The following is a 72,089-nucleotide window of genomic DNA, read 5'->3' as shown; positions in this document are numbered from 1 at the left end:
ATCATATTTTGACCAGGGAAGCCACCACTTACATTCTTCTTTATATAAAAAAAAAGAAAAGAAAAAAAGCCAAGTACTATATATTATCTTGAATTTGGTCAAGTAAAGGAGTCTCTCTTAGAAATATGTTCAGAAGAAAGCAGCCACCCCAAATTATATATAAGAGGCTAAATACCTAGCTAGTTAATTAATACGCCGGACAATATATGTTAATTACCCGCATAAAAACTTGGAAGCACTAATATATTGAGTATTTCATAGCCATGTTGCATTTGTGATTATTTTTTGTTAATTTGATTTGGATCTATTTTTCCGTCTTCGAAAATCTCTATCTTTTGATTATACATTTATTGTTTCAAGTTTCAAGTTTTAACTTTGTTATTGTTTCAGTTCTATGAAACTTCCTTGCTTTACCATTTGATTTTCACAATATCAAGGTTCTAAATAGCGTTTATAGCGGCGTAATGGGCAGACAAAAAAAAAAAAAGCTTTAGCAAATAGCGCAGCTATAGCGGAAGCTATCATAAATAGTGTTTTTTTTTATTTCAAAAATTATATTTTATATTTCTACTAATAGTAAACATGTCTCATCGAGAAAAAAAATACCAAATTGATTAAGAAGTTCTAATATTCATATTGAACCAATATAAGTTCAAATTGTCATTCAAAATATCCCTAAATCAAAAACTATCGATAAATATTTTATATTCAAAATATGCCACTACCATATGTTAAGTATCATTTTACTGTATATTCAAATCAATCTTTCTTTTGATTAGTCATATTAAGACACAACATAATCTTTTAATTCATCAGACTAAGACAAAATTTAATTGATATAGCGGTATAGGGAGCACATGTTCCATTATATTGATACAACTTGATAAAGTAAAAAAAAACCATCTGAATATTAAGGCACATTAAAATTGCAAAATCATAAGCCCATATAGTATAGCAGGCCGCTATTAGTTAGCGCTATAGCGGCCGTAGCTCGATTAGCGCAGTTTTACCCTGTAGCTTAGCTTTTTAGGTCCAAAACCACTATAGCTAGCTATTTAGAACACTGCACAATATCAATTTTGTTAATAAGGTGATCTCTAATTCAATTTGGAATATGACATATACTTTAGCCGTTTATCTATAGGTTTATATATATAATACTATCCTGTACTTGGGAAGAGGAAGAAAGTTCTTTATAATATTTATTTCAGAATAAGTAAGCTCTCATCAACTCCAGCATCTACATTATTTAGATGCCTCTATGCTAAGCCTACAATTCTATTATTTTAACTAAAATTAATAATGGCTTATATGATAGATTCTTGTTAAATTTTTTATTTGTATTTTATCTCTTAAATTAGTGATCTACAGATCTACAAAGGATCTTAGAGCATCTCCAACAGTGATTGCTTATGGATTGCTTATGCTGATGTGTTAATTGTTTTTGTAATTGTTGGGTTGTTTGGCTACTGCTTATTTAGCAATTATTGGAAAGAATTGCTTAATAAGAAATCCTTTTCTAAAAATGAGTTGGTCAAATGTTTAATTCTTATTGGCCAAGTGTTTAATTATCAATTGTTTGGTTGATTGTACTAATGTAGAAGTGAATTGCTTAATTTCTAAAATTGTCATAATTGTTATTTAGCAATTAATTTCAATTATTGAATTGAAGATGCTCTTATATATAGTGTTCACAGATCTAACTAGCATTTAACAGATATACCAAGAATCATTCTTATTAATTTCTATCTAATTAATCATTAGGAGTTCCAACTCATAACAAATTAAATTTATTGTTTTCACAGATTGAAGAGATATATATACCTATGGTGGAGATGATTTATATACTCCCAAATATATATATATATATATATATATATGGAGGCGACCGGACAAGCCATATATATATATATATAGAGAGAGAGAGATGGGCTACGGTGAGTTGCGAAGTAAAGCGACTATTTTACTGCACGCTCATATTTTGCGATTTTTAAGTTCAAAACGTCGATCCTAACCGTTCATCTTGTTCTCCATATTGAAATGTGCTTGGAGACCAAATTTTACATTTTTTGGATTTTTTTTTACTATTTATTAAGCAATTTTGAAAGTCGCTGATCTGATGGTCCAAAAATTTTTACTGTTCACAGCAAAACAGCAATTTTCAAAAATGCTTAATAAATAGTAAAAAAATTTCAAAAAATATAAAATTTGGTCTCCAAACACATTTCAATATGGATTATACATCTAACGGTTCGGATCAATCGTGTGGACTTTCAAAATAAAAATACAGCATGAAGTAGAAACGCGTTTTACTTCGCAACTCACCGTAGCCCACCTCTCTCTATATATATATATTCATAGATAATACTTAGGAAGTTGAGAATTAATATTGGAGACATCCTAAAATTTAGAATATTATTTTAATTAAATAAAATTCATAAATGTCTTTAGAAAGCCATACATCCAAACTAGGGAATGAAATAGACAAACTGACAACAATATGCATCCCAATTAAATGATACTTCTGTGAAACGTTGAAAGCAAATTTAAGGGAAAGGAAAATGGAACTTGACTCATTTATAGGGGTAGAATTCGTCGGAGGAAAATATTGGATAATTAATGGAACAATACTACTTAAAAAATTGGATATTCCTTTTTTTAGAAAAATAAAAAGAACTTGTTGCTTCTCAACTTTGGAACTTTTGGTCAGAACGCAAGTTTGAACAGAAGAACATATATTTGACCAAGATTGCTAAGAAAAATTTATAGAGAAAACAAAGCATGCGTTATCATAAAAACTTCATGAGACATTTTGATTTTTTTTTTTTTTTTCAATAGAAGCAGTCTTCCAGTGTCACCAAGTTATCATAATTTTGTCTTTCTCTACTAATAATTTAAAATCTAAAGTTCCAATTTTTACAGAACACTCCTCTTTAATATGATGAATATAGGTGATATTATATAATATTATATTACATTCACAAAAATATTAATTATGAGGACAAGAACTGACAAGACTAATCATCAGAAAACATAAATGTAATGTGTCGGTTCAATATTTATTTATTAATTTCCACACGAAATTAATAATAGATCTTCAAACTCAACATTAATCATCATATATTAATTTTTTTTGTTACGTAACTCGATTTATTTGATTTTAATCATCAATTTTTAATTTATACCCAAATTTAGTCAACATATAAATTTGAATTGAAATTACCAAGTAAAGTTAAAATTTGAGTCATTAATTTCAAAGTCAACATATAATTTTTAGTCCTTAATTATTTTAAGTAATTAGTTCCTTACTATTATTTAGTTCTATACTCTCCATGCATGCCGGCCAGCAGATATTCAAATTTCTTAATTTTTCAAATTCAAATAATCAAAGAAAAAATTACTTTCTCATAAATTGCCACATTATTGTAATTAACTTGATTCAATAGCTTAAAGATTTAGTTCAATGTTGTGTGCTGCTTGAATTCCTAACGGCTGAGAGAAGCTCAATTTGATGAGTATAATCAAATTTTGTTTTCAACGTTGAATGAACTAAAATTTGATTCAAATGAATATATGTGACCATTTAAAAAATTTAACCTTTATTATAAGTTGCAACATTCAAAGATGCTTTTGCGTATAATCAAATGACAACACTTCATCTTAACTAGCAATTACGCAAAATCAGGATATATTAACGAACGTAATCAATCTTCATCAACTGACAAAAATATATATAGGAAAAAATTTATGTTGAAGGAACAGAGCCAACTAAACCCGATTTATATTCAAATTTTTTATATTTATAAATATATTTTAGAGTAAAATTGATTTTCATGAATATTTTATATGATTAGCTCATAGCTTTAAAGTCTAATTAACTTCAACCTTGAGGTAAGATTATATTGACAAAGCAGTTCTTGCTTCATCCAATGCATGAATAATTAAATTAAAAGATAATTGTATGAAACTCATATGCTGCATGAATAAAAAACTGCTTTGTCAATATCTTTACTCATTCTTTTCTAGGAGACATATGAGTTCGTATCCTCTCAGGTATTGCAGAGGATTACTCTCACTTTATGGTTTGAAATTAAGGGCATGTTCGGCTGCAGCAACGAAATTACTGTTCATGTGGGAAAAAAAAATTCACTCAGGGCTTGTTCGGCCGACAAATGGGAATGGGCACAGGCACGGGAATTGAACTGAAAAACACTGTTCCCGTGGGAAAAAAAAAATTCAGTTCAACTGAATTTTTTTTTCCCACGTGAACAGTGATTCGGCCGAACACGCCCTCAGACTGAATTTTTTTTTTCCCATATGAACAGTAATGTTCAGTTCAAAAGTTTTAAAATCCTGTACCCATTCCCATTCCCCTCATACTGCCGAACAGGTCCTAAATCTCAACCGGTTTGAGATTCGGGTCAACATAGGGGACAGTATTATTGGGCTTTGAGATTCGTGCCAAGTTAAAAAGACGGTTCAGTTGTAATAATTGTAAAAGATTCCCTTACCAGGTATTGGAGAGAATGTGATTTCGACATATACTAACCGGGGTGAAAACTTGGGTGGACAACAGATTCAGATGCACATTTGATGATTAAAAGATGGGGATCTTATTCGCGTAATATTTCTTTGTTTATTTATTTTGTTGGCAAACGGTCCGTTCGCAGGCGTAATATTTATTTCTTCCAATAAAAGAGGACAAATCCCAAGAGGGGCTGTTGGAGGTGAGGCGAACCTGTACCGTTTCCTGCAATTGGCCTCGTGCCCAAACACATGGCGAATTCTGTTAGTGGGTTTAATTAATTTGGCTTGATCATTGGTCAATGTGACTAGAGTTTGAATAAAACCCGGGTCGGGTATACCTGACCATACCCGCCCGTACCCGCCGCCCGGGGTACCCATGCCCGAGCCCGGGTATGGGTCGGGTACTCGGGTACGCGGGTACGGGCAAAAACCGGACCGGACCCGTTATTTTGGACCAATACCCGACCATACCATACCCGAGTTTACCCGTACCCGACTACCCGTACCCGTATACCCGACCACCCGTACCCGTATACCCGACCACTGTTCATCCCATTTCAAAATTCAAAAAATCTGATTTTTTTTCCCCCCAAAACCGGTGCCATTCAAAAAAAAAAACAAAAAAAACCAACAAAAAAACCAGCAAAAAAAAAAAACAGCAAAAAAAAAAAAACAGCAAAAAAAAAACCAACAAAAAAACCAAAAAAAAATAAAAATACCCGTACCCGCCCTACCCGTACCCGCCTTACCCGTCAAGGGTACACGGATAAGGGTATAGGACGGGTAGGGTATGGTTTTTGAAAATTATACCCGCCATACCCGTACCCGTATACCCTTGTATCCGAGTATGCCCATACCCGAGACGTACCCGTACCCGTACCCGCCCGAGTATAAATACACTAAATGTGACTGGCCTCCTGGGGTTCAATGCATTTGACCGTTCAAGTGGATGGACCTCATAGATTACAGGAATCTTTTAACTTATTTAAATATTATCCCTTCAGGTTTACTGTAATTTATATGTTCTTGTACTAATTAAGGTTCGATTTATTTATAAGCATCTCGTACGACCGCAGTGGGCGATGATTAATTATTTGATTAGACTAATAAGTTGGTTTAATTAATCAATATAAAAGTCAAATGTCCCTAATTTTACGCCTCAAATTAAGTAAAATTTGTTAGACATCTCCATCATACATTACATGCTAATTATATATCTTAAAATAAATTTATATATCACATCTAGAAATTCTATTTTATTAATATTGTATTTTAAGTTTTATTTTGTTATAAATTGCTACTCAAATATCAATATAATACTATTACAAATATTCATCTTATTTTCATTATGTGTTAATTATATCTAAATATAATCGCATATAGGAACTTCATTTTATTATTTTCATTTTAGAGTTTTTGTTATTAAAGATTTAAAAAAAAACTTATTTTATAGTAGAGCTGACAAAAAAACACTCGTAACTTGTGACTCACTCAAGATCAGTTCGAAAAAGTTAGTAATTAGCTCGTTTGATTCTGGCTCAGTCCGTCATGAGCGAGTTCAAATTTGTCTCAATCCGGCTCTTGCTAGCTTAGCTTAATCATCAACTCGTTACAACAAGAAGATGAAGTTCTTTCTTAGCTTATGGTTTATGTGTGGCGCACAACATCAAATCGGCAAAAATCTTAGGCATATTTGCGACTTATTGTACAAACAAACTGTTAACGAATTAGCTCTGAAAAAATCAAGCTGAGCTCATTTTGTCATGAGCCAGATTCAAGCTTTGGATAGCTCTACTTGTTTACAGTCCTAAAACTAGAGTTAAAACCTAGAGATAGAATGACCTCGTGTACATTTTGTATAGTGCTTTGGATAGCTCTACTTGTCTTAGGCATATGTCCTAGTTCCTCACTCTTTTCAGGCCTCTGGGGAAAATAGGTAGGAGGCGTTGGGATGTGACATGGACTGCAGGAACATGGACATTATGGAGAGAGAAAAATAGAAGGTTCTTCTCTAACAAAAGAACAACGGTGCCACGTTTAATAAACAATACAACACAAGTGATACAAATGTGGCTTACAAATGGCTAAGCTTAATATTATAAAGTTATAGGATGTGTAAATTAAGTAATTATTACTGTATATATACTTGTAACACTCTTTTATCAATATATCATGTTGACGGCATTTGCCGCCAACCATCAAAAAAAAAAAAATTGTGAGTTCAACTTTTAAACTCAGAGTTTTGTAATATAAATAATGTATATTATTGTAAATACTTACAAGTACAAATGAAGATGGATAAAAGAGTGAGGAACACACAGGAGTTGATAAACGAAGTTCGAACTAGCTACGCCAGGTGACTGGCTTGACCAAGTGCCTATATGTTTTCGGTCATCCGTAGCCACTAACAGTGCGAGTCTGTATATTCCAACTAACAAAGTTTGCATATATAAGATTTTATATCTCTTTCAGTTTGATCAATGTACAATCAACCTATCAAAATCTCTCCATAACTTGTACAGATATCTAACTCCAAAAGATATCAACAATACACGGCTATCTCCGGTAAGATGAATTTGAAAAGCTAGACTAAATTTTTTGCAAGATGTGTATCAAGCTCAGGGTAAAGGGACTATAATTTTCTTAGACACAGTTTGTTTTGCAATATATATGTGAATAGTGCATTACTTCTGGTAGAAAGAAGATCTTAATAGTGAACTCCTATAGCACATTCTCTTAATTCTAGTACAAGTAAAAATAGTTAATTATATGTATATTAAAAATATTGATAATGAGTAAACGGCCAATATATAAGAAAATACGGTTGCTTGGAATTCTTTTGCTAAATTTCGGTTGATAGTTAGCCGTTTTAAGCAGCTCATGTACAGAAAACAGCTAGTAATTCAAGCAACTCTGATTGTACTTTTAGCATCCTATTGATCAATCAGTCGTTAGTTTATCTTATTTCCTATTTAACTATATCAATCAGTCACTATTTTATCTTATTTCTTATTTTAGATACTGATTGTTCTAGTATATGCAACAAAGAGTATATGTTCCAGTCAATGACCATTCTGAAACTGTCAAAAACTGTGCATGATTTTTTATATATATTAGACAACCATTATGTAGTGTATTACTGTATTTTCTTCTAGATATTTATAAAACTTGCCTTAGGTGAACTTATATATATTCTATAGTAGTAGTCCGAAACAAACATTTGAATGTTAGATTAATATATTGTTTTTTGGAATCGTCAAATTAAAATAAAGTAGAATAATAATATAAATCTTCCTTATTAATCAGGCCACCTGAAAATTAAATAATATATGATTATCAATTACATATTTATATCACTAATTAATTAAGAGTTCCTCAATAAACTATCATCATTGAAGATCACAAATCTTATAACTACTCCCACTAAATTAACACTCTTAGCGCTGTAGTACTTTTATTATGAGTGTGGACATGATTTTAATATGATTATCTTTTCCGGTGCCTTTTTTTTTTTCTTTTAAGACAAATGGTTAGAGACATTACAAAGTTGTGAATTGTCGGACTGAAGTGTCAATATATGGTCGCTGATGTGGTCACGTCAACAAATTCCTTCTCCTTGAGCTGCTTTCACAGAAATCTGTGTCGGATGCTGAATGATCAATTGAGCACCAGAAATTTTAATTTTGTCTTCATTATACTAAAAACTAAGGGCATAATTGTAGCTTTGTCATCCATGGTGTCGACTTCTCTCTATCTCAAGCATTTGTCTTCATACGAAGCCTCTTAAGCAACTATATATATATATACTATTAGTACTCAGCGATTTGTAGAAATTGGAAAACTGCAACAAAATTTATGGTACATTTGGATTGTTGAGTTACTTCCTTTTTGCCTAGAACACAAGTTTCCGAGCTTTAGGCAAAATTATTGGTTATAATATTGTCCGATAATTTTAAATATGAATTTTATGTATACCCTCGACCTAGTATACCAGTTATTACAATAACTTGATGCGTAACGAAATTAGTGTAGGACATGCAACTATTCAAATTAAGCGCTTCTCCGTACAAGTGTTCTTTGCAGGAGCGGATCCAACATTTCCGACAGGGTTAAAAAAAAAAGGAAGCACCTAGCTATCCTCCCATAACAATCTCTCATTTTATCCCCAGTCATTAAACCAATATTTCTAACAATCTGTGATAAATTTTGTAAATCTAAAACTACGAATGTTTTCTACACAATTTTCTTTTTCAAGTGAGATCCATGATGACATACTTTCGAGTTGTCCGTTATACAAGTATTTATATCTTGTCATGCAAGTATTCATATATCATCGAAAAAGTATTCATCTGCATCGTGCAAATATAAATAAAAAAGCTGGACACATCACTCATCCATCTTTTACACGTTTTAGAGGTGGATTTTTTTCTCCATTCAATTATCTAACCAATATTTCTGATGATCTGTGAGAAATTATGCAAATCTAAAACCACGAACGTTTTCTACAAATTTTCTCTTTCAAATAAGATCCATGATGACATACTTTCGAGTTAATTATCCGTTGTACAAGTATTAATATCTTATCACGCAAGTATTCATTCATACACGTTGAAGTATCTCCCTACCTTATTAAGGAGCTTAATGTCTAGATCCTGCAAGGGTTGTGATTAAAAGTTAAATTTTCGGAATTAATATCAGCCATTCAATTTTCAGATCACATACAGCAGAATTTTCTAAATTTTACTCTTCAACACATAAGACCCCACTGTTCGCGCCACATAGGATCCCTAAAAACCTAAAACACTTCCTGGCACTCCCTCTTCACCCCGTTCTCTTCCTTCCGCTCCGTCTCTTCACCCCTCTTGCCTCCTCTCACTTCCACGCTCCTTCTCCCTCTGATTTCCGACCCCACTCGGTCTATCTCTCTCTCTTTGTTGCTTCTTGGAGAAAGGAATGGAGGAGGCCGCCCGTATTGAATTCGAATTGACGCGGATCTTGTCCATGGCAGAGAAGGGTACGGTTTGGGGCGCCTCTCTCTTCTCCTCGAGTATTTGTACCTCTTTCTCTCTCTCGTTTTGGATTTGCTTGCTTGCTTGTTGTTTATTTGTGCTCATGTGCTGAGATTTTTGCCCTATTCCCCTCTATTTTCTGGTTTTCGTTGATTGAGAGAGAGAGATCGAAGCTTTAAAGCTTTCGATTCCAATTCTTGATCGAGGCCCTTGCTGTCCTGGTACTGATTCTTGATCGAGGCCCTCTATTTTCATTTACTGTCCCCTCCCCGATGGCCCGATCCCTTCTTCCCAAAGAACACAAAAAGAACCCTAATCGTCTCCCAGCGCTCTCTGCCATCTCTCTCTCTCTTGCTCTCTCGCCTCAGACCTGCGCCCACCTATCTCTCTCTCTCTCCCATCCCTAAAAGCTCTCCGCCATCTCTCCCTCGCTCTAGCCTCAGATCCGCGCCCCTCAGCATCAGCACAAGCACTAATTGATCCTTCGTCGCAAGGTTTTCTCATCAATCTCTTTTCTATCGACTTCAATGTTAAACGAAATTCAATTTATAGTTGTTTTTTCTGACCAATTTTGCTTTTTGTTTGTTTTTTAGATCAAAAGTGAAGGATACACATATAGAGGATCATAATTCAGATGCATTTAATTTTTGGTTCATGCCTCAATAACCATTACTGAGCCTCTCTCTTACTTGAAGCTTTGGCTGAAATGCAACCAAATTTCAGAGTCGATATATGGTAAATAGTACTAGCAATATGATATTACGGTAAATGCCACTGTCAGTTCCTCAGCTGGTACTAAAGGTTTACCACTTGATATCTTGGTGAATTTTTCTGAGTTGTTGTACCTTTTTATTTTCTTATTAGATGTATCCATTTGTGTTTCGCTTAGTTTTTAATGTATAGTTTGAATTTCATGACTTCATTGAAGATCTAAGTACTATTTAAAGTAGGGTTACTATGCAGCATCAGAATTACCTAAGCTGCTATGAACTTTACCTATTGGATTAGAGAAGAATATTTAAATATATGGCTAGCACTGTTTGTTAGTGCTGAGATTAAAGCATGCAATCCTGTAAGTAGTTATGAAATGGTGTTTTATTGTAGTAAGGCCATTTTGTTTTGGTTAGAAATCATGTTCAGGTTTTTGCAAATGAAACAAAATGTTTTCTCATACTTGTTGATAGCACTGGCATATTTGTATCTGTTGCTTTTTCACCATCAAAGTTTTAGATGTTTGCTTATCGAAATTTTACTTCTGTCAAATATGTGATAATTCTTCCCTAACTTTTCTGCTTTTCTGAAGACATTGGAACTAAAAGGGTATGGTTTTGGCTATTGGGTTTGAATTTGTATGAAGTGGGTAATAAGAGAATTATGTGAGTCATTTTTTAAAAGTTAAGTGTTGTCACATTTTTACAGTTGGGAACAGTTAACCAAAGGGTGTTTAATTACTAGAATTGTTGTCAGTACAATTATATGTATTAGGTGCAGCTTGAAAAAGAAAATGCAGTGTAAGCTTTGCTTCAGCTACTCATGTTGTATTGCTCTTTAGTTCATAAAAGATGGGTTTATATCATTTCATGGTTTTTGTTTACGATTAATTACTTCTTCTTGTTTTCTCTACCCTCTTAAATAAAAAATTAAAAGAATGAGGACGAAGCTGCGAGAAAAGCCGAGGAGCGAAAACGTGCAGAAGATATAGCCACAGGAGTAGTGCAAATGAATGGTCGCGAGCTATTTCTTCACGAGCCTTGGGTCTTTGAGACAGATATCCAAGTAATAGTGATAGTAATAATACTAATACTAATATTAACTATATTCTGCACCAAATTAGAATATTATATACATTTTTCTGGACCTTCTATGCATGTTCAGCCTCAAATAAGCATATTATACATTTATCTTGGTATCTTCTATGAATTCTACCATGATGTCCTAATTGTTTAATGTTATCACTGTATGATTTATTTATTTTCTTTTTTTATTTGTTCTAATATTTTTCACATAACACTTTTCAATTAAAGCATATTATCTTTCCAGAACCTCAACTGGCAGGAATATTGCTCAGCCAGTACAATATTGAGAGCTGGTACATAACAGATCTCAAGAGAAGCATTTAGAAGATGAATTTGGTCAAGTTGGTCCTATCAGAAGGTAACTAAAAAAAAAAGTAATTTTTTTTTTCCAATTTGGTCAATTTGGTACTTTTTTATTTAACTGCAGACGAAATTGTTTAAATTGTTGTGGTACTTTTTCAATGAGCAGAGTTCATCTTATGCACAATTTATGGTTGGATTCTATTAGTCCAAACAGTAAGGTTAGTAGCATGTTATTTTTGAAATATGTGCTAGGTTTGATATTTTTATGAAAATGATAGTGTAGTGCTACGGGAATTGGTGTTTAGGTTTGATATTTTTATGAAAATGAAATATGTGATATTTAAGAATTTGTACTGGAGTAAAAAGCAAACTGGTACCCTTATATTTTGGAAAGTTAGACTGGTTTTATATTTTGGAATTATAAACTGGTACTGTTGTACATTGCAAAAAAACTGGTGTTGACTGGTACCATTATTTAATTAGTGGCTAAATCTATGGCACTGTTTTATTTTTTACTATTGGAATTCATGAGATTTTCTATTGATGAAATAGAAAAAAAAGGATGCAATTTGTAACCGGCCAGATTGCCACACTGATGATAAAAAAAACCTGATAAAAAACTTGTTCAATCATTCTCAGTTTTTATTAAATGTAATAACAGATGTATCCTTCTTTATATTTTTTGTTTTGTATGTATTGTATTTTTATTTTATGGTCAAGCTGAAATTTAGAAAGTTAAGAAAATGAGAGAATAGATGGGTATAATCAAATAAAAGGTACCTCCTTTTGTAGATTTTTATTTATTTTCTTCACGATTCTTATGATATTACCTTTTCTTATATGAAATATTTCGCATTTGTTGTGTCTGGATTGAAATAAATTTCAGTTTGGTGTTAATCTTGCTTCATCTAACTCAGGTGCGACATGTGTAGGAAAAGCCGCTGCACATGCTTTAGCAATTATCAGCAAGTTTAACCGGTTCCTATTCTTTTCAATAAGCCTATAAATTGCACTTATAACTATTTTGCTGTGAAAAACAAGACTAATTACAAGATAATTTCAGGGGATATTCAATTCCAGCAACTCTAATCGAGAAATGATAAATGAGACCGACAAGAGCACACCATTGATGCCCACACGAGCGTATACAAAAAATATAGTTTACCAGAGAAATCTTGAGCGAGAAATAAAATATGAACCATATTAATTTAATATTTTTAATTTTATTATAATTTTTGTTTGGAGCAATTATAATCTATTCTTTGATATTTTGTTTGTTCATTTTCAGAAATATTGGACTACATTGAAGAGTATCACACAGGCAGTGATACTTCAAGAATTTTTTTCATTTGTTGTTTTCTTTTATTGTTATTTATTATTTGCCTCTTCGTTTTTTCTTCATTTGTATATTATTTTTTCTTAATTCTATGTGAATGTCAAACAAAAAAGGTCTCTTCGTATTCCATTCAATCTTATAATGTCTCCGTTGCAACGCACGGGCACAATACTAGTTCATATCTAAGACATCAATTATTCATCAATATACCTCTATTTTTTAAAAAAAATTTGTTTTTATGTCATTTACTTAGTATGCAGTAACCTAATTCACCATTAATAAAGTTTTGTTCTTTGCAAATAAATCGCTACTTCATGAGAAAGGGGAATATAGACATAAAATGGATTAATTGCATTCACATATACAAAATTATTTTGATACGGTCGACAGTAATGGATCTGACCCGGTAGAGGCGTGCTCTAGTATTCATTCATACACGTTGAAGTATTCATTCCCGACAGAGGCATGCTTGATTGAAATGGAGTGACGGATGATCTCCGGCAGAACGTCCGCTGGAGCGGGAGCAGCATGCATAGACAAAAAAATGAAGGCGGAGTTGTACGTAAGAGGGAGGGAGTTTATCGTATTTACCATTTGAGGTGGGAGAGGGAGAGGGCTTATTGATGGAAAAACGGAGGCGGAGGTGGGAGAGGGAGGTAGACGCAGAGGTGGAAGAGATGAAGGTGGGAGGCGGAGGTGGGAGAGAAATGCGAAGGAGGAGGTGGGAGAGGGAGGTGGGAGGCGAAGGTGGGAGAGAAAGATGGAGGTAGAAGAGGAAGGAAGAAAAAGAAAAGAAATAAATGTTATTAGAAATGGTAGTTATAGTTAAAATAGAAAGTTAGTTGGGATGAAATGGGGAATGGATAGGTGGGAGAAATTATAATTACTCTAAAAAAAATATTGAATCAGATTTAAATAGATAATCGGGTTTAAACTATTAACTAGTTGGGTACTCGATAAAAAACAATATTTTGACTTATATTTTTTAATACTCTGGCTTGTAATTTCTTATGCTCTAACTTATAATTTTAATTACCAATCATAATTCAAGAAATTTATTTTTGTTTTAACTCTAAATTTAACCTGAATTACAAATCAAACATCCAGAGGGGGGCAAAAAAAATTTCAGGAGGGGCAAAGTCAATCAGAACCGATAGATCTCCACTGAAACTCAAAATCCAGAGATGGCCATAACTGCCCCCCGCGACCATGTGGGTCCGCCCCTAGTTCTTTGTCATTTAGTTTGCATCAAAATCAGCATGAATTATCAATCAAATGACTAAGACTTATTTTCCATGTAACAAACAATAAGTGTTCTTTTAAGCAGTGTTTTCAAATGTGGTTGCATGGACTGCCTATGCATATATGGTCAGTTGCCGCGCTAAAAATATCATGCAATTACATATATGTAGATTTGAATATGCAGCCGTATATGCGGTCATGCGGACGCATAATACTACATGCAACAATATCCTTGTCAGGGGCGGAACTAGAAAATTTCAATAAGGATGGCTGAAAATTAAAGGGTTAATTTCTTGTGTGCCCTTCAACTCTTTCTTATTTTCTTTTTTACCATTCAAGACTTCAATATATTCTATTTACCTCTCAACTCTTCTCATTATTTCTTATTTACCCTTTACACTTAGTCAACAGACTTTAATTTTAATATTTCTGATCATACCCCTCTTTTATTTCTTCTCCTTCAATTAAAGCAAATGAAATGCATGTCAGAGAGACAATGGTAAGCAAAGGATGAGGAAGAGAGGCCATTTTTTAGCTTCTCCTTCACTTCTCTAGCGGAACTTTTTTTTTCGCAGCAATTTGAATCGGAGTGCGAGTTGTAGTGCAGGTTTGGGTCTCTCTGTTACTTTTTGCACTTGGTCGAGAAAGAGTTAGGCAAGTAGAGACCTTGAAGGGTAAAGGAGAGAAGAAATGTAAAGCGAACAATGCCCAAAAGAATGTGCTTCGGCAACCCGCTAACCCGATCATGAGTTTAGTCTAACACTCTTACTGGATTTAGAGTGAGGTGCTAAAATTCACTAACCACCATTGTCTCTCTTCTCCCTCCCAGGCCTTCATTTGCTTTAATTGAAGGAGATGAAAAAAAGAGGGGTATAATGGAAAATATTAAAATTAAAGTGTGTGAACTAATTGTAAGGGGAAGATAAGAAAGAATGAGAAGATTTGAGAGGTAAATATAATATATTGAAGTCTTGAAGGGTAAATAAGAAAATAAGCAAGACTTAAGGGCACATAAGAAATTAACCCGAAATTAAATTGCACAATATGTGCTAAGTGGAATTTGAATCCATGTCCTCTCAACTACAAAATAGAGCTCTAACCACTAGACTATAACTAAACGTTTGTTACTTATTGAGAAGGGCTAGATTATATAAAAAGTTTTAAAAAAATAAATTCCATTAAATTTTAATATACTTAATTGAAATTTTAAAATTATAGGGTTGGCTTAACCACATTTGATCAGCCCTGAGTTCTGCTCTTGATCCTTGTGGATGCATTTGAGGACACCTAGGAGTTGATTAGAATTTTGTTAGAGGTACTCCATTCTGTGCATCCATACATGTCTCAAAAAATTCAAAAATTCAAATAAATTTATCCCTTTTGAGTTTTAGGATTTCTTTTATATCAAAATTAATGATTCTTCATGTAGAATTTTATTTCTTGAAAATCATTGTTCATTAATAGTTACTTTAAAAAAATTGAAATTTACGGTATTATTCTCATCCAATCTTCAAGAAATTAATATGGCAAATTTCATAGACATATTCTCAAACTATTTAGATCAAACAATAGTTCATTTTAAATCTGCATATATAAATTCACATTAAAATCCGCATATGCGGCATACAGAATGACCTTCCGCATGTATCATGAACAAAACCGCATTTTAAAACATTACTTTTAAGTAAAAATATCAACAATAAATATTATGTAGCGTTCCATGCATGCAACAGACATGATAAATTGTAAAAGAAATAATTTTGTAATATTGTATTGAAGTAGCAACAAAATTGACATATACAATTAATCCGCATGATACGGTCTGAATTTTGACTCCTATCATTAAAGACTTTGAATAATCTCTAATTTTTCAAATTTTAATATTGTACTCTGAAGCAAACAAATCATCAATTTTAGATTGAACGTTTGTAATTATTAATAACTTTTTAGCGCTTTTGCAAATTGATCATGTAAAATTTATTAATCATTTAAAATCTCAGTTCAATTTTTTTTTTTTTTTAAAATACTCCAATTGTTTTTACGAGCAAAACAAATCAATTGTTGAATAGATTTCAACGATCAATTGAATAATTTTTATTTTCTTGTTTTAATAAAAAGAAACAATGCAATTATAAAGACCAATCAACTTAATTGATCGTGTATCTATTTGCTTATAATTTTAAATATAGTCTGTCAAATACCGTTAAATATGAACACTGTTCATATTGAACGGTATTTGACAGACTATATCTAAAATTATAAGCAAATCATGAACAGTTGTAAAAATTTAATAGTTTTTGATGAACAGTCATACTTGAATAAAATTTCATTATTTATAATTATCAAATTTGTGGAACTAATTAATTGTAATTTATCCCCTTCTCTTTAATTAAATTAATTAAGCATATTACCATATGTCTATATCCTCCAACCCCGACATGACCCAGCTGCCCATCAGCCCATGTCGCATTCCAAATCCAGGACTTAACACCTATGTCAATGTCCTACTCTGAACCATCTCTAGTTCCTGGTAGAGAACTACCGATCGAAAGAGAAAGAAGTTGTGAATTGAGAATGTAATAGAGGAGGGTGAAAGAAGAAAAGGAACACAATTAATGTACGCAAAATAGGAAACTGGTGAAGAAGGTAGTGGGGACACGAGAGAGTGAGAGAGGTCTGTTTTTGTAAAACATAGGAGAGGAAGAATACGGTGAGAATGAGAGTGCACGTGTGTATATAGTCTTTTTGAATGGAGGTGTAACAATAACAATTAAAGCAGTCAGAGGAACAAAGGGGATCGACAGAGAACAGAGGAAACGGAAAAAGCAAACTAATGGGCCTAATGGGCCTCAAGGTGAAACAAATTAAAAACAGGAAGGAAACAAACTGGGCCCAATCATAGAGAGGGTAAAAGTGAAAAGGATTAAAGACTTAGCCTAGTTTTGTTGAACGCCCAGTAGAAAACAAGATTTCTTAAATAGAATTCAGTCCAATATGAAACCCTGTTAAGCCCAATCCATTCTGGCCCAGACCCGGAACAGAACAAAAACTGTTATAGAGTTGTTCCAATCACAACTTCATCATTTAAAAAGAATTTTGATGACTTATTCAAACGAAACTGTTTATACACAAAATTTATATCAAGTTCAATTACTATATTTTGGTTATTTCATTAGATCACAAAATCTAAGATCTACATTTCAATCCTAAAAAAAATATGCTTCTCTTTGCCACAATTTAGGGGTTAGTTAGACTCTTGGGTTAATTTTTCATATACCCTCAAAAAACTTCTTCAATTTCTTATTTACCCTTATACTCTTTGTTATATTCAATATATTCCTTGACTCTCTTTACTTCTTTTCTATTTACCCATATATATAAAAGGGCTAGGCTACTATGACATTGGTGTTATTTGAAATTAAATAACACCAACTTTTAAACCCTTAGATCTGCCTTGAGATTCGTACAAAATAAAGTGCTTGAACAGTAAAAGCGGATATTACGAATCTCAAGGCAGATCTAAGGGTTTAAAAGTTGGTGTTATTTAATTTCAAATAACACCAATGTCATAGTAGCCTAACTCTATATAAAAATCAATAGTTAAGTCTTGCCAACAAAATTATCTTCCCATTATACCCTTCTCTTTTATCTTGATCCTTTGACAAACTAAAATAAATGGTACAGCAACAAAGAGAGAAGAAAGGTTGAATTGTTGTGCGACCTCTCCAGTGCAATGGGCACATAATAAGCGTCATAAAGATTAGCGGATGAAATACGAGATTTCAAGTGCAATGTGAGAAAAATACTTTTTGTTGGTATCTGCGAGAAAGGTAACAAAGGTAACGAGAAAGCAGAGTAGTTACTCTGCTTGCCTGGATAAGTGGTAATTGTTATTTTCAAAGCCATATTTCAAAAAATTAAAGAGGTCTATTTGGATCAGAGAATAAAGCGAGCGTTTGGGTTTGATACAGATCCATAATCGTACATCCACTTCTGTGAAGGGTACAAAGTTCCAACTGTAGACTGTCGCACAACAGTTTGGCATATCTCCTCTCTGTTGTTTTGAATGATGTAAAAAAGAACCCATTTGAGTTTCTATCTAATTTCTCAAACCAAGTAAAAACATATTACATATTGTAGCCTTCCGGATGCATCGTCTGGTGCTGACCAGATAATGAGCTTAGTTTACATTCAATGAGAAGTGAGTTTGGTACCAATCTAATCAAAGATCCATCCAATAAACTTTTAATTTTTGTTCTTTTAATGATATATGTATAAAGATGAAGCCAAAATCACATGCACGTGCATTCAGAGACACACACTCAAGTTCTCCGGTACGTGTTTGATGAAATGCCTATGAGAAATATGAATGTGTATTACTCCTTAGTTGAACTGGTACATTCCTTAGCACCTTCTTTTGCATAGATTAGTTTATTCAATTAACTTCCGATTTTGAAACAATAAGATAATTAGTTTATTCATCTCATAGCTTGTGTCAGTAAATCTGTTACTTAGAAATTCAACAGAGAACATTTTGGACCATCACACTTACACAAGTAACAGTGGCTAACTTGAGGTGGAAATAGAAATCCATATTACCCAACGGTAGAACAACTCAAGCCTTTCTTCTCTCATGGTGTGGAACTGGTAAGCCACTTTGGCATCACACCCAACACCTGACAAATGCTAGTTACTCACGAAGAATATAATTCATGAAAAAAAAAAAATGCAAGCACACTGGCACCGACACTAATCAAGATAATTCATCATGAACTTTACCTTCTCAAATCCTGAAGCTGATCGCCAACATGATTCAGTGGGTGTTTTTAAGTTTGTCAGTATAAAAGAGATGAAATAAAAGAGAAGGGTATAATAGGAAAATAAAAATTCTGACAAGATTTAACTATATATTTTTAGCTATATGGGTAAATGAAAAAAATGTAAAGAGAGTTGAGGGATATATTAAATATTATAAAGAGTGTATAAGTAAATAAGAAATTGAAGAAGTCTATTAGGGTAAATAAAAAATTAATCCTAGACTGGTTTATGGGTAGAAAAAAAAATTAAGGCCTCATTTGTCTGTTTCTGTTGAGATTTTTAATTAATTATATTTGCAAACGTAAGATCTCTAACTATTACAAATAATTAAAGTCTAATTTATGTCTATTACGTGTGCATAAATTTATCAATACAAAAGTAGATACAATAAATATTATGCATAATATTATGCTACAATTAATACATTTACTTAACATACAGTATGTGCCTGTTGAATTTTTCTTATAAATTCAGGTCACATTTCTAATCATTAAATCAGCAAAGTTGAAATATAAGCTGTAATTTATGCTTTTAAATATCCATTTGCCATAAATAAAAAAAACTATAGAACAAATATTTGGTAGTGTTGGACAATCATGTGAAGCTTAATTTTTGAGTTGTACTAAAAAGCACCGGTTCGTCAATAAAGTTAAAAAGTGACTTTCTTAAGAAAGCTTTAAGCTTTGCAAAATGTTTAAACCATGTGAAACCCTTACTTAAAAATTTGAACAAGCTTAAGAAAGATGCGCAAAAGGAGCACTAAAGAGGTGCCATTAAGCACTCATTCGCTGAATTTAAGACTCCTTATAGCGCTAAAGAGCTCTAAGCCATAGTTGTTTCTATAATGCACTTATAAGTGTGCTTCTGTGTGTCAGTTGATCTTTTTTTAATCAATTTAGGCCATATGTACTTATAATCGTATATCTATAATTTCATATTTTCATAAATTTATTCACACTAAATCAAATAGAAATACAAAAATATTATGCATAAAATATTTTTAACACCTCTTTAATTTATAGATAGTATTATTGAAATGTGAATCCTTCTAACAGTAAATGCAGCTCCCACAAATAATACAAGTGAATGAAATCTGTCCACCAATAATAATTCGTAACAAAAACTGTCAAACTTAATTTAAGCAACGCCATCTTAAAATTGAATAATAAAGGCTGTTTTGTCGTGCACACTAGAAGCACCAAAAATGAGTCGATTGAATGAATCAATGGCTCTGTAAAGCTTTGACCAGCCATTGCTCTCCGCAGCCCTCTCAATCGTTTTCAAGCTTTTCCATAGTGGGAAAAAAGAATCAAATCTGCTCTTTTTTTTTAGAAAAGGAGCACCCTCCTGTTCTTCCATCCGTACTATTCAAAATCGATCACACAGCTTTAATTATTATTTTTTATTAATATAATATATTAAAACAAATCAGATATAATTGAAGCCGTGTGATCAATTTTGAACGGTCCGAATTGAAGAATAGAAGGGTGCTTCTTTTCTTAAGAAAATGAGCAGATTTGAATCTGAAAAAATTAAAGGAAACCATCACAGGCCTTTGATTCATTAGGAAATTCTCTTACTATCAATGTTGCGTCGATACCTTTAATTCGATGCATATTTAAATGAGCTTCATTATTTTTTTTCTATATATAATATAAATACCCAAGATATTGTATCCATGTTCAAATTCCAGCATATTTTGACAATTAATAGTAAAACCGATGATATTACCATATATATATTTAAACTACGTTTTATTTTATTTTTAAATTGTGCTGTACAACAGTACAAACCGCTGCATAGAAAAAAGAGAGAAGAGAAGCATCAGTTTATTGCTTCTATACTCTGATTTGAAAATGACAGAAATTATCTTCTATACTCTGATTTGAAAATGACAGAAATTAGTTAGTTATACACATACTTCACATTCCTCTGTTTTTCTCTTATTTCATTTTTCTTCAAAATTTAGCAGTTCTGAAGCTGGTAACCCTTTCGCTTTCCTTCGCTCCATATTATTTTCTTTACGCGACGAGTTCTGGAATATATTCTTAGCAATATTAATTAGCTTAATTAGATTTGTTACAAATAACAATTACATTTAAACATATACACACACATGTGGAGAATACCACACTCAAATAAATATTATATATAAGCTTTGATCCTTTTTCCAGAAGATCTGTACCTTAATTTCTCTCTCTATTGATAAATAATATATATTAGCATTTTCTGTTAAGGTGAAAGGTGGAGGAGAGAATCTATCCCTCCCTCGCACAAGAGTGAAATTATGAGTTAAATTCCACCAACGTCAAAAAAATGTTTAATATTACCAACTTATGTACGTCAGATATTAATATTTATCATTTTTATGATATCATTCGCTTCTTTGATATCAGACCATAAATGCCGCATAAAGCGGTTTCCAGACCCCACGAATAAGAAAATGCTTTGACATTAAAATACACCGAAGCTTCGCAAGTCGCATCAATTTCGAATCATTGACTGTTGTACTTCGATGACAACGATCGATCTTCGAGAAGAAATAGTTTGGCAGCGTTCTGTTTCTCTGCTATATTATGTAATTATATGCAGATTTACACTTTTAAAACATTTAATAATTATTCAATCAGTAAAATTGACTTCTTCTTTTTTTATTAGCTCAAATTTCAATATTTCACATCAATATAATTCATGAGATGTACACAGTATACAATTCCAAACATTTCTAATTGGGTATAATAAATAACAGAAAGTAAATATTCCTGGTTTTGAACATGTGCGCTAGTTTTTTTTTTCTTTTTTTTCCCCCAAGTTGGAGAATAAATTTTAGGTTTAGTAGCATCTATATTATATTTTCTCTTGCTTCTGTGCGCGCTTTAATTTAATGCTAGATTTGGTAAAGTAACCAGCTCAAGTTTACTAAATATTATGGTGTGGTTTACATTCTTAGAACCTTACTCCTGTTATTTAATTATTTTATACAAAATATAAATAATTTACTGATAAAAATAGCTAGAATTACTACGTCTTGAACATTTCATATATTACGACTATATTGTTTCTTCTACGATATATAAATTGTAGTAAGTTCATCCAAAAAACTTAACCAAAATGTAAATAAAAATCTTGATTGATCGATTAATATCCAGCTAATTCAACATTGAACATATATCATGTGGTATATATCAAACAAGCACAAAGGGTCATATATATAAATTATATAGAACGGTGAGCACGCTCTCTATTTTTGTGTGTGTGTAGAGAGAGATAGGCTACCATGCTTTGCAAATTAAAGTAGATGTTTTAATTTGCGCTCATATTTTTAGTTTTAAAGTTTAAATAGTCAATCCGAACGTCTCAACATGTTCTTCATGTTGAAATGTGCTTGGAGACCAAATTTTACATTTTTTGAAATTTTTTTACTATTTTGTATTTTTGAAAAATCAGTGTTTTCCAAAAATAAATAGATTACCTAGTTTTAATTTAGAAAATGTACGTGTCCTAAAATGTGTTAAAATGAAAAGTACTATGTGCCACTCATTTAATCAATAGATTACCTAGTTTTAATTTAGAAAACAAAAGTCTATTAAAAATTATTTATCAACAAAAAAATCACTTATGACCATATGAGAGTATTTGGTTGTACAAGTTTCGTACATATCAAAAGAAATGACAAACTTGATTTGTATCACAAAAAAAAACTATTTTCTTAGGATACTCATCATATAAAAAGGGTTATAAATGCTATGAGAGTGAGTCTATGGTACTATGCATATCACGGGTTGTTACCGTGCTACGGCTCTAATTCGAGTTTTCAAATCCTAACGGTCAATCTGAATTGTTCATCTTGTTCTCCATATTAATATGTGTTTGGAGACCAAATTTTACATTTTTTGAAATTTTTTACTATTTTTTTAGATATTTAAAAAATCACTTGATCTGAAAATTCTGGACCATCCAAAAACAGTGATTTTCAATAAATCTAAAAAAATAGTAAAAAAATTTCAAAAAATGTAAAATTTGGTCTCCAAACACATATTAATATGGAGAACAAGATGAACGGTTTGGATCAACTGTTAGGATTTGAAAACTCGAATATAGAGCCGTAGCACGATAACAAATCGTAATATGAATAGTACCATAGACTCACTCATGCTATGATCTAATTACTAAAAAATTGTACCTTTCTAGAAACGTTTCATTTTTTAAAATGAACCATATTTCAAAGAAAAAGAATATTTCATCAAACATATTCAAATAATCAAAACGACAACATAGTTTTGTCTTACTTAGATGATTTGAATTTTATTTGTAGAAATAATCAAGAAAATGAAACTAATAGTGACATAAATGAAAATGAAATGGAAGAAAATTTAACGATTAGAATAAGATCATCTAGGAAACGACGACCATCAAGATCAACTAGAGTTAGAAATTATGTGACATATTCGGTACAATACCCAATTGAAAATTTTGTTTCATATGACAACATCTCAACCGAATACCATACATTTCTCACTAGTATTGAAAAAGAATTATAATCCAAAAATTACCAAGAAGCAATTAGAAGTCCAATTTGGTCAAGGCTATGGATGAGGAATTAAAAGCTTTCAAACAAAATGAAACTTGAAAAATTATTTCCCTACCAAAAAAATGAAAAACCGGCTGATTGTAAATGGATATATAAAATCAAATATAATAGTGATGGTATCATTGAGAGGTATAAAGCAAGACTTGTAGCTAAAAGATTTACCCAAACATATGGCATAGACTATAACGAAACCTTTGCACCGGTTGCAAAAATGAATACCGTAAGAATTTTATTTTCTATTGCCGTAAACAATGGTTGGGACCTCTACTAAATGGATGTTAAAAATGTATTTCTTCAAGAAATACTTGAAGAAGAGGTATATATGACATTACCACCCGGTCATAAATTGGAAACAAATTCTAACTTGGCTTGTAGGCTTAATAAATCAATTTATAGATTGAAGCAATCTTCACGGACATGGTATGGCAAGCTTAGCCCTTATTTAATTTCTTGCAATTTTAAAATTAGTAATATTGATTATTCTTTATTTACTAAATATGACGGCATCAATAGTACTCTCATTTTAGTATATGTAGATGACATCATAATCACCTAAAAAAATTTGACATAAAAGATTTAGAATATATTAAATATTTTTTAGGAATAGAGATAGCCACTTCGAATAAATAACTTTTTATTTCTCAAAGAAAATATACACTTGAATTGTTAAAAAAAATGGTAATTTAGGATGTAAACCGGCCTCTACCCCAATTGACAACAAATACAAATTAAATAGTGAAAATGGTTGTTTAAAGACATAAATCAATTTCAAAGACTTGTAGAAAAATTGATATATCTAACGGTTATACGTCCGGATATTTCTTTTTTCGTAAGCCAAATTAGTAAATTCATGCACTCACTAAGAACATTTAGAAGCCGTAAATAGAATTTTAAGATTTTTAAAAAATAATCCCTCCAAAGGTATTTGGATGAAAAATAATAATTCTAATGATATATGTGGCTATTCCGATGCAGATTGGGCCAGAAGCTTCGGTAGAACATCGACAACCGGTTTTTGCACATTTGTATGCGTAAATCTAGTCACATGGAAAAGCAAGAAATAAAATGTTGTAGCACGATCAAGCGCCGAAGCCTAATATTGTGCCATGGCATCAACCGCAAACAAATTAACTTGGATCAAACAACTCCTATTAGACATGGGATTTAAAACTCAAGCTCCGATGGAAACGTATTGCAACAATAATTCGGCATGACACATATCTTTCAATCTCATGTTTCATGAGCGCACAAAACATATAGAAGTAGATTGTCACTTTATTAGAGAAAAGGTTCAAGCAAAAGAAATTGAAACACCATACATAAAAAGTAAAAATCAACTCGCGGACATCTTCACTAAAGGCTTGGTTCTTGGTCCATTTGAGAAAATTACAAGCAAGCTAGGATTGTAAGATATATATATATATATATTCCTAGCTTGAGGAGATTGTTAAAAATAACGGCTAGTTTACGAAGTAGTGTATTGTAATTAATAGGTTATGAGATAATAGTTAGTATATAGTTATTAGTTGTAATTAATAGTACAACAACTAGTTTTTAAATTTCTTCTATATATAGAGATAAATATAAAGTTCAAAAAAAAAATACAATAATAAGTTGTTTTTATTACTCTCTTTCTCTTGTCTTACAAAAAATAACACAAGTCATCGAGACTTTGGCTGCGTTAATAGTTGTAACTTCTATCTTGAATTTAATTCTACATCTAAATCTTGATTCGAATAGAAATTAAAATTGAACTATAACCTTTTTTCCTACCTGAATTGGTAACACTAAAGAACAATTCTTTTCAGCAGTAATGAACCTTTTGCAGAAGTCCTTGTTTGTTGCAAAAATAATTCGAGCTAAACATATTTTTCAAAATATTAAATGAATTTAATATAAATAATAAATACAATTTATAAAAGTACTGGTGTTATCAATGTTCAGATTATTGTTTTAAGTAAATATTGGAGGTCAGGTCATCCAACTATTTAACATACACAATAAATTTTTATTCGGATTTCGAACCTGTAACATTTCACATGAAGAATATTATATTTGTTACTAGACTAAAGATTGATTCTCAATATTCATATTACTGTTGATTGTGCTATACCTATAATGGCATCCAAATTAACTACGGATACAGCAATGGAGAAATAATTAAGACAAAGGAACTAATAATTAATGATCCAGCTGCCATGCATCATATATGCCTGAGTCGTGGAGGATACAATGTCTAAGATGCCCCTGCATCTTCATCGAACTTTCTATTCCCTGATTAAAGTGTTGAAATATTGAGATTCTTGCTACTGGTGTTGGAGTTGGAGATGCAAACTTCGAGGCACCACCAAGCTTTAATTTGCCACCTTAATTTGGTACAAGGGTCACGCAGTGTCACTTTCCAGAACATGAATTATTCATGCTAATTATTGCTAAGACAGAGGAAGGAGGCAGAATTATTTGTGAAACTATTTCCGAAACTTCTTACAATTGACTCAATAGTAAATTAATAATATGGGGGTCATTAATTATTCTATGGTTCAAACTATTTCCAAAAATTTATAAAATAACATATACAATAATACAAGCACAATTATTTATCCTCATTCCTCTTAACTGGATCACCTCTGACCAGGGGCGGATCCAGGATTTTCGACAAGAAGGGACAAAAAAATATCGAATCGGATTTAAATAGCTTATCGGATTTAAACCCATTAACTTATTGAGTACTCGATAAAAAAATAATGTTTTGACTTATTTTTTCAACACCTTGACTTATAATTTCTGATCCTATAACTTATAATTAATATTACCAATCATAATTCAAGAAATTTATTTTGATTTTAACGCTAAATTTAACCCGAATTACAACTCAAACACCCAAAGGGGGGCAAACAAATTTCCAGGGAGGGGCAGAGTCGATCGGTACCAATAAATCATCGCTAAAACTCGAAATCCAGGAGGGGGCGACTGACCCCCCCCTGTGCTACAGTAGATCCGCCCTGCCTCTGACTGTAGTATTTGTGAAGGTAATTTACTGTTAGGCACTGCAAAGTCCAAATAAATTAATATGAACAACAAAACCAACAATAACAACAGCTAAAACAATGACGACGACAACAACAATAATTAATGATGATGATGATGATGACAGTCATAATAATAAAAAATCCTACCAACAGATGGATCTAAAAATACAAAATTATAGAAATTAATTGCAGATGTTGAGGAAATAACTAATGCTATGTGGTCTTCGATTGCACTTGCAAATAAAGAGATAAGGGTTCATAAAAAAATTGATCCTTCAAATGAAAACATAATATAAATCATACACAAACAATAATTAAGAAATTTCTAAATAAAATTAACTGTTAAGAAAACATTAATGCTTTTATTTGTAAATTTCAAAGGTATTATAAAGAGCAAGCTAGCAAACCCAAATCTACAAGCCTATATTCGGAAATAATTATTAATTAAGAGCTTTCATAAGAGAACTAATTATTATATGCATAAGCTAAGTGCAAGCTAAATTACGCTAAATTGAATCACACCTCTGTTTTACTGATTGTAGTTTATATGTTTTAATTAATATATTTACGATCCAAATAGATTTAGGAGTAGACAGTTGTTTATCCTGGATTTGAAAAGAAAAAAAAAATGCTCTTGATTTTCTAGGCTATTGCCAACACTTATTGGAGTTCAATTAATATTTCTTTCCAATCCAACTCATTTTTTTTTTCCAACCCAACTCATTTTTGTCTATTCCTGACCAAATTCCTGGGTCCGCCGTGAAGAGCAAGTTTAATTACATATCGAAGAAAATGACAGAAAAAGGTATAAAAAGCCATAAAACAAATATTGTGTTGTGTGGCCAAGATAATAATAATTGACTTGTACGAAACTTTATTATTATAAGAAGTCAAGCTTCGGAATACAATGTAAGAAGATGATCTTTAGGGAAAAAGAAGTATGAACTAACTTACAACTTTAATCTTCTAAACATAAGAAACAAATTAATAAAAGGTTTAAGATAGGAATCTAACCTAACATACCGTTTGCATAAAGTACATGCATGCATTTGAAGGTAAAGAAAAACCCTAATACAATTCATTATTCGGATTTGGAAATCTCAATATATATTTAGTTGGCCAAAAAAATGTCAAAAGAAGTCGTCGGGAACATGTTCTTTGTGAAGGAAAGATTATTTACTTAACCTAATCGTAAGTATCTTTTCAATCTCCATACAACGAGTGCTGATACATGGATGTCTTTTTTTTATCTTAATTTGCTAGAAAGCAGACATCAATTAAAAAATTACATATCCACTACCAGTAAAGAAGCACGTTGCTTTTGTACAAAACAGAAGTACACTAAAAAATTAAGAAGTGATAAATATAATTTCTTCTTTTTTTTATGGAAGGCCCAGTTAAGGGTTGTCAACGAGCTGGTTCGGTCCGAGCTAGGTCGATCCTAGCTCAATTTGTTAATTCTGGACCGAGCTACAGCCGAGCGAGCTGGACCTAGGGCATCCAAGCTAAAACCTCAGCTTTAACTCGTGACAAGCCAGCCCGAACTAGCTCGCGAGCTGTCGAGCTGGCTCGCTAGGTTTGGCTGGATCTTGTTTTAAGAAGAAAATAAATTCTAACTTGAGCTAAACTGAGATAGACAGTATAAAATGCGCACAAATTCACAAATTGACGCCTAGCCGAGCTAGCTGGCGAGCAAGCTAGGTCCCAGCTTGAACTCGTTAATTATGGACTGGACTAGTGGAGCTGGCTCGTTAACCTCAGTCCAATAACGAACAAGCTAGCCACGAGTTACCAGCTTTTCTGCCACCCCTAGCCCAGCTCTGCCACCCCTAGCCCAGCATATCTTAGCATATAGGATGCTATATATTCTCGTGCCACTGTGCTGCGGTTAAGTCTACGACTCAAGTATAGAGTTTTGAAAGAGAAAAATCTACTTCCGTTAATTCACTCTAAAAGTCCAGAAATATATGTGTAACAGAATATATATAAGCCTTATTGTTTCCAAAGTTTAATGCTAATTGTTCGAAGTCTGTGATTAATTTTGTTCAAGGAAACAAACAATAAACTAGGCTTAAATAATCATAATTATTTACAAAAAAACTGTTGCAGAAAGCATACTAAATAAGTAGCTACATATAAAGAGAAAGAAGTGAGGTACGTTATATATAATATATAATTATTAGGTCAGCTGCGTTGTGTTCATCAAGGTCGATCTATCTGTAAATTAGTATTATATATCACGTATACCAACTCTGGTAGATAAATGGTCAACTGGTCAAGGACTTGTTCAAACCCGGTCATTGTAAGAAGAATACCCTGAGGCATTACTAGATCTATATATTAATAAAGTTTTACTGATAGATTCGGGACCAGGTTTTTATATCTCAATTAAGAACGTGACCTAAATTAATATATATATATATATATATATATATATAGGTTGTGGCTAATTTGCTGCCGGCAGCATTTCTGTCGGCAGTGCTGCCGCTGTTTTTTTTATTTTGTGATGTCCAAACATTAAATCCAAACCGTTAGATGTTTAATCTATATTATAATCTACTTGGAGACCAAATTTTACATTTTTTGGAATTTTTTTACTATATATTAAGCTGGTTTGAAAACCGCTGATTTCAATGCTGCAGAAATTTACTGAAATCAGCGGTTTTCAAACCAGCTTAATATATAGTAAAAAATTTCCAAAAAATGTAAAATTTGGTCTCCAAGTAGATTATAATATAGATTAAACATCTAACGGTTTGGATTTGTTGTTTGGACATCACACGGCTAAATATAGTCCCGGCAGCACCTCTGCTGAAATGCTGTCAGCAGCAATTTAGACAGACCCTATATATATATATATATATATATATATAGAGTAATGCCTCCTATATTCTGAATTTGATTCAACCTTTGTTTTAAATAAATTAAGATGTCCAAGATTCGGCAAAGGGCAGAGAGGGAATAGCATTTAGATTTTCTCCAAACGTTCTAGAAGCTATCGCATGTTTGGCACAAAATGATTGGTTCAATATTTTATCTTTTGGTTAGTGCGCTGGATTAAAATAATCTGCTGTACCCTGCTATTTCAAATCCATTCCTTTATGAAATGGAACCAGATCTCCTGACCCCTGGGTGCAGGAAATTTCTGCTTCCTGGGTGCAGAAAATTTCTGCCTCCAGAGTCATTGTGAGGTGGGTCCGGTTACTATTAAAGGGTTTAGAATTATATGGGGACCCACTCTGCAGTGACTCTGGGGGCAGAAATTTTCTGCCCCCAGGGGGACAGACTATTCGGTTCCTTATGAAATGTGCAAATTTCAAAATTAGTAGTTTTCTGTGCACGAATCTCAAAATAAATGAAGTGATGGATTTAAAATAGCAGAATCCTGTGATTCCTCAAGAATCACAACAGATTTATTTCCTCATCATATATGGGAAGAAGAGTATTTTTAGGACAGTACATATGTATATATATATATTTTTTTTTTTTTTCACATCCACCGATGGTGTATAAAATATCCCGTTTTCCTTAACATAATATGAATTTCTTATATATTTAAAAGTTCAGCATGTGCATGCAATTAATAAGAAGTTCATTTCCCCATTGCTCTCTGAACTAAAAAGTACACATTATAAATCCTCATAATTAGCTAGCGAAGAATTGTTATTAATAGCTTAATTTAGAGCTTAGAGCAAGATAAAGAGACAGAATGAATTTCATAATCTTTGTATTCATATGTGTCTTCTGTTATATGTACAGTAGGAGGTATGTAAAGAAAATCAATTCTACAATAGTTTATCCTAATTACATTGTCTACCAGAATAACAGACTAACAGAAAACTGTAACAGCTTTAGTAATAACGACTTATTGAGATGGTTGTCATCAGGTTTAACTGAACTGGACATGTCCATTGTACTCCAATTAGTTATACACCTATATACATACATACGTATTCAAATTAAGGTCTAATTTAAAAATATATATGATAAGAAACTACAAAATAATTTCTCACTAGACGGCATATATAATGCATTACTTAAAACTTATTAATTGGGTTTCTACAATCATCAGCATATATACAAAATAAAAATAGGATCAACATCTCCTTCTTCAGATTTGATTAATTAAATTTGAAAATATAAATTCTTAGCACATATATACTAGCTTGCATTTACATATAGTTTATGTGCTTCCTTCCAAGAATGTGTTGGTAAAAGGTTATATGTATAACATGCTATATATTGTCCATAAAAACACTAAGCTGCATTACTAGAATCATGACGATATATATAGAACAGCATCTAAGTTCGTCTGTGACATACTGGCATTCTGTCTAGCCTTGAACAGTATGTTTATGCAGCCAAAATAATAATGAAAAAGGGACAGTATGTTTAAGCTCAGATTATTAATGTCATATTATTCAATTGTCTTCAAAAGTTTTTCTGTCAAAAACCAGTGCCAATACATTCCACACACTCTCTGGCACCACAAATATAATACAAGCTCATACTCAAAGATAAACTATATTGTCCCACCCATTAATTAGTTAATATTGGAGATATATAGCACTAATTAATTAGTTGATTATTTTTTCTTGCCATTTTTCTCCTCTTCCTTCAGCATCTCCTCCAACACCTCATCATCGAGATACTCAAACTCGATAACTTGCCTTCCCGAAGAAGATTGCGAACTCGAACCAGCACCACTGCTGTAACGATGCACCTCATTAGGAAAATTCAATACTGCCATGTTGCCTCGCATGGAGTACGCTGCTCTGTCATAGGCACGTGCCGCCTCTTCTGCTGTATCAAATGTCCCGAGCCACACACGCACCCCATGCCTGTTCGAGTCACGAATCTCAGCTGCATATTTCCCCCACGGCCTACGCCTGACGCCTCGGTACTTTGTCTCACCTCCATCTTTGCCTTGTGAGCCTTCCATTTTGGGTCTTTGTGTGTTTTACTGTGTCGGTGTTTTTGTGTCGATCGATGAATGAAAATAGGCGCAGTGATGAAGTGATGATGGCGGCTAGTTGAACGGTCTCCTGTATTTAAATTGTTTGGGATGTGGGGTTATTTGTGGTAGGGACGCGCGGAGAGGAGAGGAGAGGAGATGAGATTCGTTTTCGCTAGACTTGGTTTTTCTTGGAAATGCTTAGACCGGATTACTTTTCTAAAGAAGATTCTCGATTCCGTGGGTCATTTTCATGGAAAAAGAGCGAAAGATTAGTTTGGGAATTTAATTAGTATGAAAAAAAATTATTTGAATACTGCTAGCTGATAACTTAAACTAAAAGAATGTCACAGTATCCTACTGTCGGTCTATCGTCACGGTTGCTACCGTCGTTAATAGAAAAAACATCTTTATATTGATATATCCTCGCAGATATAACGTCGTTAATTAATTTTTAAATGTTCTGAAATGTTCTTATTTTTACAATCTCAACAGCAATAGATCGCAGTGCGGAGATTGAGAAATTCTTTTTTATTAAGTGATATTCACATTTAAGAAAAATAGAAATAAGTAACATAAAATAATGCAAGTTCAACAGCACATGCATTTATTAAAATCAAGATTTCTTGCAAGTGATTATCATTTGTGTGGAAGAAACAGAGGAAGAGGGGAATTTTTTATTTATAGAAATTATTATTAATTAATAAACGAAAAGTATATGTATTTTTATGTGTTATAGATGGATCATAAAAAGATTCGGATTCAAACTTTGAAATCAATTTTTTTTTTCAAATCGAAAGTATTTTTTATTTCCTGTAAGGATGACTAAGTTTTTTGAAACAAAAAATAGTACTGAAATTTTTTCTGAAGTAGTAGCTATAATTTTTTTTTTTAAAACAAAAAAAGTGGTTACAATTTTTTCTGCAACAGAATAATTGCTGAATTTTTTTATGAAACGGAATAAAATACTTAAGATTCCAAAGAAAATTCGGTTTAAAAGTTTGGATCAGAAACATTTTAAAATTTTCGTATCAATCTATACCGATAGAAAAAACTCTTAGTTTCTCTGTTTCTTTTATTATTTAATAAAATTTCTATAAATAAAAAATTTCCGAGGAAAACGACAGTAAGTCAAATGAAAAGGACTTCTGATGGGGGCCAGGAATCCAAATTTACCTATTTCATAATATGTAAATAGCATCCAAAAAAATTTACTATTTCATTAGGGGTGTCAATGCCATCTTTTTACCCGTTTATTCGATCCGTATCGTATCCGAAAACACGGATAAAAGTAAGATTTTTTTTTCGTTAACTTATCGTTAGGGGTGTATAACGGGCAGGTCGATGATATTTTATTAAAATTTGAATCCAACCCGATTACACCCGACTAAAATAATTCTTTACTTGATTCACCCATAACCCAACCCATCTATTTTTTTTATATACGGGTTATGCGGGTTAGACGAGTTAAACGAGTTATAATTTTGATCGAAAATCTATTATATATCTTTTTACTATTTTTATTAAAACTAGGTACAAATAAAAGTGACAAACATAAATAAAATAGAAATAATTTAGCATATAACATCCATAACAAAAAAAACATATCTATAATGTAACATCCTAAAAAAAAGGCAGCAACATATAACAATCGCATATAAAATCCATGAAATAAAAAAACATAACAATTCAAATTTAAATTAAACTTAAAACTCTTAAATATCCTCAGATTGGGTAGAAATAAAGAGTGTTTTAAACATGAGGGGAGGAGTAACTAGAAAGAGAAGTTATGTAAAAATGTAGAAACGTAGATTTGAGGCCGGGTCCGGATATAAACGGGTTATTAAGAGCAAACCCATGACCCGATTCAGAGTAACGGGTTTGTCAAAATCCAACCCGTACCCGACCCAGTAACATCTCAACCCGGTAAAATACGGGTCGGATCAGATGGGTCAGAAGGGTCGGGTGGGTCGACAGTATTTTTGTACACCCCTACTTATCGTGTACGGGTAAGGGTAACAATTATTTTTAGTTATGTTACCCGTTTTCATATAAGTTATTTTAAAATATATATATATATATATATATATATATATATATATATATATAAATATATATTTGTATGAAAATAATGCATGATACAATAAGTTTTGTATTTTATTAAATTTTCATAATACAATTAGTTGTATTCATTATTTTATTTTTTTGTTATTGTTTTGAAAAATATTTTATCGAAAGCACAAATCGAAATGTCAATGACACTGTTTTATCTGTTTATCCGACCCATACTATATTTGAAAGGACGAAAAGGGTAAAAAAAAATCGTTATCATAATGGATACGGATATGAAAATGTCTCCACCCGACCCGTACTGTATTTGAAAAGACGAAAAGGATAAAAAAAAAATCGTTATCATAATGGATACGGATATGAAAATATCTGCATCCGACCTATATCGTACTGACACCCCCTGTGAGTCTAAAAAAAAGAATTTACTATTTCATTTCCATATAACCTTCTGTCTAGCATGACAACGCTACAATTAATTTTCCACAGAGAATTCAGAATATGTACAGGACAAATAGCATCCAAGAAAGAAACATAATGAAGTTGTAAAGAACTTGAGATCAAAAACTGAATTGGAATTATGTATTTTAATTTATGTGACTTCTTACCAACTCATTTTTCTTTGTGGGCAAGGCACTTAATTAGTTCTTCCTAATTTATTTTATTCAGTCATACAGTGGCTAAGCCACATCGAACCAGCGGTAGGAGTAGAACTAGGGTAATTTAATTAAGTTTACCAATTCTTTTGGTGAACTCAAGTCTAAAACTCGTCAAATCGGCTTCAAATGATAAATCTGAACCGTTGAAATTCGCCTATTTTGCGAGTGATGTGTCTACATGTCAAATTTTTAAACATTGGAATTAATTTAGTATAAAGTCAATCGGTCAAAATTAGAAGGTTAATAAATTAATTTTAATGCATTCATTTTTTGAATGTTTTTTGACCGCTTAACTTTATAATAAATTAATTCGAATGTTTAAAATTTTCACATGTAGACGCATCACTTGTAAAATAAACGGGTTTCAACAGTTCGAACTCATCATTTAAAACCGATTTGACAAATTTTAGACTTGAGTTCACTAAAAAGCTTAGTCAACTTAAAAACACCCTAATTCTACTCCAGTGGTAGATATCTATTTGAATTTTGAAAACTAAATATAGATCTCTGTGTAGAGTTGTTACTTTTCTCTACATAAAATTTTGAATATCACTTGAAGCCTACAATCTGAATATCTGAACTTCTGTAGGCCAGTAGTTGTACCAGTTTTTTTTTGGTTTATTCCTAATAAAATCCTGCCTACATCATTGCTTACAATTCTCAGGAATTTCTTCTTCAAAAAAACAACAATTCTCAGGAATTTCTTTGATGAGTGTCGACACAAGAATTCCTACACGGAAAGTGCAACAGAAAGTCCAATGGAGGAGAGGAAGTTGGGATTGGGGTGCGGTGTACATAGATGCAGTCTGACAGTCAGAGCGATGGCTATTTTTTTTTTTTTTTTAGGGGAAGCCCGTAGGCAAGAGCGATGGCTATTGAAATGGGTTCATTGTGTTTCGTGTGCTTTTTAAGAGAAGGTTCTCAGTCAGGTGCAGAACAAGTGACACCTGCCAATCTTTGGTTGGTCCAACAGTCCTTATGATTTAAATTGCTGTTGTGACACATGTCACGAGCACGTCTCTCACAATCCGTTGACGTGGCATCCATGCAGTTAACCTAGCTATGTCTATGTGCGGTTTATGTCCTGATTATATTAATTGACCGAGTCACTGAGATGTGTGTCCTATCAATTACGCACATTTGGATAACAAAATTTCTCGTTGATGATTCCATGAGAGAAACAAAACAGAGAGCCTAATCCAAAAAAGGAAGTTGAACAGAGCATCCAACAGCTGTCTATAATTAAGTTTTGTATTTTTGTGAATATCTCGAAGGTTGACTCTTATCAATTTCAGTTTCTAAATTTTGTTACTTAAAAATAAATTCTCAGTATAAAAATTATAATAAAATACATATTTGTATTTTATTTCAAGCAAATTATTATCAATTTTCTATTTTTTTTCTCATTTACCCAGACTGCAGAGTCAATCTACGGCCCCATTGGGGGGGGGGGGGGAGGGGGGTAGAGCCAATATGCGGCCCCACTTAGCGGGTCGTAGGGGATGTTTTGGGTTGTTGTAACATACACAGTGGGGCCGCTGATTGGCTCTGCGGTCCCCCCCCCCTCCCCCAAAAAAATGGAGCCGCAGATTAACTCTGCGGTATGAGTGAATGTGGAATTCCCTCAAAATGGAAGTGTTTTTTTATTATTATTATTATGGTATTTTAAAAAAAAATTCCAACTCATAACTCTTCCGTGCATACGATGGATATGGATTTCTACAAATTAATTTGTGAGTTCTTAAACCTGTAAAATTCATTCCCACACAATTCCGTGATAAAAAAAAACATACCCTAAATATATGTTATGTTATTCACTATGATAAATAGGCATGGCTTTAATTAAGTTTTTTTTTACTTTGCCTCACTAATTTATGACTTAAATGACTCCCAAGTCAGGTTAAATTTAAAATAGCCAACTATATATAAAACTCAGATGAAAGGAAAAAAAAAAAAACTTAAAAATAACTATCATATTCCAAAAATAATAATTTTAATAAAGATCACATAAATATAATATATAAAATAAATATTATTTAAAATGACGGTCATTGTTGTTTTAGCGGTAATTATGATTTTATTTGAATTGTTCATGAATTTTGTAAGATTGGGATAATATCTGCGAGAAATACTGTCGGTATACTATCGCTAATAGAAAAAACATCTTTATATCAATATACCCTAGCAGATAGTCAAATTTTACCTCGCAAATACTGTTTCATTCTTGCAGTCCTTCTTAATAGTAAATCTACAAAAGAGATTAAAATAAAAGGAATTAATTTACAACATTCAAACTTGTCAACTACTCCCTCTGTAAATTAAAATTTCGTGTGTGAACACTTATATTAACACAGAAAAGTAACGTGATTCGATTGAAATAATGGACGAGTGCAAAATGACATTTTCTAATATAATTTGTTAGCAGCATAGCTTAAATAAATAATTTATTAGCTGGCCTAAAATTACAAAAGGCGTTGAATTCTGGTCACTCGTGCGATGGCTAATTAAACTTTTGAACTCGAGCGTTGAATGTCGCACTTGTGAATTTGTTTAATATGATTCCCTGGGAATCATACATTCATTTTTCATGGCTAGATATTCTGTGACCCCAATTCCATGTAGTGCATCATGCAGCTATTGCTGGATTGATATTTTTATTTAGTTCTTGATATATCTCAGATCAGGGCGGAACCAGAATGTGAGTATAGGAGGCTAAATAATATCTTTTTTTTTTTATTGAATTAGACATTATTTTCTCTTTTTGAGTACGAGTTATACTTTTATTTTGACATATAAGCCCCTAGAATTCTGTATTTATTAAATAACATATTATATTACATGATGAAAATTAAAGTGCTTTGAAAGCATCCTATGAGCTATCCTAAATCTTCATGCATAGATTTGCAGCCAGCACCAGAATGTCAGCAAGCAACCTACCGTTTACCATAAAAAAAGATTGGTACTTTTTTTTTTAGTGAATTTGGAGGTCAAGTCACTCAACTATTTTTAATATTCACAAGGAATTTGCCATTAAAATTTTGAACATGTGATTTCTCATACAGAAAGTATTATGTCTTTGCTACTAGATCAAATGATTGATTGATATTTCTATTATGTCCAAGTTATTGCTTCTGTGTTATATACAATTTGAATTACTATATAAAGTCCACAAACAGTGGATCTCAAGAAAATATTTTCTTTGTGGTTTGGCGGTATCAGAATGTAAAACAAAATAAAATAAAAATCTTATATTATAATACCAAAAAACCATGATCATCAAAATATTGACAAAGATTATATTTTAACTCATCTCTATAAATTAAATATTAACAAAGTTAATAAATAAATGAGCCTTAAACAAATAAATATTAACTCATCTCTATAAAATCCATGAGCAAAAAAATGCACCACATTCATCCTTTAAACAAAACTACTAGAATAATAATTTTAAGGTTAAATTTTATTGGAGGTTACTAAACTTTGTCCTTTGTCACGAATTGATCACTCAAGTTTGATTTGTTCATTCACAGTCATTGAAATTTTAATTTGTCTCAATCAAGTTACCCTATAACTTTTTCCATCCAAAAAATTAATAAAATATAACTTTTTTGTTAGTATTTTGGACAAAATGAACGTATTATGTTATTTTTTTTAATGGAATGCGCATATTCTGTTAATTTTTGAATGAAATAAGAATATTTCATTAATATTTTAGATTAAAAAAATAGTTATAGGGTAATTTGATTGAAATAAATTAAAAATTCAGCAATTATAAAGAAATAAATCAAACGTGATAAATTCATAACAAAGAACAAATTTACCCGAATTTTAACAGTAAAATTCCAACAGTTAGAATTATTAGTTATGGAGAAAGGGGAGGTAGCACAATTGGCTAGAAAAAAAGTCCTAGAGTTGTTATACCCAAAAGTCGAGAGTTCGATTCTCCCTCACGACTTCGTAACTTCTGCGAAAGTTTTAAAAAAAATAGAATTATTAGTTATAACAAACATCATAGTCCACATGGGAGGCTATATAAAAGTAGATAGGATGGATATGGAATGCGTCACAGATGGTGTCAATCATTGGGTATTTGGGTCTGAATCTGTGAGAGGAACCGGGCCCCATTCCATAACTATCCCACAAGTGCAAATGCACGCATAGTCTCGTGACATGACTAATTAATTCATCTCTGGTCAAGATTTCTCGTTGAATTTCAATTCGTGGTCGAGAATTGGCAGTTCCTTGCTTCGATCCGGGACCTTGGTCTTGAGCAATATTTCAAATTTAAAGTTATATATATGTTCCGGTACTGTAAAATAATATATGGACCATGAACAGTTTAATGTCGTGAGAATTTTTTATTTATAGAAAATAGTACAAACTAATGGGAAAAAAAAAAGTATCTTTAAATTTACATATATAGAAGAATCAGTAACAATTTCACCGATCCAAAAGACTTTTTTTTTATTTGCAGTTGTCTTGAATCCTTTATACTCTCCATCATGTAAAAAAAAAGTTTTGAGTCAACTAAGTTATTACAAATAATTCAAAACACCTGATTAGGTATAAAAAATCTGATCCAAAATTTGAATCGAAATAGCTATAACTGAGCATTCACCTTCAGAGGCAGAGGGAGCTCATATGAATGGGGTCGATTGATTCTCATTTTTTTTATTTACACATAATTTTTAATATAATTTAGAGTAAATTACCACAAATACTGTAAATTTATACTTATTTTTAACAAGTAAATTTTATATGATTGATTCTCATTATGTGTTTGACTGCTATAGTTCAGAAGTTTGACTCCGCCCCTATTCACCTTTCATCAAAAAATAAAGATATTATTTTTCTGTCTGTCTAATATTTTTTAATCTTTTCTACAAATAAAGAAAATGTAATGTGATAGCTACTGTCAGTCAATGCACTAGTCCCAACATTTCATTTGGAACTATAATCAGTCTTCTTTCGTTGAGACAGGATTTGGCCATTTGGGTGCATGCGGATATAGACAGATCAATTGTGTGCACAAGTGTCTAGCATTTTTTTCTTTTTGACAATAACATTTTTTGCCCTTTTATTATTGCTGTCATATCATACATTCATACTTCATAAAAACATGGAAAAAAGAAAAAGAAAAAAAATATGAAAGATAATATTCATATTCATTAAATCTCATGTTGAGGGTCTCATTTGAATCGTTTTGACACGGTACCTCATCGCCAAAGTCTATAATAATGTTACTAGTATCGTGCCGGTGCGTTGCAATGGAAATACATTATAAGATTGAGTATAAAATAAAGAGACTCTTTTTATTTGACATTTACACAAAATTAAGAAAATATATACTTAAATAAAAATAAAGACACAAATTACAAATAATAAATAACAATAAAAGAAACAACAACAAATGAAAAAATAATATATCAAATATAATATGAAAAAAATTCTTGAAGTATCATTGCGATTTAATATCTAATTTTCTCAAACAAGTCATTAAACGATTTAGAGAAAAATAATCTGTAAAGAAACAAAATTGGAAAAGATATGATTAAATGATTCAAATAAGGATTTTCTCTATATTTATATTCTTGATGAAAATTTCTCTACACGAAAGTTCTAGATATTCTTCATTTTGAACAGATCGGAAATATATGTTTCCATCAGTACAATATTTGCTATTCATCTATTAAAAAAAATACAATAGCCCTGAACAAAATCCGGAAAGATATTATTGTTTTTATTTTCATTGTCGAAACTATAAAGAAAGAGGAGAAATGAAATAGAGGAAACAAAGAAATAAGAAAATAATGTAATTGCAGGAATTAAAGATAGTTGTAAAGAAAAATAAGGAAACAGATCGCTAATGATTCATTTAATTTTAATTGTGACAAACCATGTAACTATGACAAGTTTGTTTTTAACTAAATTTAGACTTTTATACATAAAATAAAAGTATTTCATCAAAATAAGACATGTTATGTAATTGAAGGATTGATATTCAATTTGAAAGTTCATCTTTCAATCTTAGTCATTGACGGATCAGGACAACTACGTGCATAATATAAGAATGGAGATACACGAAACTAGAACAAAATAGGAAAGTAATTCAATGTTAAATAAAAATAACAACTGAATGAAATGCATCAAATAATTATTAATAATAAAACAAGAACCAGTGTTTAATTTAGCAACTAAATCAATACTTTTTGTATGAAATATATATTTGAATGATTAATTTGACATCTAACTTTTACTTAAAAAATAGAAATAATAAGACTGGTTAATTAAGGGTCAACTAATGGGTCCAATAATATAAATTTTATCTCTTAACACTCACTTAGCTTGGATGTCATTTTTAACATACCAAATCATAGTTTTAACCTGTACAACTATTTTTCTAAGCAAAAGAAAGCAGAATGATCAGATCGAACGGTTAAAATTAACTCTTGTCGGTTCTATCCAAGGGATTGGACGCCTCGGGATTTCTCGAGTCATCTAATCCTGTGTGCGTGTCACACCTGCAACTCTCACCGAGTCACCATAGTCACAAGATTCGAGAATTATACTCAAATTATACTCAAATAATTTGTTTTTTTAATGATGCCGAACCAAACACCAAATTATCCGGTTGACCGAACTTTTACCAAATTAAACCCGAATAATTCGCGAATTTTACAAACTTTTCCCAAATTTTACGAATTATTCGCGAATTTTTCACATAACTTTTTTTTTTCTTTGCTCTTTTGTAAGATTGAGATCTCTGATCTAAAAAATTCTGAATCATTTCCGAATTATACCTGAATTACGAATTTTTTACCATGTCGAACCGTATCTGAATAATTCATTTATCACTATGATCACGAGATCTCAAAGATCTGCCGTGATATTGATAAATTAAAACCTAAGCTTAAATTTGTTGTTAATAGTTTTTGCTTCTCTGCTTTGTCTAGGATTATACAAGCCAGATGAGATGAGGAATGTCCGAATCTATTTAGCCTTAACTATATACACTCATTATAGAGTATGGCTAATATAACATGAGTGTCATTTCAGTCTATATAACATCAACTTCAAAACCTATCAAATTGAGTTCAAATGGTGAATCCAAACCGATCTACTTCATTAATTGTGTGTTTACATGTAAAATTTATAAGTTTTTGAGTTTATTTGGTATCAAGTCAAGCGGTCAAATGTTTGAGTTTTTAAGTTAATTTTAATACATTCATTTTTTTAATTTTTTTGCCGCTTGATTTGATACTAAAATAACTCCAAAATATAAAAAGTTTGCATGTAAATGCATAACTCATAAAGTAAATTGGTTTGAACAATTTGGATTCACCATTTGAACCCGATTTGATAGGTTTTGGAGTTAGTGTTATATAGACTGAAATGACACTGATGTTATATTAGTCATACTCCTCATTATAAGGATAAACAACCCTGTATGATTTTACCACTATCCGATCCGTTTGCACCCCTAGTTGGAAGTCAAGCTATTAACTTATTCATATCTACAAGAACTTTTTTTTGTTTCAAATTTGGAACCTACAACCTTTCAAACAAAAAACATTGGTTTTTTTTATTACTAGATCAGATCTTGATTTTTAACTGAAATAGTTTCTTACTCGTATGAAATTGCAAGTACAAAATGAGAACATAAAGCTGACTCCAGTGGTTTAAAAATATATTGGATATTGAAAGACATTAACCTTTGAACTATATTTGAAAAGAAAGAAAAGTGCATATTGCCTTATAAAATAATAACTAATCTTCCATTAAAGTCAGTGAATGAGACCATAAAATTAAACTTTCTATCCTCTTTATAGTATATTGAATTAATTAACAAAGGCGAAGAACAAATGGATTGCCTTCAATAATCACATTAATCATTCAATTTAAACGGCCCACAAAGCTACATATATTAAGGGCCCAGATTAATTCTAAATGCAACCCAGAAGAATAGGCCCATGAAAATTTATCCAAATCTGAAGTTCCTCAGTCAAAGGTCATAAATTAACAAAAAAATTGTTGCAAAAGATAAAAACTTTTGCTGGTTCAGAAGAACTACAGATCTGGTTCAGACCTTCATTGCCCCTCATTCACTTGGCTAATTACCAAGGCACCTCTCACTCTCAAATAGGCAGGGGTGGGCCCAGAGTAGAATAGGGGGGCAGCTGCCCCCCTTGGATTTCGAATTTTAGTGGTGACCTGTCAGTACTGATCGACTTTGCTTCCGTGGAAATATTTTTGCCCTTTGATTTGTAATTCGGATTAAATTTAGTGTTAAAATCAAAATAATTTTTTTAAATTATGATTAATAATTAGAATTATAAGTTAAAGCATCAGAAATTATAAGACATAGCATTGAAAAATATAAGTCAAAGTATTGTTTTTTCTATCGAGTATTCAATTAGTTAATTGGTTTAAATTCAATAAGTTATTTAAATTCGATTCGATATTTTTTTGCCCCCCTTGACGAAAATCCTGGGTCGCCCCTGCACATAGGTATACTGTATACAAATACATACCAGTACTTATTGTTACAGATCTGCATTAAGCGAGTTTTGGGTGAAACCAGAAGTAATGAAAACAGTGTTGGGGTACTATATTCAAATTATAAGTACAAAATTGCTAATTTGTTCAAGGTACCAGGGAAAATTTTGTCAAGATCTGAAATAAGTCATTGCTTCCAGTTCCAGATACTCCAGAAACCGCACATGGCACAATTAAAAAGGCCTTTTATTGTATCAGGGATTCAGGGGTAGTTGCAATGTAAATGCAAGAACATCTGTAATGGAGTGCCAGTCGAGTGTGTATCCCCTGAGATATCTCAACTTTTGTGTGACCGACGTGTACGGTGAATATTCGGGCATAGCCCGGGGGGCAGTATTATTTGTGCTTTGAGATTCGTACAGAACATGTTTGAACGGTTAAGATTTTCCAAAAAAACACTCAAAGTTTGTGATATCTTAGAGGATGAAGTCATCGTTCCTTCCAATGTAATTCTAATTACATGTAAAAGAATTTAGTTTCTAAATATCTGTTGTTCTCTCTCTCTCTATCTATCTCTTTATAGCGCACTTCCAAATCTCACCTGTCTGGAGCGGTACTGGTACAGGACTGCAAAAATGTACGGAGCGGTACTTCATAGTTGTGGCATTCATGGACTTCTTGTTTATTTTACAGTCCATTAATCTACGAAATAAATAATATGGTCTAGCTAGCCTGTCTGAAAAAATTGAAGATGGTTCAATTTTTGGTCTATAAAATTTCATCAAATAGTAACTCTTCAGTTCAATTTAAACAGATGACAGAATATGCTCATTTCGTTCAAAATCCTAACGAAATGAGCACATTCCGTCCTAAAAACTAACGGAATGAGAATATTTCGTTAGTATTTTGGATGAAAAAATTGTAGAGTGACCAATTTGAAACAAATGGAAAGTTGAGTGACTTAATTGAGATATATCAAAGTTGAGTGACTAATTCGTGACAAAGTACAAAGTTTAGTAACCTCGGAGGAAATTTAACCATAACTTTGGCAAAGCTTTCGATAAAGCTAGAGCCTAGATGAGTTAATGCTCACCAACGAATTGGTGAATTTAAATTTGAAAATTATCACATCAGCTTCAAATGATAAATTTGAACCATTACTCAGAAGTACATTTTTATCAACTTCTTGATTTTGTACAAAGCCCTCTTGAAAACTTAGAGTTTAGAGCCCTGCTCAATTATTTTGTACTTCCGTTTATTAGCGTTTATTTCTATAATAGAAAGTGGCACGGCACCTGTTTTCTTTAGAGAAACACAGTTTTAGATATATGCTTGAACAACTTCTATAATTATGTTTTAAAAGAAAAGTTGGCTAAAAGTGACTATAGTAAAGACATTTGTAGACTTAGGGCATAATCGCTTTAGTTGAAGAAAAGATTAGTTGCAAGGATTAGTTGAAGAAAAGATTGCAATGAGGTTCTTAAACTACTTGCATAAAAATTTGAAAATCATTCCATATGAAAATAAATTACCTCGATTTCAAATAAACTGCTTTGCTTTTCATTCATTCTCTGTGTTTTTTTTTTTTTTTTTTTTTTTTTTTTTTAGAAACTATGCCGCAGCCTAATATAAAATTTTAGTAAACAACAAAAAATGATGTCTGTACAGGTTATGGGAAAGAAGAGTATAGTATTAAGATGTCTTTATTGTTTTTCGTGCTCCAATCATCTCTTAACATGATTTTCTTATTAAAATGTACTTAAAGGCTAAATAATATATTATTTGAAAAAAAAATATCTTTTAGATAGGTTCAAAATTATTTTTTTCGGAAAATTATAAACCATAAAAAATGATTATGTATCTATCTAAAAAAATTGGATAAATTTCGCTGTAGATCACTAAACTTTGTTATTTGTCACGAATTAGTCACTCAAGTTTGATTTGTCCCTTTTGAGTCACTCAACTTTGTTATTTGTCCCAATCAAGTCCCTCTATTTTTTCCATCCAAAATTTAACGGAATATGCTAATTCCGTTAGTATTTTGAATGGAATATGCTCATTCCGTTAATATTTTGGATGGAATGAATATATTCCGTTAAAATTTTGGATGGAAAAGTATAGAGGGACTTGATTGGGACAAATAACAAAGTTTAGTGACTCAAAAGGGACAAATCAAACTTGAGTGACCAATTCATAACAAATAACAAAGTTTAGTGACCTACAGCAAAATTTACCCAAAAAAATTAGCCAAAAGTTTAAAAAAAATATAAATTTTACTCTTGAAGCACAATTTAATATGGAGATCAAGTTAGAAGGTCAAATTGATTATTTTTTTTGAGAAAAAATGTGGATCAAGTCCACATTTAATTTAATTAAGAAAGTTACAAAAGTTTTGTAACAGGATTACAAGAGTAAAAATAATACCCAAAACATTTGAGCAATAATTGAAAAAAGAACAGAATAGAAACGAAATAAGAAGTCTAAATTTTCTAAAATCCAAAACTAACTAGTTATTTCCAGTACTATCCTTCCTCCATGAAGCTTTGTATCTTTTAATTCTCCCCATTATGCCCCCCTTGCCCCTGCTGTACCAGTTATCTTTTAATCAAATCGATTATTTAGATTTTGAAAATAAAAATAAGAATGTTAGATGTGATTAGAGCATGAAAACAATAAGATGTATAAACCCTACTCGAAAAAGAATGCACAAGATGCAAGGATACAAAGATTACAACGTATGCCTGTTAATATAATCTCGAAGATGACATTGTACGTCATAGACCGTCTCTCTCTTAGAATAGAAATTCATCAAATTCGGTTTGATATCAGATCAAAGTCGTTTGATTCACATAAAGATCGTACAGACAATTTTAAGATTTTTGCAGATCAACTGCACACAAATCTTTACCTAAAAAGAGAATCTTTTACGATTAGTGGAACCAGACCATTCTTTTTATCTTGGCACAAATCTCAAAGTCAAATAGTACCAACTCTGAGCTAGCCCGAATCTCAAAGTAGCTAAGAGTAAATTTCAAACCATAAAGTGAGGGGAATATTTTACGATATCTGGGAGGATACGTGTCACATCAACCCCCCCCCACTCCCGTTCATTGGACCAAATGAGAGCCATCTGATCCGAAGATTCGTACAAATTAAGTACGCATGAATTTTGATGCGAATTAGACGTCATTCATTCGCACCACGCCTCACTCCCTCCTTCCATAAGCTCCATTATATGACAATGCATTGTCTGTCTTAATCAGAAATGGTGTCTCGTGCTTGGGAGTTTGTTGCTAATATAAGCCAAAAGGTATATGGGTTGGAAAGTGAGCGTAGCCGATGGGTATCAGACTCAATCAGCCAGATGACTGCTTTCTTTCGTTTGGTTCGCTTTATGATATGTATGCGCTTGATTATATAAATATTGATGTGGTGCGCATGTATTATGAAGCGAATCAGACAGAGGAGCGGGCATCAGACCAATCTAAGTCTGATATCCATCAAACGCGTCCCGCTTTCCCGTTTCGTTGGGAATTCACATCTTCTCCAATATCTTATAATGGAATCTTTTACAATTACTAGATCTGGACCGTTCTTTTTAACTTGGCACGAATCTCAAAGTCCAGTAATACTGCCCACCTATGGTGATCCGAATCTCAAACCGTAAAGTGAAGGTAATCCTCTGCAATACCTGAGAGGATACTAACTCTTTGGTTGGAGTGTATGGTAGGCTGGTAGCAAATCAGGCTCACCGCTGGATTTCGTATTTGTAAGCCCTTATGTTTTATTTAGATCGAAAGTCCATTTTTATTGTATAAAATGCCTCAGAACTCAAACAATATATTTTTAACTGCCAGTTAGTTTGGAAAAAGAAATGGATTATTCCTTATTCGTGATTGAAAATGAATTGTACGAACAAGAAAAACAAAACATCTTGTTGCCAGAAGGCCCAGAACAAAGGCAATTAGGAAAAGATAAAATAAAAAAAATCACAAGCCCTACTTACTGTGGCCCAATTTGTCTCAATCTTTAAAAGGATGGTGTTGATATTCTTAAAACAGAAACTGTCAAGAGCACCATTTAGTGAAATAGTAAAGCTGCAAGCCTGCAAGGGTGCAACCTATAATGCCCAAAAATAGTGCCGCATTCTTACAAACAGATATCAAATCAGTAGACCTCAAATGATTTTGGGACCTACCTATCTCTGGACAAGACATCAGGACCCCTCAATTTCTCTCTGTAATCATAGCACTAGCGACCAAATTCACAAGCCGACGACGAAAATTGAGCATCTTTTGCATTCAATGACCTGGAGTCTGTGTAGTCGTGTAGATCATAGGGAGTACTATTGAACTAATTTCGATCCGAAATCTTGACTCATGCACGGCCCTATTGCAAGCCAGTGAAGAATTTGGATTCTGATAAATGCAAGCCAGTGAAGAAATATTAATTTTTTGGTTTTAATATTTTCTGTTCAAATATGTTGTACAGCGCTAATCCTTTTGTCAGTATCAGTATCATCAGCTTTGGTTTGAGAATCGGCATCCAAGCATGAATCACTGATTTAGTCATTTGATACTATTCCAGACCCAACCTTCAGTCTCAGCTGGTCTAACAGATATCTGGTACGATGCTGGTAAAGTACTGGTACTGCTGAGAGGGCTTTGTAAAACCACTGTATTCCACCTGGTCTTTTTGGAATTCGTAGGGCTTTGTGAAACCACTGTATTCCACCTGGTCTTTTTGGAATTCGTATCTCCTGCATTAACTAAAAAAAGAATCTTTGAGTTAATGCATCTGAACCGTCCGATCAGGTTTAATATTCGAGTGAATTAAATTCACACTAATATTAAAGACCCTCTTATGTTTTAAACCGGAGCTGAATGGATTCCATTTACAATCGAACGGCCGACATGTATTAACTCAAAAGATGCTCTTTTAAGTTAATGCGGACTCATCTTGTTGGGCAACGTTCGAGAAATTGGTACATACGGTACAAGTAGATATTTTTCTTTTCTGATTTTTTTTTTCCTTTTGAGAAAATGAGACAAGATCACAGCCTCACAGGATCACAGGCACCTCCCCTAGCTTGTTGTATAACACATATAATGCATGCCTAGAGTTAAAGAGGCTTCAGCAAGTACTGTTGATCTTCTTCTTCTTCTATTTTTTTTTTAGTATCAGGGTGGAATCCGTATCCCTCAGGTTACCTGACTGAGTAGAATTGAATTGGACGGTCCGAAAATAGATTGGCACGCATCTTAAAGCACAAATAATCCCGACCAGCTGAGACTAAATCTGAGCCGTCCGTTTCAATTGTGTTGAGTCAGGTACCTGGGAGGATAGTATGTGTTTGTGTGTGGGGTGGGGTCACCTCCAATTCAGATGAAAGGAATCTTTCGTAACAGCATTCTTCTAGAGCTAAAAGCTTGATCAACAGCAATTCTTTTTCTGACTGACGCTGTTGTCATGGCGCAGGAAATACAAGATATTATTTTGATCTTACTCTGTGATCTCGCTGCTCTACATTCTCCAGTTAATTATTTTCAGTCGATCTATTTATCTATTATAGAGTTTGAATATTATTGCAATTTGGAAGTTCGATTACAGCTGTGTAATATTCTTTTCTTTGAGAAATTTAGATATTTATCCATCAAAAATTTCAAACTAGCTGTTCTCCCATCCAAACTGTTTTTTTTTTTTTTATAAAAGGCATTCATTCAAACTATGTTATTTTATAAATATCATCATTTCTTGATTTAATCAATTAAAAATATATATAAATTTTAGTATAAAAAAGAAAAGTAAAATGACGGTTTTGTCCTTACCTTGAAATATGTGTCACATATCCCTTTGCTGATTACTGATTGATTACTGATTCTCTCATTCCCCTCAACCATCTCTTCTGCTCCCCCACACCTCCCTTCTGCTGACTTGCCATAGAACTCTTAATATTTGTTTCTGAAATTAATTAAGTGCATGGTTCTTCTAAATGAACGGAAGGTTATAATGAATTATAAATTCTCTAGTAAATGTGGGACAAAAATGATGAAAGTATAATTATTTGTACTGCAAGTTATATATACTTGTCAAATTGGTTGATCGATGCACTAGTTCAGTTGTAGATCCATAGAAATGGGATTGCTGCCTAAGTAATTAGTAGGATTAAGATTGACATTAGAGAGTTGAATACCTATAATTAATTTCATTACTAAAATGTTTGTTACAGACTCAAAAATATTGGATTGCTTGTCTCCGTAATAATACTAGTTATGTTGTTGCTTGCTTTGTACCGTAATGAAATAGTTACATTAGTTTGGCATTGCATAAGAGAAGGGGCGGACTCAGCATGTAACGGAGGCCGCCCCCCTGGATTTTGAGTTTTAGTGTTGATCTATCAGTACTTATCGACTTTGCTCTCTCTAAAATTTTTTTTACTCATCTCTAAATGTTTGATTTGTAATTCGGGTTAAATTTAGTGTGAAAATAAAAATAAATTTCATGAATTATAATTGGTAATTAGAATTACAAGTTAAGGCATCATAAATTACAAGTCAAAACATTGGAAAATATAAAGTCAAAGTATTTTTTTTATTGAGTATTCAATTAATTGATGGGTTTAAATCCGATTAGCTATTTAAACCCAATTCAATATTTTTTTGCCTCCTCCCTGACGAAAATCCTAGATCTGCTCCTGCATAAGAGTTTCTTTTTTGGTAACTTTTACTAACCACTACCAATACAAATTACTTTTCTTAATTCAAATACTCTGGAAAATATAGATTAGAAAAGAAGAAAAAAAATATCAGGTTTCGTCCTTGTTTTCGTTCTTGCCTCGTCATTTGCTTTGTTAACTTTCTGCAAGTGAAGAGACTTCGATAATGGACACAGGTATAGGAAAACCATCAGAGAAGAAGGAACACACTACATCAAATTAACACATCATCGACGATTGTGGAGGAACAGGAGGATACGCGAGAGAGATGGATGGATCGATGGAACGAAGAAATTAGAAGAGAGCGAAAGTTACCAAATTGGAGGGAGGCTGATTGGCCCGATTTTTTTAAAAATACCCAAAAAAAAAAAAAAAATTATTAATAATAACCAGTTTTTTGAAAAAAATTTAAATATGCCCAAACCGTCTCAAAATTCGGCGGTCCTGAACGTTTATTCTGAACCACGGTCAGTTCGAGTTTTTTTCTTTTTTTTTTTTTTTTTTTTTTTGCAATTTTTTTTTTTTTTGGCAAATCAAATTTGCACCTCTGGTTAACATAGCAAAACACCTTCAAAAATCATGAAAATTGATCGACATGCATTCTTGACATCGTAGAACAGGACTGTGAAGTTTCATAGAAAATCTCCCAACAGGTCGTGAGATATCAGCTCTCAAAAATTGCCCGAACTGCTGAATATTTCATTATGAGCCCAATTTTGCACATCTACTTAACATAGCAAAACACCTTCAAAAATCGTAAAAATTGACCGACATGCAGTCTTGACATCGTAGAACAGGACTGTGAAGTTTCATAGAAAATCTCCGAACAGGTCGTGAGATATCAGCTCTCAATAATTGCCCGAACTGCTGAATATTTCATTATGAGTCCAATTTTGCACATCTGCTTAACATAGCAAAACACCTTCAAAATCGTGAAAATTGACCGACATGCAGTCTTGACATCGTAGAACAGGACTGTGAAGTTTCATAGAAAATCTCCCAACAGGTCGTGAGATATCAGCTCTCAATAATTGCCCGAACTGCTGAATATTTCATTATGAGCCCAATTTTGCACATCTGGTTAAAATTTGGGCTCTCAATACCGGCTCTCAATTCGTGAGATATCAGCTCTCAACATTTCATTATGATCCCAAGTTTCATGCTGAATATTTCATTCTGAGCCCTAATTTGGGATCAGAATGAAATATTTAGCAGTTCGGGCAATTATTGAGAGCTGATATCTCACGATCTGTTCGGAGATTTTCTATGAAACTTCACAGTCCTGTTCTACGATGTCAAGACTACATGTCGGTCAATTTTCACGATTTTTGAAGGTGTTTTGCTATGTTAAGCAGATGTGCAAAATTTGGATCAGAATGAAATATTCAGCAGTTCGGTCAATTATTAAGAGTTGATATCTCACGACCGGTTCGGAGATTTTCTATGAAACTTCACAGTCCTGTTCTACGATGTCAAGACTACATGTCGGTCAATTTTCACGATTTTTGAAGGTGTTTTGCTATGTTAAGCAGATGTGCAAAATTGGGCTCATAATGAAATATTCAGCAGTTCGGTCAATTATTGAGAGCTGATATCTCACGACCTGTTCAGAGATTTTCTATGAAACTTCACAGTCCTGTTCTACGATGTCAAGACTGCATGTCGGTCAATTTTCACGATTTTTGAAAGTGTTTTGCTATGTTAAGCAGATGTGCAAAATTGGGCTCCTAATGAAATATTCAGCAGTTCGGGCAATTTTTGAGAGCTGATATCTCACGACCTGTTCGGTGATTTTCTATGAAATTTCACAGTCCTGTTCTACGATGTCAAGACTACATGTCAGTCAATTTTCACGATTTTTGAAGGTGTTTTGCTATGTTAACCAGAGGTGCAAATTTGGGCTCATAATGAAATATTCAGCAGTTCGGGCAATTTTTGAGAGCTGATATCTCACGACCTGTTCGGAGATTTTCTATGAAACTTCACAGTCCTGTTCTACGATGTCAAGACTATATGTCGGTCAATTTTCACGATTTTTGAAGGTGTTTTTCTATGTTAACCAGAGGTGCAAATTTGATTTGCCAAAAAAAAAAAATTTGGGTTCGGACTGCCGATAAATTCGGTGGTTTTGACCCCCAAAAAAAAAAAAAAAAAAAAAAACTCGGACTGACCGTGGTTCGGAATAAACGTTCAGGACCGCCGAATTTTGAGGCGGTTTGGGCATTTTTAAATTTTTTTCAAAAAACTGGTTATTATTAATAATTTATTTATTTTTTTGGGTATTTTTAAAAAAATCGGCTGATTGGCTGATGAATTTACTATCTACCTGCCTACCTGGTGCCTGTGTGCCTAGATTATGCCATAACCTTTTGGTGCCTATGTGCACAGAACTTGTCGTTGTTGACTAGGTGTCTGGTGGATTGACCTTTACATTTATTTTGTTAGATGTAAGATAGTAAGATACTATATATGTTTTATGGCAATGAAACGGACATATGCCTTTTTACAAAAAAAAAAAAAAAAAACAAAAAAAAAAAAAAAAAAAAAAAAAAAAAAAAAAAAAAAAAATGGCTGATGAATCGATCAGTCAGGTAATTCGGGCAGACAAATACTGAAAGAGTGTACAAATGTACAATTGAGTGCAGAAGGTCAGTGAGGGGAAAGGGAAGGATAAAATTGTCATTTATTTTTATATTAATTTTTTAATTAATTAAATATAGAAGTTCGGGAGATTAATAAAATAGATTAGTTTAAATGGGGAAATAAGAGTAGGATTACAGTGTTTCTAAGTTCATCAAGTTTCTTTGTGAACCCAATTCTAAAATTTATTGGATTAATTTCAAATGACGAATTCAAACTGTTGAAATCCTTCTACTTTACGAGTGATGCGTCTCCATGTAAAAAAATTTAAGTTTCAAATTAATTTAGTATAAAATTAAGTGGTCAATATTAGAAGGTTTATAAATTAATTTTAATGCATTTATTTTTTGGACGTCTTTTGACCACTTGACTCTATACAAAATTAATTTTAAATTTTAAATATTTTGCATGTGAACACATCACTCATAAGGTAAAAAGATTTCAACATTTTGGATTCGTCATTTGAAATCAATTTAATAAATTTTAAAGTTGAGTTCGTATAGAAACTTGATGAACTTAGAAACACCTTAGTTTTACACGGAAAATAACTAATATAAAAGTTTTGATGGGTAAATATCTAAATCATGAACTTATGATATGATGGGTATATATCTAAATTTGGTTTTTCTTTTTTTTAGCAATTATATTGTTGCATTAAGTTTTAAAAATTATATTAATTACTAATTTAATTATTATTTCCCACAACTTTGACTTTGTCAAAATATTTGACTGGTCAACTTGAGTTTTTTTTTTTAAAAGTGAGATTTTTTTTACCGATTTCATTACAAATCAAATTGTTTTCTTGTTGCTGGCTCCAAAAATCTGGAGCAAGAACAATTACAAAAACTGAAACATGCCAGTAAAAAGCAAAAGGCAGTAAAACAAAGCGTACAACGGGAGAATACTATCAACAATCCAAATACAGACTAACAAATTAAACCAAACATAGTCTAAAACATCACCAAAACTCCAAAGTTGAACCGGTGCTAATTAAAAGATTTAAGGGTCATAGAGCCGTTGTTTCTCGTTGGTTTAATTAATACATAAACGTTACGTCCCTTGTCGCAACCATTCTAATGGAAGAAATTCGAGACATTTGCTTGAAGTCAAAACACCCGAATTTATTTATCAATTATTTTTATTCAAATGAGTTATATAAATTGCTTGATATATTTATTAGAAATTTGTTTATCAAAATTTCTGATTTAATGAAGGGTCTCATTAATAAATATCGGAAAGTATATATTCCAGCACCTTTTATTTCAAATATATATAATTTTTTTTTTTTTTTTGAAGAGTGGCAATGTAATATTTTGAAATTTTCATGGGTACACATGGGAGTTGTTGAAGTAGGTGGGAAGAAATGTCAACTTTCAATTTCTTCTTTCCAAACATATATACTGTACAACCGACCGACTAGACATTTTGGTTCCCACTTGATTGGTCTCCCAATTGGGTAGTCTAACTCTAACGTGACCCTTATTTTAATCCCATCTCTGGGTTCCCACTTTATTATTTACTTCTTTTCTCCCCTCAAATTTGAACAGAAACAATAATGATAAGCTGTCAAAATTGGAAATTAGATGGTTTAGGATAAATAAAATCAGAAGATGAGAGTTGCTGAGTACTCAAAATATACTGTTTTGTTCTCTGAGCCGAGACGGACCAGAATATGATCTCTATATAATTTCTTATGTTTGTTCTTAATAAGTGTGTTGCTCATATAATAGAGTAATTCTAGCGCATCCAAATTTTCACATCAATCCTAATTTAGCTTATATATTCATAATAACAATAGTTAACTTTTTAAAAATGAAATTAATTTCTTATTGGAGTACTAAATCGAGTAGCTGTTATATAAGGAAAATTATATTAATAATTTTTGTTTTATCATATAATATATTAAGTACAATTTATTTTTCTCCAACCAAAATATTATCTATTTCTATAAAAAAAGGTAAGTTACTAAATATATCAAAATTGATATTGTATTTATAAATGGTAAGATAAAATACATAAAAAAAATTGAATTTGCTTCAGAATTAATATATCCATTAATATAATTGCATAGTTTGCAATCACAGGAATAGCAGAGGATGTGTGAACTCTTCTTTGCATGCCCCATTTCCTCTCAATTAATACAAGAAAAGAAACTTCTTTCCAAAGGCACTTATCTTACCACCTCCTCTCACTTCCATAGAGTCAAAGATCCCTGACACTTAGCACTCCTATTCCACATCTCTCTTGTCTCTACGCATGAATAAATTTTCTTCAATCTTGATATCATATCCATCTTCTCTTCCACCTTAAAAATCAAGCTATCATATAACTACCACTGGTACCATAACCTTTCCACAGTTTCATCTCTATTATATCTCTACAACATGGAGCATGCACAGCTATCACCATCCGAACCTACATTTACATCCTCACCACCTTCTTCAAGCACAAGCGTTCTAGTTTTAGCGCTCTCAATTCTTGGCATACTAACCATCTCGCTCCTCTTGTTCGTTTACTACCTCTTCATCACCAAGTGTTTCCACCTCTCATGGCACCGGTCTGGTACCGGTACGGTCTCACGAAGGCAACGCCGGAACGACCGGCATGATTACCCTGTATTTTATTCAACCGCCATCACCGACCGTGGCCTGAACGAACCCACTATACGATCGATTCCGACCATTTGTTATAAAAAGGGAGGTCATGATATTACAAAGTTGTCTTTTCATGAATGTGCTGTTTGTATAAATGAATTCCAAGAAGGAGAGATAATTAGGTTATTGCCAAATTGCTTCCATGTATTTCATTTGGATTGTATTGATGTATGGCTTCAATCCAATGCCAATTGCCCCTTATGTAGGTCCCCCATCACAGCTTGTCCAATGGCATTGGCCAATTTGGTGGGCTCCACAAATCAGGAGGATGCCAATGGGAATAATAATGACATAGTTGTTCAAGTCAGAGATGATGAATTACATGTAAGTGGTTTTCAAGCAAGAGGTAGCATGGGTGATGAATGCATTGACATGAGGAGAGAAGAAAAGGATTTGGGTGTGGTGCCAATGAGGAGGTCTTTCTCCATGGATTCTTCAAATGATAGGCAACTGTACTTGGCTCTGCAAAAGATAATGCATGAAAGTGCACTTGCATGTCGAGAAGTTGCAGTTGAGGGGAGTAGCAGCAGTAGTAGCAATGGCGTGACACAAAAGCTCAGACGTGGGTTTTTCTCATTTAATCAGAATAGGTGTTCCAGAAGCGCAGTTTTGCCTATTTAGAATTTGAAACTTGTTGTAAATAAATACTGTGAAATTGCCTGATATTATTTGATGTCAGTTCTTTCTTTTCTAGTTTTATTTTGTATTCTTTTTGGTGAAAGTTTTCCTCTTGTTATATTTTTTTTTTTTCCGATTTTTAGGTGGTGTTGTATAGTAAGTAAAAATATGTAGTGAAATTAAATTTAGTAAATGATTTTTATAAATTTTTCATGTTTCATTTATTGTACTAATTTTTTGAAGGAAAAAAATGATTTCATTTGTAAGAGAAAATCGAGTAAAAAAACGTTTGTATTTTTAGATTCGCAAAATTTTACTACAGATCATCGGAAATATAAACGAGAATGATCAAAGGAAAAAAAAAATGGATAAAATGAATGTTTACTTTTTTGGCTTGACAAAAAAAAACTAGTTAGAGTAAAAATTATTCAGATTTAGAATTTTAGATACTCGTAGATAGAGATTTAAAAATATTTCAGTACTATTGTAAATATTACAAACATAATTTTAAATATTTGAATATGAGGACTGAAAATGAAAATTAGACATTAAGTACTTAAAAAACGCGCTCAAAGATTTATTTGAGGTCAATTATAAGACTATTAAATCATATTATTCACGTGTATGTAAAGAAACAAAAATCGGCTGCATGCTTTCCTTTGTTTTCAAGTCTGATTTAGAAATGACAAGTTCAGACGAATTTATTTTGAAATACGCAGAAAGTTCTCTTTTAAAAGCTGGGTACAAAAACCGTTTGCGGCACAACAAAAAATTAATGTTGGATTATAAATAAATAAAAAAGTTGGATTGCAAAAACAAATAAATATATAAATATATCTTTTAAAAGGCAACTTAATTACTGTTGCTCGGTCACCAGTCAACCTTTGTACAGTGTGTGTTTTCCTGATTGATATTTTGATATAACAAATTTCAAGCTCCATGCACATACGAAATAATTGCACAAAATATTAATTGTATAATGCTTTCCAGGGAAAGCCAAAGGCCCCTCTAAATTGACTAATTGAGATAACAAATCCACAATGACAGCAAAGTGTGTTATCAACAGTTCTTAAATAAATTGCAAAAGGACCTATACATCGTATCCGAATTGCAAAGAATAATGCCTTACAGTTAGTGAGCTTTTTAAAACGCTAAGGTTATGTTCGGCTGCGTTACTGTTTCTGTGGGATAAAAAAAATTTAGAACTGAAATTTTTTTCCCTACGAGAACAGTACTTTTCAGTTCACTTTCTGTGCCCATGTTCATTCCCAATTGGAGGCCGAATAGGCCCTAAGAGTCTGTTCGGCGAAACACTGTGCGTATGAGAAAAAAAAATTACTCTGAGTTCATTTTTTTTTCTCCACGAGCACAGTGTTTCAACAACTCAATTTTTTAAATCCCGTTCTCATTCTCATTCCCATCTTAATATCGAACAGGCCCTAAAACTAAAAGAAAATCAAGACACATTTTGTTAGTGTAATAATTTAGAAGTCAATAATACGATAATTTATCATAAAGCTTTGTTCATGAATTGGATGATTTATATATCATTTTGTTGCCTTGAGTATTATTTAATTTATGGATCATTTCGAGTTCATGACTGGAATTGTGAAACTCCATAATATAGATGATATATACTCTTAAAAGGTCACTGACCAAGGTAATTAGCAGGAACACTAATTACCGCGATAAGGTTAGTATGTGGATTAAAAGATGGTTAAGTTTTACAAACCACCTGACACGAGATGTCATTTTAATCACATAGATACATGTTCTAAGAACATGGTATTTGACAGACCCCGAATGAAACATTAAATAGAATTGTGTTCGTGTCATTTATGTTTTCATTCAGTGTCACGTTCTACCGTATGAGGTATTTATCGTTCCCACTGAGAAATATGTATGTGTGATTGTTATCCACCGCTGTCCGTAAAAAGCAGTTATAACGGTAGCTTTTCCATATGTATAGCTTAGCTGAGGAAGTGATAGTTTACCAAGAATACTATTTGTCCCTCGTATCTCTATACGAGCTATAGCATCACTGGGCCCCTTGGTAGAGTTAGATTATCTGCTAGCGGTATAATTACAAGAGTAATTATATTTGATAATCTGCTCAAGATCAAGAAAAGATTCAGTTAGCAAGGATGACACACATCTACCTTGAAACTGATCTGATAGCTATGAGACAGAAGAACAGACACAAGTAAATTGTTTACTGGATCGTGATATTGTACAGTACAGCATCATCTGTGTAATTGGATGGTCATGATGTGTTGCCAGATGCCACCCATGATTATAGAAGTTAAAACAGTTTTAACTCTATTTACCAACATAACACAGATCCTATTGGGTCACACCATATAGGAGTTAATCGGAGAATCTTATTGTGATTGATTATAAATTGGTTATGATCAATAGTAAGATGGTTATAATTAATTATACGTGTTATAATTAAATTATAAATGTTATGTAAAAATAACAAGCAAAAACATTGGTTAATTTATAAACGTGTGTGACACGTTGTATAAAAGTTAACCGGTTAATTTATAAATGTGCATGACACGTTGTATAAATTACCGAAACAACAACCGCAAGAAAAATATATATAATTGTTCAGAATAATTATACGAATATTATTTGTATTCGGGCCGAGGGCATTCGGATCTTTTCAGATTCGTCTTATCCGCATGACATGTCATCGATCCTATCCAGATGACACGTCATCGATACCGAAACAAACAACCGCAGAAAAATATATATAATTGTTCAGAATAATTATACAAACATTATTTGTGTTCGGGCCGAGGGCATTCGGGTCTTTTCAGATTCGTGCTTATCCGCATGACATGTCATCGATCCTATCCAGATGACACGTCATCGATCTTATCCACATGACATGTCATCTTTATCCATTCAATGACATATCTTGTAAATAGGCATAAGTTGAGGGGTATTTCGGTCTTTTGCGAACCTCCTCAAAAGCCTATAAATAGAGGGGTGCATGTAGAGAGAAAAATCACTAATTCACTTGTATCGTTTCGTGCAGAATCGAATCGGTATTTTCTCTCTTTCTCGGTTTCTCTCCCAAATAGTGTTTCGGTTGAGAAAAGAAAGTTATACGTAGTTGACGTATAATCTTGCGGGTTGTTGTGGAGAATATTTACGGGATCGATGAATAGAGTTTTACCGAATTTAGCGGTATGTCAGTTTTGCATATTGATGAAACTGAGCAACCGAAAATTCGTGTTTACGGATTTTCGTCTTTTCCCTGTGAATAGTGTTTTTGCAGAATTCCGCGGTTTACGGTATTTCTGGCAGAAGAAATAAACCGCTCTCCGGTTAGTCCTGGTGGATAACCGATAGAGGTATCACATGTGTGATACTTCGAGTCGATTCCTTCCCTGGTGAGGCTCTACTCGCTCGGTCTGCATTCCAACTGTGATTTGGAAACAAGGTATAAATATGTTATATTAATCTATTTAATTGGTAAGTAGATTAAAGTTTTAGAAATCAATCATGGAGTAGATCTGTAAAAGGATTAAATTGGATTTTGATGCCAAAGGAATACTGAAGGTGGACCGCCTTGGAAAGTTTCCTGACATACCCCGTTTAATCCTGAGCTTAAGTTGGCCGTAGAAATTTTTGTTCTACGGTCATTCCGCACCTTAAGCCTAAACGGGTTTTGGTTAGCAGCGCTAAAAACCCCAACAGTGGTATCAGAGCACAAGGCTCTCCCGCTGATTGATTTTCTAAAAGTTATAACTTATGCAAATTAGGTGCATATACCGCATATCAGTTTAATTCTTACATTTGCAGCTTAAGTCCAAAACCGATTAGAAATGAGATTTTCTTGGATCGGTTCTACCGACTAAGAAAGTTAAATTAGATTTAAGCTTTCTTTATGCTTTCTTATGAAATGTAAACTTTTACATTTCTTGGATCGGTTTTCCGACCGAGAAAGATAAAATAGGATTTTATGCTTTCTTTATGTTTTCGTTTTCAAAACTTTCAACTGCGTTTGAGTATATCTAAGAATGTGATGAAGCAATAAAGTACCCAAGTAAGAACTGCTAATCTCCACCCGTGAACGACAAGGTTAATGACAAGAAAAGTCTCGACTTTTCGTCTAACCCTCGTTTACGTGTCCTGATAGCTGGCCCAAAGGGGACTTTGTCACGTTACCAAATTACTCTATGCTTTTGAAATGGCAAAATTTAGTGTAAGTTTTTGCCTTTTCGAAAACCTTCGGATAAGTAAAGTTCATCGAAGAATGTGATGAAGCAATAAAGTACCTGAGTAAGAGCTGTCATTTCCACACAAGAAAGAGATGGTTCTGTCTAGGAAAGATTGAGTCTAAGCGGTCCTCGTGACCCCAATCTTTCCTGGGAGCCCCTTTCACGTGTCCTAATGACTGGCCCAAAAGGAACTTTGTCACGTTACCAAATTGCTTTATGGACCGAAAAGAATATCTGATTTTAAAACATATAAATTGTTTATGTGCTTTAAATGGTATAAATAAGAACTGAGCATAGCTGCAAAATAAAGAATTGGTAACTGATAGATTATATACCCGACTTGGTCCCGTATATAAGTAAATTAGATTTACAGCTTAGAGTAAATTAGATTTACTGCTTTAAAATGAAAATGGGTAAAACTAGATTTACCGTCTTTCCAAGGAACCGTGAAAGAAAATTTTCTTTGAAGAAAAATACGAATGTGGGATCACATTTGGCATTGTTTTCTTTCTGACTTCCTTTTCACGACTGCTTGCTGAAGCATATGAAAAAGGTATTTTAAGAAAATATAAATGAGATCATATTCACTATTCTTTCTGTCTGACTTCCTTTCCACGACTGCTTACTGAAGCATATGAAAGAGGTCTTTGAGGAAGATAGAAATTGAATCACAATCGGTATTTTTCTGACAAGCAACTTTCACGTGTCCGTAACGCTGACCAAGGTCAACATTACGAACTGAAAGAAATATACGTGACTCGGTCACATATATAGGTAAATCAGATTTGCTGCTATCATATAAAAACGTATATATTAGATTTACCGTTTTTATAAGAAACCATATAAACTACCTCTACAAGATAGACGGTAGCTAAAGTCGGTTACAAGAACTGACTGCTTAACAAAGCTAAGCGTATCAAAGAGGTACTGATAAGAACATAAACTAATGGAGATCACATTTCGTATTCAAGACTTCCTTTCCACGACTGCTTAATGAAGCATATGAAAGAGGTGTAGGGTTTTCGGATACCACTTTTGGGGTTTCGCGGTAACCAAAATCCGTTTAGGCTTAAGCTGCGGAAAGAATGTAAAACAAAAATTTTTACTTCTAACTCAAGCCGTGAATTAAAAGGGATATGCCGGAAAGACCAAATCAGAGTTCCTTCTGAAGTCTTTCATTGCAAGGACCCTTTTAATCCTTTTTACATATCTACTCCATGATTGATTTCTAAAACTTTAATCTACTTACAAATTAAATAGATTAATATAACATGTTTATACCTTGTTTCCAAATCACAGTTGGAATGCAGACCGAGCGAGTAGAGCCTCACCAGGGAAGGAATCGACTCGGAGTATCACACGTGTGATACCTCTATCGGTTATCCACCAGGACTAACCGGAGAGCGGTTTATTTCTTCTGCCAGAAATACCGTAAACCGCGGAATTCTGCAAAAACACTATTCACGGGAATAAGACGAAAACCCGTAAACACGAATTTTCGGTTGCTCAGTTTCATCAATATGCAAAACTGACATACCGCGAAATTCGGTAAAACACTATTCATCAATCCCGTAAATATTCTCCACAACAACCCGCAAGATTATACGTCAACTACGTATAACTTTCTTTTCTCAACCGAAACACTATTTGGGAGAGAAACCGAGAAAGAGAGAAAATACCGATTCGTTTCTGCACGAAAAGATACATGTGAATGTGCATATATATATATGTGAATATATATGTTTATATGTGAATATATCTTTCTCTCTCTACCCCTCCACCCCTATTTATAGTGTTTAGATTCGGTTGCAAAAGACCAAAATGCCCTCCAAGTTCGGCCTATTTACAAGATATGCCATTGACACCTCATCCTTTTATATGTGAAATGACCAAAATACCCCTTCCACACCCTTCCACATCCTTCTCCATTCTTCTACACATGCAAGGTGGCATAGGTGTGAAATGACCATTTTCCCCTTGTGGATAGGATTGATGACATGTCATCTGGATAGGATCAATGACGTGTCATGCGGATAAGCTCGAATCTGAAAATACCCGAATGCCCTCGGCCCGAACACAAATAATATTCGTATAATTATTCTGAATAATTATATATATTTTTCTTGCGGTTGTTGTTTCGATAATTTATACAATGTGTCCTGCACATTTATAAATTAACCGGTTAACTTTTATACAACGTGTCATACACGTTTATAAATTAACCAATGTTTTTGCTTGTTATTTTTACATAACATTTATAATTTAATTATAACACATATAATTAATTATAACCATCTTATCATTGATCATAACCAATTTATAATCAATCAAAATAAGATTCTCCGATTAACTCCTATATGGTGTGACCCAATAGGATCTGTGTTATGTTGGTAAATAGAGTTAAAACTGTTTTAACTTCTATAATCATGGGTGGCGTCTGGCAACACATCATGACCATCCAATTACACAGATGATGCTGTACTGTACAATATCACGATCCAGTAAACAATTTACTTGTGTCTGTTCTTCTGTCTCATAGCTATCAGATCAGTTTCAAGGTAGATGTGTGTCATCCTTGCTAACTGAATCTTTTCTTGATCTTGAGCAGATTATCAAATATAATTACTCTTGTAATTATACCGCGCGCTGATAATCTTACTCTATCAAGGGGCCCAGTGATGCTATAACTCGTATAGAGATACGAGGGACAAGTAGTATTCTTGGCAGACTATCACTTCCTCAGCTAAGCTATATATATCGAAATGCTACCGTTATGACTGTTTTTTACGGACAATGTTAGATAACACTCACACATATATATTTCTTAGTGGGAACGATAAATACCTCATACTTTAGAACGTGACACTGAATGAGAAACATTAATGACACGAACACAATTCTATTTAATGTCTCATTCGGGGTCTGTCAAATACCATGTTCCTAGAACATGTATCTATGTGATTAAAATGACATCTCGTGTCAAATGGTTTGTAAAACTTAACCATCTTTTAATCCACATACTAACCTTATAGCGGTAATTAGTGTTCCTGCTAATTACCTTGGTTAGTGACCTTTTAAGATTAAGAGTATATATCATCTATATTATGGAGTTTCACAATTTCAGTCATGAACTCGAAATGATCCATAAATTCAATAATACTCAAGGCAACAAAATGATATTAATCATCCAATTCATGAACAAAGCTTTATGATAAATTATCGTATTATTGACTTCTAGATTATTACAAACTAACAAGAGGTCGTTATAAAGATACGAATAGAATCACATTTAGTCATTCTTACATATGCTAAGAAAAGAAAGTAATGAGGATCACATTCGATATTTTAGACTTCCTTTCCATGACTGCTTAATGAAGCATATGAAAGAGGTCGTTATAAAGATACGAATAGAATCACATGAATCGTTCTTTCTGACATAAGATAAGAAAAGAAATGGAGATCACATTCAGTATTCAAGACTTCCTTTCCATAATTGCTTAATGAAGCATATGAAAGAAGTCGCTATAAAGATACGAATAGAATCACATTAGTCGTTCTTTCTCACATACCCCTTTGGAGATTGCTGGCACTGTTAAGCATAAACACCAACCCATTAAATATTAAGTAGTATGCCCTTCCCACTCTATCCTCCTCAAACCATTGTTCATTGGTTGATGATTAAACTACTCAGTAGACATCGCCTTTTACCTTTGGTGGTCGAGGGTTATGTCCGACATATCAAACCAAATAGAGTGAGGTTACTTACCGATGATTTCCAAAACAGTTTTGGGCTCGGGGCAAAGTCTTCGTTAAATACACGTGATGTTTTAACGAAACCAAGAATCACAAAGAGTTGTGATTAGCAAGTTTGCTTACCTAAGATAACTGATAGCCATGATATGCATACACTGCCTTGGTTATTGGTGAAAATATGGATCTTGGTTCTACTGCAAACGGGAATAAAACAAATTTGCAGTGGGAGTTTTATTATTGGAATAAAACATTACATGAACAAAGCTAAAATCTTTACTTTAAACGTTGTAGAAATATGGCTAAATAAACGTCTTTCTCTTTACGCTCTCTATTCGAAAGGTAGACATACGTGAGAAAAAGGGAATGTATCCTAAATACACCGGTCCCTGCTGAAATAGTAGAGAGCAGCTCTGTCAGTACTCACACGCTTCGTATGACAAGTGATGATGAGAAACTGGAGAAGCTTAACTGTCTGTGGAGCCACGAGTTGGCCACGGAAGTTATCCTGAACTCATTTCCTCCCAGCTATTCGGAGTTCATTGTGAACTCCCATAAGCAAGAGTTGGATAAGAGCTTGCAGGAGCCCCAAGGGATGCTGAGGATCACTGATAAAGACATCGAGAATAGCTCTCATGTCCTCATGATCCAAGAAGGTGGGAGGAAGATCAAGAAAGCAAAAGGGAAAAACGGCTATTAAGTACAAAGGCAAAGGGAAGTTGGTTCCAGGAACGAACTCTCCCAAGATAAATGTTTCTGCTAACTCTGACTGCTATTTTAGCAATAGCAAAGGTCACTGGAAGAGAAACTGCCCGGAGTATCTTGGAGATATGAAGTTTGAGAATGTCTCAAAAGTCTCAGTCTCAAGTATTTATGTTATTAAAATTAATGTTGCGACCTCTCTTAATGATTGGGTACTGGATACCGGATCATGTGCTCATATTTGCACGAATATGCACGCACTAAGAGAAAGTTACGCAATAAGGAAGTACAACTCCGAGTTGGAAACGGAGCACAAGTTGCAGCCGTTACAGTCGGTAGGATAGAATTGTACTTGCATAGCGGGTTTATTCTGGAACTAGAAAATGTCTATTTTGTTCCTACCATTTCTAGAAATATCATATCAATCTCGTGTTTAGAGATGAATGGTTTCTCGTTTGTTATAAAGGACAATAGATGTTCTATTTATAAAAATGAGACATATTATGGATCATCTTACTTGTTAAATGATCTTTATATGCTAGAAATGGAAAACCCCGTGTTTAACATCAATAACAAAAGACTCAAAACGTTTCATGAAAGTATTGACTTACATGAGACATAAATCTGAATCCTTTGACGAGTTCAAGGAATTTAAGACTAAAGTAGAAAATCAACTGAACAAAAGTATTAAGGCATTACGGTAGGACCGTGGAGGCGAATACTTGAGTTATGGTTTTCAAAACGTACTTAAAGGAATGTGAGATAGTCTCACAACTCACACCTCTAGGAACACCGCAATGTTACAGTGTTGCCAAGAAAATGAAACAAACCATGTTGGACATGATTCGTTCCATGATGAGTAACGCCACCCTTCCCAAAATCATTTTGGGGACACGCACTAGATACTGCCGCACTAACGATAAATATGGTTCCATCCAATTCAGTTGAAAAGACTCCATACGAGTTATGGTTTGGGAAATCCCAAATATGTCTTATCTTAAAAATGGGGTTGCGAAGTATTTGTCAAACGCCTGACGTCTGACAAACTTGATCCCAAATCTGACAAGTGCTTTTTCGTAGGGTATCCTAAGAAAACGAAAGGATATTACTTCTATTACCAGTCCGAGAACAAATTAGTTGTTGCTCGTCATGGTATACTTTTGGAGAACGAGTTTCTTGCAAAAGGAAGTAGTGGAAGTAATGTAATACTTGAAGAAATTCAAGATACATCACACAATACAATATCTGAACTAGATCAGATTAACCCACCTCTTGATTTTTGGGCTGATGAGCATCTGGAAGTACCAAGTCCACAAGTAGCTGTGGATGAGGTTCTAGTCCCGAGCTCAAGTACTTCGATGCAAGTTGAAGTAGAACTGGATCCGCAGACAGTTGTGGATCAAGTTCGACAGCCTGAAGAACAAGTGCTACGTAGGTCAATGAGAACAGTCCATGCACCCGAGAGGTACTTAGGACTGCACGAGGTCTCAGTTTTTGACACTGAAGATCCTCTGACATATGCGGAAGCAATGGATAGGCCTGACTCTGATAAATGGCTGGAGGCCATGAGATCCGAAATACAGTCCATGTATGACAACACGGTCTGGAACCTAGTTGTACCACTTGATGGGGTGAAACCCGTAGCTAACAAGTGGGTTTTCAAAAGAAAACAGACATGGATGACAATATGACTATTTACAAAGCACGGCTAGTAGCGAAAAGGTTTCAAACAAATTCTGGGGATTGATGAAACTTTTTCACCCGTGGCTATGTTTAAGTCAATTCGGATACTCCTAGCAATTGCCGCATTTCATGATGATGAAATATGGCAAATGAATGTCAAAACCGCCTTCTTAAATGAAAATTTAAGAAGAGGATGTGTACATGATACAGCCTATGGGTTTTGAAGATTCAGAGAATGCTGGGAAGGTATGCAAGCTTCTTGAATCCATTTATGGATTGAAGCATGCATCACAGAGTTGGAATCTTCGATTTGGCAAAATAAAGTCAAAAAGCTTGACTTCGTCAGATGCGAAGAAGACTCTTATGTGCATAGAAAAACTAGTGGGAGTGCCATCGCCTTTCTTAATCTTATATGTAGATGACATACTCTTAATAGGAAACGATATTCCTCTATTGCAATTAGCCAAGTCTTCATTAAAGAAAAGTTTTCTCGATGAAGGACTTGGGCGAGGATGTCTATATACTAGGCATAAAGATCTACCGAGGTAGATCAAAGAGACTTATAGGATTAAGTCAAAGCACGTACATTTACAAAGTGCTGAATCGGTTCAGCATGCAGGATTCTAAGAGAGGATTCCTGCCAATGAATCATGGTACACAGCTTAGCAAGACTCAGTGTCTTTCGACAACTGATGAGCAAAGCACTATGAGTAGAGTACCATACGCTTCGGCTATTGGCTCTATCATAAATGTCATGTTGTGCACTCGCCCTGATGTCTCGTTCGCTTTGAGTGTGACGAGTAGATATCAGGCTAATCCAGGCATAAAGCACTGGAATGCTGTAAAGAATATCCTTAAGTTCTTGAGGAGAACTAAGGATATGTTTCTCGTCTACAACGTTATCACCTAATACGAGAGATCGTAAACATCATAAGATGCTTATAATTAATTATAAAAGATATAATTAATATAAAGGTGATGTAAAGATAAGTAGAGTTGACACAGTCAGCAACACAGCTGATCCACTCACAAAATCTCTTTCTCAAGCCAAGCACGAGATGCTTAATGCTTCTATGGGTCTGGAACACATAGAAGATTGGCTGTGAGATTTTCTCAAGATCTGCGAGATCTTAGAGAATATAGAGTTTTGTATATAAGTAGGGCCTATGATGATTGGCTCCTAGCTTAAGTGGGAGATTGTTAGTGTAATAATCTAGAAGTCAATAATACGATAATTTATCATAAAGCTTTGTTCATGAATTGGATGATTTATATATCATTTTATTGCCTTGAGTATTATTGAATTTATGGATCATTTCGAGTTCATGACTGAAATTGTGAAACTCCATAATATAGATGATATATACTCTTAAAAGGTCACTGACCAAGGTAATTAGCAGGAACACTAATTACCGCGATAAGGTTAGTATGTGGATTAAAAGATGGTTAAGTTTTACAAACCACCTGACACGAGATGTCATTTTAATCACATAGATACATGTTCTAGGAACATGGTATTTGACAGACCCCGAATGAAACATTAAATAGAATTGTGTTCGTGTCATTTATGTTTTCATTCAGTGTCACGTTCTACAGTATGAGGTATTTATCGTTCCCACTGAGAAATATGTATGTGTGATTGTTATCCACCGCTGTCCGTAAAAAGCAGTTATAACGGTAGCTTTTCCATATGTATAGCTTAGCTGAGGAAGTGATAGTTTACCAAGAATACTATTTGTCCCTCGTATCTCTATACGAGCTATAGCATCACTGGGCCCCTTGGTAGAGTTAGATTATCTGCTAGCGGTATAATTACAAGAGTAATTATATTTGATAATCTGCTCAAGATCAAGAAAAGATTCAGTTAGCAAGGATGACACACATCTACCTTGAAACTGATCTGATAGCTATGAGACAGAAGAACAGACACAAGTAAATTGTTTACTGGATCGTGATATTGTACAGTACAGCATCATCTGTGTAATTGGATGGTCATGATGTGTTGCCAGATGCCGCCCATGATTATAGAAGTTAAAACAGTTTTAACTCTATTTACCAACATAACACAGATCCTATTGGGTCACACCATATAGGAGTTAATCGGAGAATCTTATTGTGATTGATTATAAATTGGTTATGATCAATAGTAAGATGGTTATAATTAATTATACGTGTTATAATTAAATTATAAATGTTATGTAAAAATAACAAGCAAAAACATTGGTTAATTTATAAACGTGTGTGACACGTTGTATAAAAGTTAACCGGTTAATTTATAAATGTGCATGACACGTTGTATAAATTACCGAAACAACAACCGCAAGAAAAATATATATAATTGTTCAGAATAATTATACGAATATTATTTGTATTCGGGCCGAGGGCATTCGGATCTTTTCAGATTCGTCTTATCCGCATGACATGTCATCGATCCTATCCAGATGACACGTCATCGATACCGAAACAAACAACCGCAGAAAAATATATATAATTGTTCAGAATAATTATACAAACATTATTTGTGTTCGGGCCGAGGGCATTCGGGTCTTTTCAGATTCGTGCTTATCCGCATGACATGTCATCGATCCTATCCAGATGACACGTCATCGATCTTATCCACATGACATGTCATCCTTATCCATTCAATGACATATCTTGTAAATAGGCATAAGTTGAGGGGTATTTCGGTCTTTTGCGAACCTCCTCAAAAGCCTATAAATAGAGGGGTGCATGTAGAGAGAAAAATCACTAATTCACTTGTATCGTTTCGTGCAGAATCGAATCGGTATTTTCTCTCTTTCTCGGTTTCTCTCCCAAATAGTGTTTCGGTTGAGAAAAGAAAGTTATACGTAGTTGACGTATAATCTTGCGGGTTGTTGTGGAGAATATTTACGGGATTGATGAATAGAGTTTTACCGAATTTAGCGGTATGTCAGTTTTGCATATTGATGAAACTGAGCAACCGAAAATTCGTGTTTACGGGTTTTCGTCTTTTCCCTGTGAATAGTGTTTTTGCAGAATTCCGCGGTTTACGGTATTTCTGGCAGAAGAAATAAACCGCTCTCCGGTTAGTCCTGGTGGATAACCGATAGAGGTATCACACGTGTGATACTTCGAGTCGATTCCTTCCCTGGTGAGGCTCTACTCGCTCGGTCTGCATTCCAACTGTGATTTGGAAACAAGGTATAAATATGTTATATTAATCTATTTAATTGGTAAGTAGATTAAAGTTTTAGAAATCAATCATGGAGTAGATCTGTAAAAGGATTAAATTTGGTTTTGATGCCAAAGGAATACTGAAGGTGGACCGCCTTGGAAAGTTTCCTGACATACCCCGTTTAATCCTGAGCTTAAGTTGGCCGTAGAAATTTTTGTTCTACGGTCATTCCGCACCTTAAGCCTAAACGGGTTTTGGTTAGCAGCGCTAAAAACCCCAACACATTTATGGTAAAGAGAATCATTTATTTTTGTAAGGCAATAAAAGTGCATTAAATACATCTTATTACATTAGTTTTAGTGACATTTTCTTAAGCAGAGGATAAGGACCAAATTTTTTTATTAATATTCAAAAAAAAAAATTAACAATATGCATCTAAATTTGAGAAAATTTCAAATCTGTTCAATTCGGAGAATATTCTCCGGATACAACTTTTCTTTCCGGAGAATTATACTCTAGAACAAGAGGCACCTCAGTTAACGAGGATCCAAGAAATAATTATCTGGATTTGGGTTTTCGGAGAATTATTCTCCTGATTTGATTTATTTTTATTTTTTCTAATAAAATAAGAAATATTATGATTTTTTTGTATTTAAATATTACAAATTATTTTATAATTATTTGAAAATAGATGGAACAATATATAATTTAATTTAATAGAAATACTACGACAAATAATATGGATCATCATTTTCCAGGTCGGATTTTTTGCAGTTGTAAGAAAAATTAAAATATTTCTTTATATGTTATTGAAAAAAAATTTGAATCTAAGCTATTGATTCCAGTTCAAAAGTCACTTCTAAGTAAATAAAAAAAATATCGTGGTCCTTCTAGTACTTTAAAATTGTAAGATACTCCATCTATATTTGAAAAGGAAAAAAAATTAATCTGACAAAATGTCAGAAAGTGTTTTGACATTAATTTTTTTAAAATAGATGCAGTAGAATTTGAATGTAATAGAAAAATCACGATATTTTCTATATTTACTTAGAAGTGACTTTTGAACCGGGATCAATAACTCAGATCCAAAACATTTTTATTTTTTTCAGTAATACACAAAGAAATATTTTAATTTTTCTTATAGCCTCAAAAAAAATTTGACCTAAAATTATAGATACGGGTTTTTTGTCGCAATCTTTCTAATAAATTTAATTATATATTTTATCTATTTTCACATAAATATAAAAAATATTACTAATATTTCAATAAAAAAATAAATAAATCATAATATTTTCTATTTAATTAAAAACAAAAATCCAGAGAATATTTCTCTGAGAAGAGATATTTGGATCCGGAAAATTATTTTTCGAAAAGAGACGCTGGATCCGAAAAATAATTTTCTGAATTGGACCGAACTGAAAATAATCCAAAAATAAATGCAGATTGTTAAATTTTGAATTATTTTTCAATATTAATAAAAATTTCGGAGATACGGACATACAATTCATGAAGATAATTTTTTTTTTTTTTTTGTAATATCTAAAAGATAAAACTTTTAAAAACTTCCGAATGGTCTGTCATGTATATATTAAGACCACGGGTCAATTCCTAGCTTTTCTGGCTGTCTTTTGGCAATTTTTTGCTCAAGAAAAAAATTTAGAGGTGAGTATTTAATGGGATGTAAATATTAAATATATTACGATACAGTACGATTCTATTATAGTACAACGCGATATGTGTTCATCACATAATGTGATTCGCATGTCATGATCATCATCTGAAAAAATAACGCAACACGACATACAAACATGTCTAGTTACAATACAGAATGTGATAAAAAATTATCAAATATGGTCAAAATAACATAAAATTTATGTCACTATTTATATCAACTTAACTATTCCATCGCTCCTTGTGCCAACTGTTCTCTTAGAAAAGAAAACAGTAGGTCATGGTCTATTTGGTCGAAGCACTGGAGCTCCGGACAACAAATTTATTTTTTAAAACATTTTCTTTCTTTTATAATTATTTATATTTTTTTTCTTATTTGAACTTTTTTTAACTTTTTTATTTATACTAACTTAAATTTCGAAAAATAACATTAAACATAAACAAACATAATACAAGTGATGAAAGATGACTAACATGATCAGTCATATCATTATTTCTCACAATTTTTATCACAACACAGTATGTAAAAACTTAATTTGATCACATACAATTAGGGTATGTTCGGCTTGCCATTGTGTCTGTGGGAAGAAAAAAAATTCACTTAGGACCTGTTCGACGTTTTTACTGTTTTTGTGGGAAAATAAAAATTCAGTTCAACTGAATTTTTTTTTCCCACATAAACAGTACAAATCAGTTCAATTCCTGTGCCCATGCCCATTCCCGATGGTGCACCGAACAGGCCCTTAGAGTGAATTTTTTTTTCCCACACGCACAGTGTTTTGATCATTTAAATTAGACCCGAACCTAAGCCCATTCTCATTCCTGCCTGACAACTGAACAAACCCTTAGAGACAAAGGGACATAGACCAAATGGAACTCTGAGTGACCCCTTTTTTCAAAAGGCTGCTATTGTTGAGTCTGGCCAGTATAACATCAGTGTCATTTTAATCTATATGACACCAATTCCAAAACCTATCGAATCTACTTCAAACAATGAATTCAATCCGTTCAAACCAATCTACTTCATTAGTTGTACATTTACATGTAAAATTTATAACTTTTTGAATTTATTTGATATCAAGTTAAGCGGTTAAATGTGTGAGTCTTTAAGTTAATTTTAATACATTCATTTTTCAAATTTTTTACCGCTTGATTTGATACTAAAATAACTCAAAAATATAAAAAAAATTGCATGTAAATACATTACTCATAAAGTAAATTGATTTGAATGGTTTAGATTAGTCATTTGAAGTCTATTCAATCAATTTTGAAAAATGACATGTGACACTCATATCATACTAACCAGACTCGCTATTACTATATAATTTTATTATATATTTAATAGTAAAATGATATAAGTACTGTGAACTGATCCTATACTTTTGTTAGATATTTTAAATGATTAACCTCTGTTATTTTAAAAGGGACCATTTTGTC

General features: G+C 32.9%; 2 protein-coding genes across 2 annotated transcripts; one reads left to right on the top strand and one right to left on the bottom strand.

Moving 5' to 3' along the window:
- Positions 1 to 31,052: 31,052 nt before the first annotated feature.
- LOC144543638 (ethylene-responsive transcription factor ERF096-like) lies at positions 31,053 to 31,678 on the bottom strand. Its single transcript, XM_078291973.1, has one exon. It carries the CDS (start codon positions 31,591 to 31,593, stop codon positions 31,237 to 31,239), a length of 357 nt encoding a protein of 118 aa, XP_078148099.1. The 5' UTR covers positions 31,594 to 31,678; the 3' UTR covers positions 31,053 to 31,236.
- Positions 31,679 to 54,566: 22,888 nt separating this feature from the next.
- LOC144543953 (RING-H2 finger protein ATL1-like) lies at positions 54,567 to 55,457 on the top strand. The gene has a single exon (XM_078292399.1). The coding sequence runs from the start codon at positions 54,567 to 54,569 to the stop codon at positions 55,455 to 55,457; it is 891 nt and encodes a 296-aa protein (XP_078148525.1).
- The last annotated feature ends 16,632 nt before the right edge of the window (positions 55,458 to 72,089 follow it).

The sequence above is a fragment of the Carex rostrata genome, chromosome 25 (assembly GCF_964058835.1).
Source record: "Carex rostrata chromosome 25, lpCarRost1.2, whole genome shotgun sequence".
NCBI classification, from domain to species: domain Eukaryota; kingdom Viridiplantae; phylum Streptophyta; class Magnoliopsida; order Poales; family Cyperaceae; genus Carex; species Carex rostrata.
This window is presented reverse-complemented; position numbering and strand designations above follow the sequence as displayed.

Bases quoted from the DNA above. Each gene is read 5' to 3' on its own strand.
- LOC144543638 (XM_078291973.1), bottom strand. From the start codon at position 31,593: ATGGAAGGCTCACAAGGCAAAGATGGAGGTGAGACAAAGTACCGAGGC.
- LOC144543953 (XM_078292399.1), top strand. From the start codon at position 54,567: ATGGAGCATGCACAGCTATCACCATCCGAACCTACATTTACATCCTCA.